The 60,948-nt window shown below is 47.0% G+C and overlaps 2 protein-coding genes across 3 annotated transcripts; one reads left to right on the forward strand and one right to left on the reverse strand.

Moving 5' to 3' along the window:
- Window positions 1–13,555: 13,555 nt before the first annotated feature.
- SPRING1 (SREBF pathway regulator in golgi 1) lies at window positions 13,556–28,266 on the reverse strand. The gene is made up of 5 exons (XM_056859698.1): window positions 28,156–28,266; window positions 20,842–20,998; window positions 18,458–18,609; window positions 15,301–15,414; window positions 13,556–13,646 (listed from the first exon to the last, which is right to left on the reverse strand). The coding sequence occupies exons 1-5, from the start codon at window positions 28,264–28,266 to the stop codon at window positions 13,563–13,565; spliced, it is 618 nt and encodes a 205-aa protein (XP_056715676.1). The 3' UTR covers window positions 13,556–13,562.
- Window positions 28,267–32,781: 4,515 nt separating this feature from the next.
- On the forward strand, window positions 32,782–60,711 carry RNFT2 (ring finger protein, transmembrane 2). 2 transcript variants are annotated; one of them, XM_056859565.1, is made up of 9 exons: window positions 32,782–32,924; window positions 36,022–36,500; window positions 37,739–37,815; window positions 39,478–39,578; window positions 45,298–45,451; window positions 55,748–55,897; window positions 57,144–57,209; window positions 58,652–58,753; window positions 60,570–60,711. In XM_056859565.1, the coding sequence occupies exons 1-9, from the start codon at window positions 32,842–32,844 to the stop codon at window positions 60,702–60,704; spliced, it is 1,347 nt and encodes a 448-aa protein (XP_056715543.1). In that variant the 5' UTR covers window positions 32,782–32,841; the 3' UTR covers window positions 60,705–60,711. The 2 variants fall into 2 exon arrangements, with proteins under 2 accessions (XP_056715543.1, XP_056715544.1); XM_056859566.1 differs by lacking the exon at window positions 55,748–55,897.
- Window positions 60,712–60,948: the final 237 nt, after the last annotated feature.

Raw genomic sequence — 60,948 nt, forward strand, 5'->3', positions numbered from 1 at the left:
AAGCCCCTCCCCTCTCCAAACCCTAACTTCCTCAGACTCCACCCTCAAAATATCCAAAGTATTTCCCAACCCGGAGCTGGCAGCCCTAAGTATGATACTAGGGTTGCCAACCTCCAGGTGATACCTGGAGATCTCCTGGAGATAGTGTTGCCAACCTCCAGGTGGTGGCTGGAGATCTCCAGCTATTACAACTGATCTCCAGGCAACAGAGATCAGTTCTCCTGGAGAAAACGGCCACTTTGGCAATTGGACTCTATGGCATTGAAGTCCCTCCCCTCTCTTAACCCCACTCTCCTCAGACTCCACCCCCAAAATCTCCAGATATTTCCCAACCTAGAGCTGGCAACCCTATATGATAAGCAGGCGTCTGTATGGTACACTCTTCTGGCTTTGGCCATTGACATGCTTGAGGTTCCAAACTCTTCCCCCGAGGAAGAGGACGGGGACATGGCTCAGTGGTAAAGCATCTGCTTTGCATGTAGGTTACTAGTTCAATCCCTGACATATCCAGTTAAAAGAATGTAGGTGATACAAGATGCTGGAGAGCCACTTCCAATCAGAGTAGGCAATGCTGACCTTTGTAGACCAGTGGTTTGATTTGATATATGGCAACTCCATGTATTTAAGAGGGGGCAGAAGGTGCTACCATGGGACTCAGGAGACAGCTGGTGGGAAATATGCCATCCCCTCATTGCTGGGATGAGTCGCGAATAAAACCAATCCACAATCTCTGCTGCAAGATGATCACAGACAATGAATCAAATGGAGATGAACTTGGATGCAATGGAAATGTCCCATTAAAAGAATTAATACAGATTATGCGGATGTGTGCATAAAGTGCCATCAAGTCACAGCTGATTTATGGCGACCCCAGCAAGGGGCTTTCAAGGCAAGTGAGAAGCAGAGATGGTTTGCCATTGCCTTCCTCTGCAGAGTCTTCCTTGGTGGTCTCCCTTCCAAGTACCATACCTGCTTAGCTTCCGAGATCTGACGGGCTATACCATGCTACCTTCCCTTCCGATTATGCGGAAAGATTTTAAATTCAGGATTTCCAAAGCTGATATCTTGAACACTAGAGCATGTTCTGCTTACAGTGCTTCAGTAAAAAGGGTAAGCAGTATGTAGGGAAGACGGCCTGTTGTGCCTTCCTGCCTTCAAGCAGCACAACAGGAGATGCTCCTCGGTATCAGCCGGGTTGCTACAGCAACCGAAAATGGCATCCAAAGTCTTGCAAGGTCATTGACAGCAAAATGCTTATCTTACTCCTGCTCTTTTTAAAAATCTCTAGCTCCTCCTGTGTCCTTACCATTAAAAGCAGCAGCTGGGTGCTCCTGGAAGCAGTGTATGTCTTGTTAACACTCAGGGCTGCAGATATGTTGTAAAACTGCCATAAAGTACACTGCTGACCAATGCAGTAAGATCTGGTGTATAGCTTTTATCTTATGGTATTAAATGTTGCTAGCTGCCTTGAGCCCGGCCTCAGCCGGGAATCGAGGGTGGGTTATCAATCCAAAAAAATAATAAAAATAAAGAAACAAACAAGACAGACCAGTATCTTTTTGGCGCCTTAAAAAACAGACATTGAGGACCACACCGTGAGGAGTGTGCCGCCCTGTCCGGCGTTATTATGCTCCCTGACGGACACGCTCCATTTTGTTGCCCCCACTCCCGTGCATCTGTCGGTAACAAGATGCTGTCAACTCGGTGAGACAAACGATTTCGGGCACGGAGCAAGACGATGCTTGCAGCAATGCAGTCGAGGCACCTGCTCCATATGCATCACGATTAGGAAGCATGGTTTCCCATGGCAGTGCCATGAAGGACCAGTGCTCAGTTAAACAAGTTTAGCTTGGTACAACGTCCGTGGGAATCTTCTGATGAAGACGAATTCTTGAAACAGGATAAATTCTACTGGAGATCTGTTAAGGAGCATGAAGAATATTTTAGACATGGACATGTGTTAAATGACTGGATACTTACCTTTTACCACACGGAACAGGTTCTTTTCTGTGTGGACATGCCCTAAGTCAGTGGTTGCCAACCTTTTTTTGACCAGGGACCACTAAGACTTTTTTGTTCAGCGCAGGGACCCCAAGGTTCAAAATAAAAATTCTGAGAATTTGAAAATAAACTTTAATCATAAGTGTTAGTTAAACATTAAACTTAGAATAATATTTGAATATATTTTTATAATAGAGAACTTTTAATTGAAAATATTAATTTATTATGGGTTTATAACTTTGTTTTGCGGACCTTAATTTAGTTCTCGCGGACCCCTGGGGGTCCATGGACCCCTGGTTGGGAACCAGTGCCCTAAGTGGTTGCATATGGGGATATTTGTACTTGTGTGTCCCATGTGACCTTTTGTTGGTATATTAATGTTTGTGGAAACATTGTAAGAGTTTAATAAATTTCTCTTTATGGAAGTCTAGTTACTGTTGCGATTGCCTGAGTTGCTTTGCTTTTTTGTTGATATCATACATTAAGCAGCTGGAGTTCCACCCCTTTTAGGTTGGCAACAAGATGCTGTCAACTTGGCAAGACAAACGATTTCGGGCGGGGCGCAAGACGATGCTTGCAGCGATGCTGTCGAGGCACCTGCTCCTTCCGGCTTGTCAGGACTCAACCACAGTGAGCACCGAGCGACAGCCCTATGCGCAGTGTTGCAATTAAGCGCTGTCGTGTCAGTTTCTCCCGAGCGGCCGTAAGAGGGAGAGGGGCCGTCTTTTCCTCCAGCTGACGAAGGTTGATTAGCAGTCAGGTGGGGGACGGCACGGTGCATTAATGAAATCACTTCTGCCAGCTATGGAGTGACATTTTGATTTATGGAGCAGCTCATTCAACCAGGCGGTGGCATTTTCTGGGTTCTAAGAGGCCGGGCCGGTGGGGGGGGGGGACAAAGAAGGAGGCGTGACGTTGAAAAGGAGGATTTTTTTAAAAATTCAACAGAGGAAAATCGCAGGGACGCATGCAAGCATCTAATGGAAGTCGGCTGGTTTTTTCCCCCCCAAAGTGGGCGGGGGGGGGGTCTTTTTTAGAGCAGACCAGGATGAACAACAAAGATGTTGTTATGCACCGACATCTGGCACTCCTCATTAAATAAAAAGGTGCTTTTCCATTTAATTAATCATATAACTGCCTACATTTATGCAGCACTTTCCCCCCCTTACAAGATCCCCAAGCACATTTTAAATTATAGGCAAGAGATGAAAGAACATTTTTGGCTGGAGACTCAGAGAAGGAACCTGCTACCAGCTGCAGAGACGTAGGTCTCACTCACACATTAGTTACTCTTCCTCTGGGCTTAGTGTAGGTGTCGGAACAGCGAACGTCTGAAGTAAGGTTGCTGCCTCTGAGTTGGGGACTACCTGCAGATTTGGGGGCGTGGACCCTGAGGAGGGCAGGGCGTGGGGAGGAGTTCAATGGGGTATAACGTCGTAGGGTCCACCATTCGCAGTAGCCATTTTCTCCAGGTGAACTGATCTCTGTTGCCTGGCGATCAGTTATAATCCCAGGAGATCTCCAACGACCACCTTGAGATTGGCAACCCTAGTTCGAAGCCACACACCTTGTGGATTTGTTTTGATCAAGTTGGTACTTCCTGTTAACTCCTGCTGGTGCAGAGAGATATTAAAGCCAATTGTTGGAACCTGTGCTTCCTAAGGATTGTAATTCTTTTATCGCCCCTTGATCAAAAAGGCAGAAGCAGAGAAGAAGAAGCAGGGGAGGAGGAGGCAGTTTTTACATGCCGATTTTAAAGGAGAGTCGTACCGGTTTACAATCTCCTTCCCTTCCTCTCCCCACAACAGACACCTTGTGAAGCAGGTGAGGCTGAGAGAGTTCAAAGAGAACTCTAACTGGATACCTTGTGCTGGTAGTGGACTGTAATAAAGTTTTAATGCAATGTAACTGGATACCAAAATTTGAAACAGCACTGCATTTAACACAGACCTGACTATGATTTAGCCCCATTTTCATTTCCTTATTAAGAAAATTGTAACCTCCAGCCTGAAGAAGAGTTCTAGAGAACTGAAAAGCTGGTGTGAGATTGGAATGGAGGCATCACAGATATACAAGGGTCTCTGTACTTTCATGTGTGAAATGCTGGATAGTATGGCATTATGCAGAAATTCTGCAGATTTGCAACTCCACATGAAGAAAAGGAGCCCTGATGGACCAAACCAATGGCCCATCGAATCCAACTTTCTGTTTCCTGCAGTGGCCGACCAGATTCCTGTAGTATTGAAACTTGGATGTTCGTCATGCAAATTGCATGCTCTACTAAATCCCCGCTTCCCCCTGTGCTTCTATGAATACATGGAGTTGCCTTACAATGAGGTAGACTATTGGTAGGGTTGCCAACCTCCAGGTACTAGCTGGAGATCTCCTGCTATTACAACTGATCTCCAGCCGATAGAGATCAGTTCACCTGGAGAAAATGGCCACTTTGGCAATTGGACTCTTTGGCATTGAAGTCCCTCTCCTCCCCAAACCCCGCCCTTCTCAGGCTCCGCCCCAAAAACCTCCTGCCGGTAGCGAAGACGACCTGGCAACCCAAACTATTGGTTCTTCTAACTTGCTATGGTCTAATCTGACTGGCTCTCCAGGACATCAAGCAAACAAATGTCTTCCTGGACCTCCATCTCCAGCCTGTGAACCTGTGAACTGCTGCACGCACGGCCCTTCCTCTAACCAACTAGCAAAGGTAAACTGCATGTATGTGATTATATAATGCATTCACAGCAAGTCACCAAGCTCTTTGGCAGAGACAGGTCATTCCCAACATCTGGTGCCTGAGATTCTTAAGCCGCAGACATCGGGAACTGAATCTGGGATCTTCAGCACACACAGAGGGTGAAAACGCATGGTCACTTTAGCCTCCTTTATTCCCTGTTTCAGCCAGGATCCAGCCAGGATCAAATGCATGCATTTTGCCGAACGTGCATTTGATCCTGGCTGAAACAGAATAAAGAAGGCTAAAGCGACCATGTGTTTTCGCCCAGAGTGTGCTCCACCCTTTAGTAGGGTTATCAACTTCCCAGTGAGGCCTTGAGTCTTCCTGGAATAACAACATCTCCAGACTAGAGATATGTTCCCCTGGAAGAGGAGACTCCATGGTATCACACTAGGGTTGCCAGTAGGGTTGCCAGGTCCCCCTTTGCCACCGGCAGGAGGTTTTAGGGGTGGAGCCTAAGAAGGGCAGGGTTTGGGGAGGGGAGGGACTTCAACGCCATAGAGTCAAATAGCCAGAGCAGCTATTTTCTCCAGGTGAACTGACCTCTATCGGCTGGAGATCACTTGTAATAGAAGATCTCCAGCTCTATATCACACCCTTTCTGAACTCTCTCCTCACCCTGAACTCCACCCTTTCCACGTACCACCTACAAATCTCCAGGAATTTCCCAAGATGGAGTTGGCAACCCAACCACTGAGCCATGCTTGCTCTTCATGATGCTCACAGCAATGGCAGAAACACCTTTTGGAACAGGAGGACATGCGATTGTCATTTCCAAGGAAGGCGTTTTGTCAAACTTTGTCTGGCAATGAACAATAGAGATTTTTAAAACAGAAAAAAAAACCACACACCGTTGTGGTCCTTATTGTCACTTTTAGTCTAAAATGGAACCTACTGTCTTCCAAGGAGCCCCGGGGCGCAGAGCGGTAAGCTGCAGCAGTGCAGTCAAAAGCTCTGCTCACAACCTGAGTTTGAGCCCGACAGCAGTCAGTTTCAGGTAGCCGGCTCAAGGTTGACTCAGACTTCCATCTTTCCGAGGTCTGTAAAATGAGTACCCAACTTGCTGGGTCTGCCTAGTAAACGTCCGGATGTGACATCACCCCATGGGTCAGGAATGACCCAGTGCTTGCACAGGGGACTATCTTTACTGTCTTCCAACACAAAATATATTGCTTTCACCACAGAGATGCCAAAGCTTAAACCATCACCCATTTTGTACCTGTGGCGAATCTTGGCCAATAAGAGCTTTCAGTTCACGATGTGGGTCACTCTAGCCTTTTCCCATCTTTATGACTCGAACAAATAAGTTCTCTTGCAGGCATCAGTTTGAGGCTTCTCTCTTTATTGTTTAGATTTTTTTTTTTAAGAGTGTGCCATTTTCCTTTTGCAATACAAATCCAACGCCAAGGCGGACCTTTGCGCTTATTCAGCACGCTCATCAATGCAAAGTCTCGGCAAGAGCTACGAGAACCCTTGGATCAATGGCCTCCTTTGTCACAAAGTTAAATTCCATCTCTCTTTCCTGGAGCAGCTCCTGCCACTGTGAGAAAAATTGGATTCTGGAAAGCCATTCATTATCCGTCAGAAGTGACAGCCCGCTCGGAAGCATCTTCCCGGCTGGGTTAACTGAAACTCAACGTCCCCCGTTTGATTAAGTGGCTGCCAGACCGCTCTTACTTCCTTGGGTCAGAGTGCAACCAAGCAGGCGCAAAGAGACAACATCGAGATCTGCTCTGGGAGATAAACAGCTTAATCTGCTTTGAAGGCACGGGCCACGCAACACTACCACTGCCAGACCAAGGGTTTGTGGGTTGTTGTTTTTTAAAAAAGGAGAGGACTCGATATCCCAGCTGCTCAAAATTGGCCATAGGTGAAAGAACAATACTTTCCTCGCATAAATACTAGACTTCTCATAATGCTGCAGATTGTACCCAAGAGAGGGGGAAATCTGCACTTCTCAACCCTGTTGGAGATTTGTTCAGAATTTGGATGGCATGGACGTAGACCCCGATAAACCTGTTGCAGACTTTCACGCGTAGCAGTTATGTTTTAAGTTGAGAAGGGAAAAGTACAACCAGATGCATTTGTTAGATTTTAATTTCACAAAAATATTTGTTACAGCGCTCTAATTCATGGTATGATGCTGGAAGAGCCATGCATACGTCTCCCAACATTTTTTTAAAGGAAAAGGGCCCAAATTGGGGATGCAGGGCATTTGGAGACAGGGTTTCATCTTCATAATTGAAACTGCCACCCCAACTAGCCTTAAAAGAAAAAAAAAAATCACAAGCACACTCTTTGCTTGTCTCACCCCCCCTCTCTGCTCCTTCCAGGGCTAGTAGGGAAAGGTGAAGTTGTGTAATGTAGTTTGTGTTTCCAGGTCCCTCTTTGCCACCAACAGGAGGTTTTGGGGGCAGAGCCTGAGGAGGGCAGGATTTGGGGAGGAGAGGGACTTCAATGCCACAAAGTCCAATGGCCAAAGAGGCCATTTTCTCCTGTGGAACTGATCTCTATCGGCTGGAGATCAGTTGTAATAGTGGGAGATCTCCAGCTAGTTCCTGGAGGTTGGTAACCCTAAGTGTAGTGGTTAGATTGTTGGACTAGAACAGGGATGGGGAACATCAGGCCCGGGGGGCATAAGAGGCCCGCAAAATCATTTGGTCTGGCCCTTCGTGGGTCCTAGCAGATCTCTAGCCCAGAAGGATCTAAGACTGGCAATCCGCTCCCTCCAGCAGACAGGAATAACCTCTATTAAAGGCGGATGTGAGTTTGTTTTGCTGAGAAAAGCAACCTTTCCCCCCCTTGCAGAAGAGTTGTTAGCTATGGAGCTGCTAGGACCGCCCAAGAAACTGTGTTAACCCTTTCCTACCCGGGCCATGGAGAAACATGTTCCCTCTGTACTACAAGAGGGCTGGGGGCAGAAGTGGCAACAATGGAGAGGTTAAAGGGGGCAGGGCCAGAATGCACGCGCGGGGGGGGGGAGTTCTTAACCAGTGTGTCCTCATTTCATCCCTGCAGGCAGAGGTAGCAGGAGCCGGCTGTAGAATCCGGACCTGACCATGCGGAGCAGAGCAACTCCACCGGTTGGATGCCTGCCCACACCGGGGGGGGGGGGTCATCTGGGGCAGCTGCCTGCTTGGGGCTTGGTCGGCTAATTTAAAAGTTGATAATTTTGTATGGCCCGCGAATGATGTTATAAATATCCAAATGGCCCTTGGTGGAAAAAAGGTTCCCCACCCCTGGACTAGAACCAGAGAGATCCAGGTTAAAATCCCTGCTCAGCCTGAAACTCACTGAATGACCTTGCGCCAATCAGTCAGCCTACCGCACAGGGTTGTTCTTCTGAAGATACAACGGAGGAAGGGTGAGAACCATGCATGCCTCCCTGAATTCCTTGGAGCAAGTGTAGAGGAAAATGTACTAAATAAAGAATACATTAAAAATCACACCCACCCCAGCATACTTTAACTTTGATCCAAACTGGGTCTCCATGTGGCTGTTATTACCCTTTAAAAACAGAGGGGAAACCAGTTCATGGATCTCCCAGCATCAAAACCCACATTGGCCCTCAGGGAGAGACAACAGCTCACCTATAGGTCAGATCTGGTTCTCAAGAGTCTCCCAAATTCTGAGCAGCTAAAGCCTGCTGTAGTTTCATGTATAAGGAAAAGAAAGACAAAGAGACCTATTTTGTACAAGACAGTTCACACATCCATGATAAATCTAAGGTTCTTGAGATTCACACTCGAGAGCCAGGAGTAAGACCTAAGTACACAAGGGAAGTGACTGGCAGAGCCTAAGGATACGTGAAGTCTTATGTTTCAGGAGGATAACCATGTTAATCTGCAGTAGAAGAGCAAGATACTATTGGCACCTTAAAGGCCAACAAGGTTCCCAGGGTATAAGCTTTCAAGAGTCAAAGCTCTCTTGTATCTGACAAAGGGGGCTGTGGCTCAGAGGTAGAGCATCTGCTTTGCATGCAGAAGGTCCCAGGTTCAATCCCCTGGAATCTCCAGTTAAAGGACCAGGTGGGAGGTGATGTGAAATACCTCGATTAAGACTCTGGAGAGCTGCTGCCAGTAAGAGTAGACAACAGGAACCTTGATGGACCAAGGGTCTGATTCAGTATAAGGCAGCTTCATGTGTTCATGTGACTCTTGAAAGCTTATACCCCCAAAATCTTGTTGGTCTGTAAGGTGCTGCTGGACCCAAAGCTAGTTCTTGAACTCTTGAATAATTTCCTTGAAATTGTTATGCTAGTATAGAATTATTTCTTCCTTTCCCATAAGGCTTCCAACATATTCATTATGCATGTCTGAGTCACCTATCAGTCACTCTCCCACAGAGATAATTGAGCGCAGAACATGCTGGAAAAAGGTGGACAGGTAGGTAGGACATATATGTACAAGAGAAGAATAAACCATACCATCAGTCTGTCTAGCCCAGGATTCTCTATTCTGACTGGCAGCAGTTCTCCAGGATCTAAGACAAGGAAAGCTCTTTCCAAAAAACTGCTGCCTAAGATCCTTTAAAACTAGAGATGATTTAGGATTTTGCATAGAAATCTGGGACACTACTTGTTCCTAGAGGGGGTTCTTGTGCAGCTCATGGTGTATATTTTACCCTGCTCCCCTCACCCCGGCTGTTACATGATGTAGCTAAAACTCTGTTTACTCAATTCCCCCGACTAACAGATGTGCTTCAGCTCAAATTTATACTACAGGTAAGGCTATAACTGCGGCTATCGTATTTTGGTCACTCCATGAGGCGACAAGAGTCACTGGAAAAGACAGTCATGCTAGGAAAAGTGGAGGGCAGCAGGAGAAGAGGAAGACCCAACAAGAGATGGATTGACTCAATAATGGAAGCCACAGCCTTCAATTTGCAGGATCTGAGCAAGGCTGTCAAAGATAGGACATTTTGGAGGACTTTCATTCATAGGGTCGCCATGAGTCGGAAGCGACTTGACGGCACGTAGCACACACACACACACAAGGCTATTACACTACATGGTCACTGGAGGGCAGCAGAGAGGTGAACTGGAGTGCAAAGGGAAAAATTCATCGCTGCTTAGACCTACCTTTATTGAATACATTTACCTTCTAAGGGGGCATCTGATTAACTGCTGACTTTTCTATGCTGGAAGGGATAGTGATCCCTTTTACTTTGCCTCGCCTCTCTTGCACAGACCCAATAATGAAATCTGTTTTGCACCCTGGTCCTGCAAAAAGAGCAGTGGTATGCTATGGTATTCCCCATTACTATAAATGGATGTGAAAGTTGGATTGTGAAGAAAATTGGGTCACTTGAAATGTGTTGTCGGAGGAGAGTTTTACAGATACCACGGACTGCCAAAAAGACAAATACGTGGGTTCTACATCAAATTGAGCTTGAATTCTCCCTAGAAGCTCAATTGACTAAACTGAGGCTATTGTACGTTGGACCCATCATGAGAAGACAAAAACTCACTGAAAAAGACAATAAAGCCAGGAAAAGTGGAAGGCATCAGGAAAAGAGGAAGACCCAACCTGAGATGCATTGACTCCATAAAGGAAGACATGGCCCTCAGTCTGTAAGACCTGAGCAAGGCTTAAATTATAGGAGGTTTTGGAGGTCTTTATTGTTATTATTAGCCATCAAGTCACATCTGACGTATGTTGACCCAGGTGGGGTTTTCAAGGCAAGAGACGTTCACAGGTGGTTTGCCATTGCCTGCCTCTGCGTCATGACCCTGGTATTCCTTGGAGGTCTCCCTTCCAAAAACTTGCCAGGGTCGACCCTGCTTAGCTTCTGAGATCTGTCAAGATTAGGCTAGCCTGGGCTATCCAGGTCAGGGCCATTCATACATCGTCACCATTAAGTCAGAAGTGATTTCATGGCATGTAACAAACTCAAACCACCCAATCAGACTGGCAAGATCTCTGGCCATGGACAGCTTTGCCTATTTCAGATATTCTGCAGAGGGCTTGAATCCTGGGTGGAGACTTCTTCCCTTTTCCTTGTACACATGAAGCTGCCTTATACTGAATCAGACCCTTGGTCCATCAAAGCCAGTATTGTCTGCTCAGACCAGCAGCGGCTCTCCAGGGTCTCAGACTGGGGTCTTTCACATCACCTACTTGCCCAGTCCCTTTAACTGGAGATGCTGGGGTTTGAACCTGGGACCTTCTGCATGCCAAGCAGATGCTCTACCACTGAGCCACGGCCCCTCCCCTCCCCTTGTATGTGGCCCCTCCCCTCCCCTTGTACGTTCATGGTAACTCATTCCCCAATACAGGGTTCTGTTGATTCTGAATCAGACACCTCAACTTCTGCTCCTTGCTGGACAGGTTCAGAACAGGCCTTCTGATTCAGAAAGAAGAGTTGGTTTTTATACCGTTTTTCTCTACCTTTAAGGAGTCTCAAACCAGCTTGCAATCACCTAAGCTTCCTCTCCACACAACAGACACCTTGAGAGGTAGGTGGGGCTGAGAGAGTTCTGAAAGAACTGTAACTAGCCCAATGTCACCCAGCAGGCTTCATGTGAAGGAGTGGGGAATCAAACCCGGTGCTCCAGATTAGGGTCCGCCGCTCTTAACCACTACACCACGCTAACTCTCAGCTCGACCACCCTACCCTGCCTGGAAAGAAGGCAGAGAATGCACTCTTTTGTGAAAAAGTCCTTCCCTGCTCATTAAAAAAAAGACAACCAAAGTTCAGTTTATGAAGGAGTGTATTTTTTTACTTGTGAACCATACAAGAGGAGGAAAATCAGACTTTCAGGACTCCTTGAAAAGTTCACTTTTCTGCCTAGCACAGCAGCACCAAGGAGCCCTATTGCCTGGCCCATGAGGTTCCCCATTTAAAATTCAGAACCATACTCTTTCTTCAGAAGACAGGGAGTATATCAAGAGAGGCTGGAGTATACAAACACACTCTTGGGGGGCGGGGGGAAGAAGAGTTGGCTTTTATATACCAACTTTTCTACCACTTAAGGAAGAATCAACAGGCTTACAATCACCTTCCCTTCCCCTCCCTACAACAGACACCCTGTGAGGTAGGTGGGACTGAGAGAGTGAGACTAGCCCAAGGTCACCCAGCTGGCTTCGTGCGTAGGAGTGGAGAAACAAACCCAGTTCACCAGATCAGCGTCTGCCGCTCTTGTGGAGGAGTGGGGAATCCAACCCGGTTCTCCAGATCAGAGTCCACCGCTCCCAACCACGACACCACGATGGCTAGGATAGGGTTCCACCAATAACATGAAGGCATTCTGCGGTCAGAGATTTCTCCAGCTAGCTCAGAACCTGCAGCAGGCTTTGTCCGACCTGATCGGCGGGCGATCCGTTGCAAGGCCAGCTGTGAGGAGGCTGTGTCTTTCAAAGTCTGACAGCTGCCAACCAAGCACACCTGGAGCACCAAAGCATCGTGGCTTATTCGCTGCCTTTCCCTACCTGCTCGGGATGGGCGCATTGCCGCAAACAAGCACTTTTCATCTAGCGAACGCAGTGACAGTCCAGTTAGCTCTGGGGAAAGCTTCTTTCGCCACATCCACAATAGTCTTAATAATTAAATCCCAAGCTTATCCGCCGGCAGAATTACTTACCAGGTCCATTTAGAAGCGGCGAGTTTAAAGCCCAGAGATTGCGTGAACGGTGGGGAACAGGGGGTGCTGTTCGCCACACCTTGGTTGTAGGGTCGCCAGCTCCAGCTTGGGAAATTCCTGGAGATTTAGGGATGGTGCCCGGGGAGACTGGAGAAGTGAGGGAGGCTCAGGGGAATATGGTGCCGTACAGTCCACCCTCCGAAGGTGCCATTTCCTCCAAGGAAGCTCACCTCAATAGTATGCGGATCAGGTGTAATTCTGGGAGAATACCAGGCCCTGTGGCGCGGTGGTAAGCTGCAGTACTGCAGTCCAAGCTCTGCTCACGACCTGCGTTCGATCCCAAAGGAAGTCGGTTTCAGGTAGCCGGCTCAAGGTTGACTCAGCCTTCCATCCTTCCGAGGTTGGTAAAAATGAGTACCTGGCTTGCCGGGGGTAAAGGGAAGATGACTGGGGAAGGCACTGGCAAACCACCCTGTAAACAAAAGTCTGCCTTGTAAACGTCGGGATGTGACGTCACCCCATGGGTCAGGAATGAGCCGGTGCTTGCACAGGGGACTACCTTTACTTACCAGGCTCCACCTGGAGGTGGCAACCCTACTTGGCTGGAAACGCCCCCCCCCCAAAAAAAAAGGTGTTAAGGCAGACCAGTGGATGGAGCCGGCTGGTGAAGCGAGATTTGCAGGACAAGACAGACGAGCAGCCCTGTTCAACAAAGTAAACTGGGTCCCTTTCCAGCACTCTGATGCAGCCCACCACCAATGCCTTTCTGTTTCAGGGATCAACACATTTCAGCAAATGTAACCCTTCCATGGGACCTCAATAAATACAGCATATATACATAAAAATGTTTGGGTCGTGGGTACAGGATAAGTCCCCCAAGGAGCCAGGTGGTGGTCTGACCATCCCGTGGGGCCGAGCTCGTTCTTCATAATTGCCCAGAAGGTTCACAATCGACAGAGCTCTACATTTTGACTTCGGCATGCACATTTTAACAAGGGGCTTGACGGCCCAGGCCCACTGGTCAACGTCTGGTTCCATATTGGAAGGATTCCCATCACTCTCTGCACGTTCCCTGACTGCAGGGAAATGACCTCAGGCAGTTAAAGAGACACGGCACTTTGCGGGCCTCATGGCAAACGGCGGCAGGAGGATCGAGAGCCGAAGGTCCACGCAAGTCGTTGCCTTTCTGCTGTCCGGTTTGTTGCGCCTCCTGCCTCCCACGTTGTCTCCAGGTTCTTGCCAGTTTCACACCGGCAGGAGCTCTGGAGGGTACTCGCCGTAGCAGTATTTGGCAACGGGGTCACGGTAGGTGTTTTCATGCTGCACGCTCTGCACAGGGGAGACAGAGAGAGAGGACACCATTGAGAAAAGATCAGGCACACAAAGAAAAGAGTCAGAGATCGGAGTGTGGACTCCTCCTTGTCAGGCAGACAGACCCGCAGGCAAGACGGAGGCTGAGCGCTCGACACCACCAGAGAAGACGGGTGAGACACATCCAGGAGCCGGAGCAAACCCTCTGACCCTGGGATATCGTCCTGCCCTCGGACTCAGGCTTGGATCACGGAGCCCTCCACCCCAGAACCCACTGCAGCACCTGAGGTCTCTCCCCAACTGACCCCTCCAGCCTCACAAAGCCCTGAGTCACCTCCACCCCAACACAGACAGTACTCGTTGCCAAAAAGCGGGTATGGCCCCTTTTAAGAGTAAGCAGGCTGGCCCTGGAAGGGTGGGGCTTGAATCCCCACCTCCTTGCAGGACCATTTAAGGCCTCTGCCAGAGCAACATCCCAATTCTAGTCCTGCTGCCTCATATCCCATGACTAGGGTTGCCAACCTCCAGGTGGTAGCTGGAGATCTCCCACTCAGAGATAGAGCATCTGCTTGGTATGCAGGAGGTCCCAGGTTCAATCCCTAGCATCTCCAGTTAAAGGGACCAGGCAAGTAGGTGATGTGAAAGACCTCTGCCTGAGACCCTGGACAGCCATGGACAGGGGCTGTGGCTCAGTGGCAGAGCATCTGCTTGGCATGCAGAAGGTCCCAGGTTCAATCCCCAGCATCTCCAGTTAAAGGGACCAGGCAAGTAGGTGATGTGAAAGACCTCTGCCTGAGACCCTGGAGAGCCGCTGCCGGTCTGAGTAGACAATACTGACTTTGATGGACCCTCAAGGGTCTGATTCCGTATAAGGCAGCTTCATGTGTTCATGTGTTCAACTGGTCTCCAGGCGACGGAGATCAGTTTCCCTGGAGAAAACGGCTGCTTTGGAAAGTGGGCTCTATGGCATTATATCCCATTGAAGTCCCTCCCCTCCCAAACCCCCCTCCTCAGGTGCCACCTGCAAAATCTCCAGGTATTTCCCAACCTGGAGCTGGCAACCCTACCCATGGACTTAATTCCTGGAACTCAGCCTTGAGCAGAACAACAACAAAAAAAGCTGATCTCCATTTGCCCCTCACTGGCTACAGGGAATGGACAAGCTGGTCCCCGCAAGCTGCTGGCCAGCGTCACTTGATATTGCGCTATCATACAGCAATTGTTTGAAACTGGATTGGGCTCACCTACATTGGAAAATCTACTTGTCAATGATATCTATAGTGCAACGATAGCATGATTTTCACTGATGCAGTCCTGGAAAATGACGGAAGCCCTAGTTAAATGATATTCCGGAGCTTGAAGCAGACACTCAAACCCTGGTGCCTTGAGCACGGGAGGGAGTATGCCGAAGCCTGCATGGTGTAGTGGTTAAGAGCGGTGGACTCTAATCCAGCGGGCCAGGTTTGATTCCCCGCTCCTCCACATGAAGCCTGCTGGGTGTCCTCGGGCTAGTCACAGTTTTCTCCAAACTCTCTCAGTCCCGCCTACCTCACAAGGTGCCTGTTGCAGGGTAGGGGGAAGGGAAGGTGATTGTCAGCTGGCTTGAGATTCCTTAAAGGTAGAGAAAGGCGGGGTATAAAAACCAACCTTCCCTTGCCCCCGGGCCTCTTACCTGCGATGAGGTCCTGCACTTGGCCAGGCACAGCTCGAAGTGGTCTTCTACGGCCATGAACAGGTTCCGGAAGGCTACGGCGGCTCGTTTCAGAAAACGTTCCAAGAGACGTTGCTGGGGGGGGGGGGAGAAGGAAGGACACTTTGCAAGAAGGCAGGAAAGGGATGAAGTTAGGGCTGGGCTGCCGCTAAGTATTTGGGGATTTCGAACTAACCCAGGAACAGATCGCGCACTACGGGGTGATGCCAAACTGGAAGGAACTGCAAACTTTTCGAAGGTGGAGCAAAACATTCAGAACGCTCTTAGAACAGAAAACAGGGACGAAAAGAAATGAAACACAGTAAGGAAAAAAGTATAAGGTGTCACTGGAATCATTTGCTATTGCATGTTCAGCACCAGCGTGGTGTAGTGGTTAAGAGCGGTGGACTCTGATCTGGAGAACCGGGTTGGATTCCCCCACTCCTCCGCATGAGCAGCAGAGGCTAATCTGGTGAACTGGATTTGTTTCCCTGCTCCTCCACATGAAGCCAGCTGGGTGACCTTGGGCTAGTCACAGCTCACTTAGAGCTCTCTCAGCCCCACCTACCTCACAGGGTGTCTGTTGTGGGGAAGGGGAGGTGATTGTAAGCCGGTTTGATTCTGCCTTAAGTGGTAGAGAAATTCAGCATATGAAAACCAACTCTTCTTCTGCTTGATGGCTTCAGCATCAAGCGGCTACCAACAGGTCTTTCGTGTCAAGTTAGATCACTTCAAACAAGAATTGCTCCAACCTCAGAATGATACATATACATGAGAAAGTCACCAAGGGATGAAAACAGGGCATTGAATGATAAATGGGGGAGGAACCGTAGCTGGGTGTTAGGGCCTATACTTTGCATGCAAAAGGTCTCCGGTTCAGTCCTGAGCACGGGCTTTAAATATCCTTTTTTTTCACTGAGCGCTAGGGCTGTCATCCAATTAAGAAAGTTAATTAATCAATTCGGTTTCAATCAATTAATGAAATCTCCCTAATTTACATATGAATGAAACCATTGTTTTTGAAACAAAGGCTTTTTTATTTCTTGCAGAGATAAAGCATAAAAATGTTTAGCCGCAGGCACTGGGTTAAAAGAAACATTTGCTTTCTCTATCACACGTTGTACGTGGATTCTAACCTGGGGGTTGAGCTCCAACTTGGCGTCCTAGGGATCCCGGGTTCAATTCCAGACATCTCCAGTTAACAGAATCTCTGGTAACTAGGCTGGGAAAGACCTGAGATCCTGGACAGCCACTGCCAACTGGGATAAACAATCCTGAGTTATGCCTGGCACAGTACTACAGGTAGAGTATCCCTTATCCAGATATCCCATATCTAGACTGATCCAAAAACCTTCAAGCCGGCATGCAGGCAGATCCATGCTGTCGGCTTTCAATGTTTCCTCTCACCTAAAAAGAATAAAATACAGCGTACACTGCATCGTAGGTGGAGACTGTTGTGTGTTGCTGCTCTTGTTTAACAGCTGGTGAGAGAGTTACACCTTTGCGTTCTGATGGTTCAACGTACACAACATTATTAAAAATATTGTTTAAAATTACATTCAGGCGATGTGTATAAAGTGTATAGAAAACATAAATGAATTTGGGTCCCATCCCCAAGGTATCTCATTATGTCTCCAAAATTCCAAAATATTCCAACATTTGTAAAGATTCTAAATATGGAACACTTCTGGTCCCAAGCTGTCTGGATAAGGGACACTCAATCTGTAGCTAGTTTCCTTAAAATGATGCCTTTTACTTGCAATTACTGTAGGTAAAGGTCCCCTGTGCAAGCACCAGGTCATTCTTGACCCATGGGGTGATGTCACATCCCGACATTTTCTATGCAGACTTTGTTTACGGGGTGGTTTGCCAGTGCATTCCCCAGTCATCTTCCCTTTACCCCCAGCAAACTGGGTCCTCATTTTACCGACCTCGGAAGGTTGGAAGGCTGAGTCAACCTTGAGCCGGCTACCTGAAACCAACTTACGTTGGGATCGAACTCAGGTCGTGAGCAAAGCTTTGGACTGCAATACTGCAGCTTACCACTCTGCGCCACGGGGCTCCTAATTACTGTAGGTACTTGCATTAAATTAACTAGCAATTCATTTAAAATTGAGCAGACATTTACACTATTGAACTATTTGATTCTTATTCTGTCTTTCCTATAAAGAGGTAGGGTGGGCATACATGAGTCACTTCCTCTCATTTTATCCTCACAATTATTCTTTGAGGTAGGTTAGAGAGAGCGACCAGCCCAAGTAAGCTTCCTGGCACAGTGGAGATTGTGTGTTTGGATATTTATACACCATTTTTTCTTACAACATTGTTCTTGCTTCTTCCATGTTCACAACAACCCTGTGAGGTAGAAAAGAGACTGACTGGCCCAAGGGCACCCAGCAAGCTTCCATGGCAGAGTGAGGATTTGAAACTTGGGGGATCCCAGATCCTAGTCTGACACTCTAACCAGTAGATTAGAATCCAAGTCTTCCTGGTTCTAATCCAAAAGTCTAACTACTAAATCACATCTTTTCTTTTATTATCACTGCTAACATCTTACCAGAAACACCTGAAATTGTATTGCTGAGTGAAGTTTGAGGAATTGCCTGGACGGACTCAATCTAATTTCTTTTTTAAAATGGTAACAAAAATCTGCATCGGCGAGGCTTTGAAAGAGCAAAGAGATATCAAAATGCTTTAAGTAATGTGATCTGGCTGCAACAGAAACTCCCACCCCCAAAAATCGTGTTAAATTAAGAACATCTAAGACTTCAGATGGAAACTTTCCCAACAGTGCTTCTTTGTCATCTTTCTGGAGAATGCATGGATGGGCATATGGATTTGAAAATGCAGTGATGGACATGGGGTTTGTTTGAATTAAGCAGGGCACTTGAAAGTTTGTGAAACATATTGCCAACATCAGGGTGGTTCTTATGAAGATGTTGGAAGGTACATTAAATCTGTCAATACAAGGATTGTGTTTTTAATTTTTATTAAATAGATCAATGTTTTTAATGGGGTCAACTGAAGACCATGCAACTCAGAAAAGGCGCTTAGCCAGGGGCTCTGCTTCTCTCACACAACTGCCCCCCCTGCTCTTTAACAGAAAGCCAAGTAATACTCAGCAGCAAGAGCTTCCTACCTTGTTGGGTTGCAAGCAGCAGGAAACGCATGACTCGTAAACGCTGCAGCAGCCGTTGGGCAGGCAAGTGTCGCAGCTGTACAGCTTCGTGCTGGAGGCATCGACATTGCAACAGCCATTCACCAGCACATGCCGCCTTTCACAGAGGTAGCCTGCAAACAGAAATAGGGATTGTGCAACAGCACGTGTTCAGAACACCAGAACTAAGGTCTAAAGCAGATGTCACTATGCCGCCTACCACAGTTCAGGTCAGGGTTTATGCACAGCCAAGCCAAGTAACATTCCCAAGCCAGTGTGGGGTAGTGGTTAAGAGCGGCAAACTCTAATCTGGAGAACCAGGTTTGATTCCCTGCTCCTCCATATGACGGTGGACTCTAATCTGGAGAACTGGGTTCAATTCCCCACTCCTCCACATGAAGCCTGCTGGGTGACGTGGGACTAGTCACAGTTCTCTCAGAACTTTCTCAGTCCCACTTCCTTCACAAGGTGCCTGTTGTGGGTGGGGAGGTGATTGTAAGCCGCTTTGAGACTCCTTGCGGTAGAGAAACCAACTCTTCTTCTTCTTCAAGTGTGCCAGAGCCCAATCTGGATCAGCACCAGAGCACACAAGAAGGCGCTTCTGACATGCGCACAGTGGCCCTGAGCCAAATCGGGGCTCAGCATGCCCGGGAACTCCAGTTTTCCCCAATGTCACGCTTGGCTGTGCAAACATTAGAGTTGAGGCAGGGGCCTAAGGGACTGTGCAGATGAACTGCTTGATAACACTTTTCTTACCGGGATGGGCAAAATGAGGTTCTTTATTTTTGTGTAATCATTAACGCATTAACTCCCCCCCCCCCCAGCAAATTAATGCATTTGGAACTTTGCACACGGTTCTGGTCATCCCATCTCAAAAAAAAATCTCCTACAGGTGAAACTGAAGCAGCAAAGGGCTACCAAAATGACGCAGGGGCTGGAGCACCGTCCATACAAGCAAATATTAAAGACCTGGTGGCTTTTTCGTTTCGAAGAAGGCATGACAGAGACGGATATAATCTTGTGTGGTGCAGAGAGAGACTGAAACGTTTTTCTTTCTTTTCCATAATACAAGAAGTCGGGGCAGCCAATTCAAGGCCAACGAAAGGAAGGACTTTTTCACACTCTGTATAACTGGCTTGTGGAACTCAGGGCCACAAGATGTGATGCTGACAGGGAGGCGACTGTCTTCATTATTACTATTACTTCATTATTATTATTATTATTATTATTACTCTCCTGTGTTCCAGGACTGAGCCCCTGTACAAATGGAACTCTTCAAATGCAAACTTTGTGTGTTTGGGCTTATGCCAGTATGGTGTTTAAGAGTGTTGGTTTGAAGTGGTGCATTCTAATCTGGAGAACAGGTTTGATTCCCTAATCCTCCACATGAGTGGTGGATGCGAATCTGGTGAACCGGGTTGGTTTTCCCACTCCTCCACCTGAAGCCAGCTGGGTGACCTTGGGCTAGTCACAGCTCTCTCAGAGCTCTCCCAACATCTCCTACCTCACAGGGTGTCTGTTGTGGGGAAGGGAGGGCGATTGGAAGCCAGTTTGATTCTTCCTTACGTGGTAGAGGAAGTCGACATATAAAAACCAACTCTTCTTGTTCTTCTTAAAGGTAAAGCACCGGGTCATTACTGACCCATGGGGTGACGTCAAATCCCGATGTTTACTAGGCAGACTATGTTTTACGGGGTGGTTTGCCATTGCCTTCCACAGTCATCTACAGTTTACCCCAGCAAGCTGGGTACTCATTTTACTGACCTCAGAAGGATGGAAGGCTGAGTCAACCTTGAGCCGGCTACCTGAAACCGACTTCTGCCAGGATCGAACTCAAGTCATGAGCAGAGCTTTTGACTGCAGTACTGCAGCTTACCACTCTGTGCCACAGGCCCCCTTCTCCTTAACCCAGAAGGAAACCCCAAGTACAACAGGAAAAGCATACACAGGAATGCAGCCTCGGCAACACTAGAGGGCATTCCCCTGCTCAGCCAAATCGCAGTCAGCTCAGATGAAGGGAGAATTAAGAGTCTCCTCTGGGAAGGGAATGCCCAGATGGCAAAACAGGTAACCAAATTTTGTGCAGTAGCATATAAAGTTCAACCCCAAATGTTGGGCAATTGCAATGAGATAAATCATAATTTATAATAGACTAAAATTGACCAAATTATTTGGAAATTTTACTTAGGAATGGTATTTTTTGGTTGAACTGCTGAAATTTTTAACCTTTTGTATAAATGACACATTTGTTTTTACTGGCTTGTGCAGTATTAATCAATCTGAATTCATTCTGAATACTAGAGGGCAGCCACAAAGAGGGATAAACCCACGTGGCTTCCTGCAGCTGCCTCGGAAAAAAGACTCACCCAGATCATCTGTAATGAGGAGCTTCCCTTGGACGGAATTTCTGCACTGGTTACTCAGCTGGCTGTTGTTCCCTGAATGGAACTGCACTTTCCACGCAACGGGGTGGTCTTCATTTTGCACTTGGAGGAGATTCCGATCTCGGACGGCTCTGTCTTCCTGCAATGGAGCAGAGCAGTGAGGGATGGAAATAAAAAACCCTGCTCTCCTGATGACACGTCAGCTCACAACGGGCAAAGATTCAAAAGACAGGTTCAAAAAATAACCAGGTAGCCCTGATTTGCATCTCACGTAGGCAAGCCGCTCACTCTTAGCCTCAGCCTCCCATTTGCAATAGTGAGGATAATCGTGTTGGCCTACCTTACAGGGCTGCTGTAAAGATCAGGAAAAAGGGCAATATATGCAAAGCACTTTGAATGCTCAAAAGCACAATATAAATGTTAAGGGAGGGTTGCTCAGGAGACTTTGGCAGAAGAGCAAGGCATAACTTGTTTGGGGTAAATAACACACAGATAAATAGCACTAAAAAGGTGAAGCAGTTGGATCTTACGCAGAATCACTGCTGGGTATTAATGAAACTGAATTCTGAGGACACACACATCTAAAGGCGAGCAGGATGCAATATTACACCAGCATGTAATATTACACTTCAGCTCGGCTACACGAAGGCACAAGAGATCCCCACATCTGCATTAAATGAAATTTAGTTGAGTGATTTCTAAATTATGCCTGTTGACCACGTTTGTATAATTTTTCTTAATTTGCATATAAGAAAGCCTCCGAAATGTTTTTGGTAGTTTAACTATCCAAGGGGAAAACCAAAGAATTACATTCTTTACCGCTGGTGATCTCATCCAGCCATTTAAACATCAAACTCACCCCAGCAGTCAAAATACACCCAGGTGAATCAATTTCTCATATGGGTAAAAGGCTTTTTGTTAAAACTATCTTACATGTATTTGCTGGAGCATGTCTACTGAAATCAAAGGGATTTGCTTCCAATTAAGTGTAAACAGGACTGGGCTGCTAATATGATTTTATTTGGATTAGCATTAGCATTTTTAGCAATTGTTATCAACTGCCACTGCATTAGCGGTATACTGAAATGAACAGCAGTTCAGGCTATCACACCAATAAATGCTAATAATTGTATTCACAGTGATGAAATAAATTCTAAAGCATAAAATCAATTCCAAGCAAGACCCTACATATATAGTTAGACCTTATATAGCTTTGGTTGCAAGTTAAATTTGTAATCTCCCAGGTGTTTGATATTATGACAGCTATATTGTGATCCTTCGCCACAGACTGTTGTAATGGGAACATACGAGTTCAAGTTGTGTAAGAGAACCAGCAAGAGAGCGGACGAATTGTAAGTGGGGTTCTTCAATCTGCTAATAATGTAAAATATTATGTTAAAACTGTAGGAGTTATAAATCTGATACTTATGTATAACAGCTTTACATGGTCCATCAGTGTTTTTTGAAGAAGAGGTATTGTCGAAACAGGTGAATACCGGATCCCTGTTAAAGAAGAATGATGGATCCGGCAATTTATGCAAAATTATGTAAAATCTATTCCCAATTACTCAAACATCTGGTCAGATAGGTTCTAGTTGTAATACTGGTTAGTATATGTCTCTCATATACTATGTGTGCCGGTATCAACCTAGTAAAGCAGTGACCAGATGTTTGAGTAATTGGGAATAGATTTTACAACCTATGCACATACCTGGTTGGGTTTGAACTGTTTGAATATGTATTTATTAATTTATTTCTGTAAATGGGTGCAGTCTTAACAAGGGTTTTAATTAACCACTGATGAAGGCCCTATAGGCCGAAACGCGTTTGGTATGTGGTTACAGTTATCAACCTCAGGAAATGCCATTGTGCTATTTTAATGCTTTTAAATAATTTCAACCTTTAGCGCTTCTAACAAATTATATTTTCAGTATTTATACAGATATTTTTTTTCCTTTCCACCCAACCTTGGGTACCCAACACAAAACAGTAAGCCGCAGACTCTACGGAATCAACGCGAGGATTTAACTTGCAACCAAAGCTATGTAAGGACTAACTGTACATGTAGGGTCTTGCTTGGAATTGATTTTGTGCTTTGGAATTTATTTCATCACTGTGAATACAATTATTAGCATTTATTGGTGTGATAGCCGGAACTGCTGTTCATTTCAGTATACCTTCGTATTACAGCTTCCCCACCCCCCTTCTTTGAATTGTATAACTGAGTTAGTGGTGGCTGTCTTGTCTGCTGCTGCACATTATGCTATAGTGTGCTCTGATGCGCCAGTTAGAGCAGGGGTCCCCAACGTGGTGCTCGTGGGCACCATGGCACCCACTGACAACTTTCCTGGTGCCCAACAAGTGTTTTAGGAAAGTGGGCAGGGCTAATAGATTTGATTGGCTGTGCAGATTTTTGAAAATGTTGCTTTGGCTGCCACCAAAACACAAAGATCGCCATTGAAGGCAAGCTGCCCCAGCCCTTTTGCGAATGGCTCCACCTCCTGTGGCAGCGCCCACTATATTATGTTATAATTTCAAAGGTGCCCACAGGCTCAAAAAGGGTTGGGGACCCCTGGGTTAGAGCATCAGACCGCCACGGAGGCCTGGCCTCAAATCCCCAAGCAGCTACGATGCTCACTGGGTGACCTTGGGCCACTTATGCTCTTCTGAAACCTACCTCACAGGGCTGTTGTAAGGGGGAAAAAATCAGGACAACTCCATCCGTGTATACCATGCAGGATATAAACATGCAAAATTTTATTGTCTTAATCACATCGGATTGTTGTGCTGTTGTATTTATAACTGGTTATGATAAGCTGCCTTAACAGATTCCCCCTAAAACGTGAGATATAAATATATAAATAAATAAAACAATGTTTGCAAAACTATACATCAGTGGTTCCCAACCTTTTTTTGACCAGGGACCACTAGGACTTTTCTGTTCGCTGCTAGGACCCCAAGGTTCAAAATAAAAATTCCGAGAATTTGAAAATAAACTTTAATCATAACTGTTAGTTAAACATTAAACTTAGAATACTATTTGAATGTATTTTTTAATAATAGAAAACTTTTAATTGAAAATATTAATTTATTATGGGTTTGTAACTTTGTTTCGCGGACCTTAATTTAGTTCTTGGGGACCCCTGGGGGTCCATGGACCCCTGGTTGGGAACCAGTGCTATAGATAAACCATCCTTGCTAGCGAATGCTGCCCTCTATGTGGGGCTTCAAAAAATGAAGCTTCAATCGCACACTCTTAACCAGCACGTTTGTAACCACTTGACTATATGCATTTTACCAACTATGAATTTGTAGCGTAAGAAATGTTTGTGTTGAATCAAAACATTTATAAGTTACAAAGTTCTCCCTGGCTTATACTACCAGATTTAAATTAAAAAAGAGATCCTTCACGTACTCCTTTTATCAGCATCTTGCCATGATCAGAATTGCAGTAAAGGGAAGGAGGAATTGAATGGATTAAATTTTATTTGCGGTCAAAGACCAATAAATACACACTATATGTAACAATCTTACAGCATTTCAAATAAAATAGGATATAAAAACGTATCAAAATTAAAATCAGAATACCGCATAATTTAACAATTATGTTTCCTATAAACAAAGCAGCCATCAGGATTATCCGTTTTTGAAATCCAGTCGTGTAAGCTCAACTTTATCTGCATCTTTACTTTTTAATTTACTACGTACTTTAATCTCCGCAACGCAAAATATGGCAACCTGTCTTGTGGTCGAAGGGTTTTCATCCGCCAGTAGTTTTCCAAGGTTATATTTGTTAGAATAGCCAGATTTTCCAATAGTGGGGATAATATGGTGAGTCGAAGCTGATTATAAATAGGGCATTTAAAGAAAACACGCTCCCTTGTCTCGACCTCTCCAAGTTCACATGGACAGAGCCTCCTCGCAAGAGGAATTTCCAGGGTTGTTTCCAACAGGCATGGGGAAGGCCTTTGCTTGGATCAAAACAACCACACAACTACAGCTACCATTTAGTCTGGCAAACCCCAAGAACCCCCCAGGTTTGCAGAAAAATCTAAGTTATTAAAAATGAGGGGTACCCAAAAAATGTCTGCGCATGTGCAGATATCGGGGGGGGGGGGAGAGCAGTGTTTATTGTATCAACCCGCAACGGGGCACAGCAGTGAGGCAGTATTGCTGACCACCAGCACTAGGAGGACAAGGAGGTGAAAAGAGAAGAACAGTCGGCTGCTTGGTTTTTTGACATCTACAACACAGCAGCGGGTACTATACTAACTTGCTGCACCATTTTTTAAAAATTAATTTATGAGTTGATATTAAGAAGGGGTCGTGGCTCAGTGGTGCAGCATCTGCTTGGCATGCAGAAGGTCCCAGGTTCAATCCTCGGCATCTCCAGTTAAAGGGACTGGGCAAGTAGGTGATGGGAAAGACCTCTGCCTGAGACCCTGGAGAGCCGCTGCCGGTCTGAGTAGACAATACTGACTTGGATGGACCAAGGGTCTGAGTCAGTAGAAGGCACCTTCATGTGTTCATATATTTTTTTTTAATGTTTCTATTGGACATATGTATACAAATTGTGATTTTATGGTTGTTACCCGCCCTGAGCCTGGCTGTGGCCAGGGAAGCGGGTTAGAAGTGCAGGAAATAAATAAAAATAAATAAATAACACTGCCTTGTACAGAGGCAGACCACTGGTCCACCCAGCTCAGTATTCATTGCTCTGACGGCCTGCAGATTTACCTACTATAGGCTTGGCCGGCCGAAGCCTAGGGCCTCAAAACCTAGGGGGACTCCGGCCAAGGTGTATAAGATTTTGGAGTCGCAGGCCTTTCTTCCACCTGCTGTCGCAGCAAGCTGTAGTCTCTAAACAACCCTTCCGGCGTTCCTCGCGCTCCATTTCAGAACTCCGGCTCCTTCCACAAAAAAGCTTACAAAGTTTGGTTATTGCAAAAGTTTTTCAGTGTTAATTTTAGCATTTATGCTCCCCCCCCCCCATCGCCCATCGCTACAGTATTTAACAATAACATCTTATGTCCTTGCAAGGAGGAATTGTGAATTGCGGGATTTGAAACACCCCTCGGCTTCACTGAGTTTTGTTTAAAACACTCTTCCATCTTCCTCTAGCCGTGAGGGTGTGGGGGCTGGGGTTGGGAGGGGCCTCCCAAGCAGAATAGCCTAGGGCAGAGATTCCCAAACTTTTTGAGTCCTGGAGCACCTTTCAGGAGAGGAATTCGACCCGGAGCACTCATTTTCACCTAGCACCTATTCGCTAAACCAAATGACAGCAGCATTATGCTTTCCAGTCTCTTCCCGGAGCACGAGGAGATGCTTTGGGGAGCGCCAAGTGCTCCTTGGAACACAGTTTGGGAACCTCTGGCCTAGATCCAGCACTGCCTGGGGTTCTCCATCTAGGCGTTTCCCCCCCCACACACACACACCCCCGGCACCTGCTCCCTGACACCCTTTCGCATCGGGGACTCCATCCCTGCTGCCGAGCGGGACACACAGGGGGGAGAGGCACCGATCCATAGAATCACAGAGTTGGAAGGGACCACCAGGGCCATCAAGTCCAACCCCCTGCACAATGCAGGAAATTCACAACTTCCTCCTCCCTCCACACCCCTAGTGCCCAGAAGATGGCCAAGGAGCCCTCCCTCTCATGATCTGCCTAAGGTCACAGAATCAGCATTGCTGACAGATGGCCATCTAGCCTCTGCTTAAAAACCTCCAGGGAAGGAGAGCTCACCACCTCCCGAGGAAGCCTGTTCCACTAAGGAACCGTTCTTAACTGTTAGAAAATTCTTCCTGATGTCTAGACGGATTTCATTTCAACCCGTTGGTTCTGGTCCGACCTTCCGGCAACAGAAAACAACTCGGCACCCTCCTCTAGATGACAGCCCTTCAAGTACTTGAAGATGATGATCATATCATAGAATCATAGAGCTGGAAGGGACCACCAGGGTCATCTAGTCCAACCCCTGCACAATGCAGGAAATTCACAACTGCCTCCCCCCACCACCACCCCTAGTGCGCAGAAGATGACCAAGGTGCCCTCCCTCTCATGATCTGCCTACGGTCACAGAATCAGCATTGCTGACAGATGGCCATCTAGTCTCTGCTTAAAAACCTCCAGGGAAGGAGAGCTCGCCACCTCCAGAGGAAGCCTGTCCCAGGTAAGCCTGAACTGCCTGCCTATACATATTATCCGACAACTCCTCATCTCTGTAGAGCTTTTTGCTTGGCTAGATTGAATGCGAACCCTTCTATGGTGATGCAGGGCAGAATTCTGAATATACCCTACTCGGACCGGATCTGCCCTTGCTCTTCGGGCTCTATTGACTCATCAGCCCAGGCCCTTTTGGAAGGCCGCTTTGACGAGGAACTTCGATCGCACTATATTTCCCCCCTTTTAACATACAAATCCAATGCCTCTGTGACTGACATAATGCCTTTTTTACTGAGCGACAGGGACCCCAAGGCTACATTGTCAGTGGCAAGATTTGTTCCAGTCCTTGTATCCCTCCAACACTAGATCTATGCTGCTCAAGATCAATGGATCAAGGAGCTTCTAAGGGATAAAAGGAAAGGAAAGCCTGAACACCTCCCTTGGCATCACAGCAGTGCCCAGGACTGAAAGCAGATGAGTTGTGGGGTGGAAGGAAGATGTGGGGGGGGGGGGAGAGAGCCAAGCCCAAGGGCCCACTGACCTGCTTGAAGGTGCTACTCAGGAAGTAGATGAGGGAGATAATTTCTTTACTAAGTGATAGGGACCCCAAGGCTACATTGTCAGTGGCCAGATTTGTTTCAGTCCTTATATCCCTCCAACACTAGATATATGCTGCTCAAGATCAATTGATCAAGGAGCTTCTAAGGCACTGGTTCCCAACCGGGGGTCCGTGGACCCCCAGGGGTCAGCGAGAACGAAACTAAGGTCCGCGAAACAAACTTATAAACCCATAATAAATTAACATTTTCAATTAAAAGTTCTCTATTATTAAAATATATATTCAAATATTATTCTAAGCTTAATGTTTAACTAACAGTTATGATTAAAGTTTATTTTCAAATTCCCTGAATTGTTATTTTGAACCTTGGGGTCCCTGCACCGCACAAAAAAGTCCTAGTGGTCCCTGGTCCAAAAAAGGTTGGGAACCACTGCTCTAAGGGATAAAAGGAAAGGTAAGCCTGAACACCTCCCTTGGCATCACAGCAGTGCCCAGGACTGAAAGCAGATGAGTTGTGGGGTGGAAGGAAGATGGGTGTGGGTGGGGGGAGAGCCAAGCCCAAGGGCCCACTGACCTGCTTGAAGGTGCTACTCAGGAAGTAGATGAGGGAGAGGCCGAAGACGACCCCCAGCACCCAGCGTTTGCGCAGCAGCCTCCGCCACACCAGCGCCAGCAGCTGCACCATGGGTGCTCCCCGGGCCCTTGCAAGACGCCACCGGAGAAGGAAAGGCTACTGCTTGCAGGGGCGGCCCCGGCGGCTGCCTGGAGCTCACCCGGCCCTTGCTAGCCCGCCTGGGAGCCTGGTGGAGGAGGGAGAAGAAGGGCGACCCCCACCCCATGCCAGGCCTGAAGGGGGGGGCTCTCATGCCAGGCCCGGCTGGTGCGGGGCGGAGCAAGGCCGGCGGTGCATTCAGGGGGAGGAGGGGGCTTGCAAAGGGCCGGGCATCGAGGCGCCGCTTGCAAACGGGCGCGCGCGAGCCGGGGCGGATCCCCGGGGCTTTGCAAAGGACCGCCCGTCCAGAAACCCGCTTGCAAACGACGCGCGCGGGTCAGGGGCTCCGATGCAACCGTTTGCAAACGATGCAAGCCGTGCAATGCAAAAAACCCCTCCCCTAGCTCGTGTGAACGGAGAGAAACAAGGGAGCCGGAGCCGATCCCTGCCCCTTCTGTGCCATCCGCAGCCCCGATCCGGTCCCCGCAAGGCCCCAAGGAAGTGGCAGGGTTGCTTTGGGTCCAGTTTAAGGGGGGGGGGGAAAGGAGGGAGAGGGGCGGAGTCGGAAGCCACGTCCTCGGCTGGGGCCAAGGGGGAGAGGAAGCCAGCAGAAGGGGCGGGGCCGAGCCCGGGTTTGGCTGCTGCAGCTGCAACAGAGCCTGGGGCTTCAGTAATAAGGGCCGGGTGAGTCCGGGGGTTGCATTGCAAGGGGGCGATTTTGCAATGGGGGGAAATGCACAGCCGGGCCTCTCTGCCTTGGAGGGTCAAAGGAAGTAAAGCGGGGGGGACATGCACCCTGATCATTTTGCACCCTGATCATTTTGCACCCTGCACCCTGATCATTTTGCACCCTGATCATTTTGCACTGATAATTTTGCACCCTCCCCCTTCCCCGCAGTAGCAGCTGCTGCTGCTTTCCACGCCCGCATGTGCCCAGTAGGGTTGCCAGGTCCCTCTTTGCAACCATTGGGAGGTTTTTTTGGGGCGGAGCCTGAGAAGGGCGGGGTTTGGGGGGGAGGGACTTCAATGCCATAGAGTCCAATGGACAAAGCTGCCTGTTTCTCCAGGGGAATTGATCTCTTGTCAGCTGGAGATCAGTGGTAGATCGATGATTTATTTACGGCCCTTAGCCAGATAAAACAGAAAACGTGGGCTGATCAGTTGCAATAACGGGAGATCTTCTGCTATTACCTGGAGGTTACAGTTTAAACAAATAAAGGCATAGCTATGTTTGTGCCTAAGTAGGTTTGGAAATCAGCACAGTCAAGGTACAAAATTATTATTAGCGATTAGGACAAATTACAACAAGTGCTATACAACATCCTACTACTATAATACATAAAATTCACTTAGTGTCAACCATTCAGGTGAACAATTATTCTTTATGTTATAGGTGCAAATATGCAATTTTTCTTGAGGAACTATCCCTTGAGGAACTATGAACCTGATTTGAAATAGTACTGGATCAATGACAAATTGCCAGGTTTTGGATTTTACAATTGGATTTGTGAGTATGATATTTTGAGTAAAGAGTATATTTTGGTGATAGGTTTATTAGCAATATTTACATATTTATAGGATTGTATATTTATATATAGGATTGAACATGGGGCTGAAGAAAACATCTTGAAACGGCCGTCCCCCAGCTCATTCTTTTTGGATTATACCAGTCATTGGATATCCTACTTGAATTGGACTTTTTCAACCATAACATAAAGAAAAATTGCATATTTGCACCTATAACATAAAGAATAATTGTACACCTGAATGGTTGACATTCAGTGAATTTTATGTATTATAGTAGTAGGATAAGTAATTGTTGTATAGCACTTGTTGTAATTTGTCCTAATGACTAATAATAATTTTGTACCTTGACTGTGCTATTTACCTCGAGGTTGGCAACCCTAAGTGTTGGGGGGTGTGGGCTGTTCTACAGATGTATAGAATTTATTCATTCATTTATACCCTGCTTTGCTTCCCCAAAGGAGGCTTGAAGCCGCTTACAATGCTGTTCTCCCTTTCTCTTTTTCATCCTTCCTACAACCACCCCTCTGAGGTAGCTCTGCCAGCTGTCTGCATACCAGGCATTATTAATGTGGTGTAGTCTTGAAAATTGCCCGCCCTCCCCTGCAGCCTTAAGTGGGACATCCCCTCCTACCATTTCTGCCCCCTTCTTTTGCTGCATGGGTAGACCAGGACTTTAGGTGTGTGGGATGAAGGTCCTACTACTACTGCTCTTTCAGGTGGTCAGCCTGCATTTGGGCTGTAGCATGTCACGCTGCAGGTAGGGCCTTGCCTGATAGACTGTGCCTCTGTATAAAAAGAGTCTCCTGCATGTAGAAAACTAGAGTGTCAAGGAGAAGGCTAGACTAAAACCCTCCTCTTTGGCATGCTGGTTTTCTGTCTTCAGGGTGGGGGTTTTCCTTTTAAAAGGGGAAAGCAGAGTATGGGGTTCTACTATCCAGTTGAGTATCTTTGTGGCCTGTCTCTGACCTGTTTTAAGTAGCAGGCTGGTGAGACAGCTATGACTTTGCATGACACTCTAGAGTCCTGTTTAAACAGCTGTACAGTAACTGCACATGCACAGTTTGCATGCCACTGGTCTCTGGCCCTTGTGGGTATGATGCTGGTGTGCTAATTAAATGCTTGTGGCTTTGAGAGGCAGCACGGGGTGAGAATGTCAGATTAGGATCTGGGAGATCTTGCTCTGCCATGGAAGCTTGCTAGGTGGACTTGATCTAGTCATTCTCTCAGGCTAACCTACCTCAGAGGGTTGCTCTGGAGATAAAATGGGGAAGGGGAGAATGGTACATAAGAAAGGCCATGCTGCATCAGACCAAGGTCCATCAAGTCCGGCAGTCCGTTCACACATTGAACCAGATGCCTCTAGGAAGCCTACAAACAAGACGACTGCAGCAGCATTGTCCTGCCAGTGTTCCAAAGCACCTAATATAATAGGCCTGCTCCTCTGATCCTGGAGAGAATAGGTATGCATCATGACTAGTATCCATTTTGACTAGTAGCCATGGATAGCCTTCTCCTCCATGTACATGTCCACTCCCCTCTTCAAGCCTTCCAAGTTGGCAGCCATCACCACATCCTGGGGCAAGGAGTTCCACAGTTTCACTATGTGTTATGTGAAGGAATACTTCCTTTTATCAGTTTTGAATCTCTCGCCCTCCAGCTTCAGCAGATGACCCCAACGTTCTGGTATTATGAGAGCGGGAGAACAGCTTCTCCCTGCCCACTGTCTCCCTACCATGCATAATTTTATAGACCTCTATCATGTTTCCCCTTAACCGCCTTCTTTCTAAGATAAACAGCCCTAAGCGTTTTAACCTCTCCTCATAGGGCCGTTCCTCTAGTCCCCTGATAATTTTGATTGTAGACTGCTTAGGGTCCCCGTTGGGGAGAAAAGTGTGAAATAAATAAGCATGCGCAGCTGCTATGTGTGGATTGAAGGGCAGTTGAAATAAGACCCTAAACCCAAGGAAAGTTGTGTGGGGAAACTCTTTGTCTTTCCAGAATCATATTGAAATAGAGCCAGCGCACGCAAAGTAAGGTGGTAGAAAGGACTGCCTCATTTTAGATGGTGGGGTGGAGAGAGGCCATTTTGAATGCTTTCAGGTAAAAGTAGTTCCTGCCTGCAGCTTAAATAGTTTTCTAGTTTCAGGGAGCCTTTTCGCACTAGAAACCATCCAAAAATCCCATTCTCCAACCCTAGTCTGAAGTGACACAGTCTGCTGTAAGGTATCCTTCTGTTGCATGTACAGCTTTCACTGATGGGAACCATGCACTGATGCATTTTTTTGTTATGGTGAAATCATATCTCCCCCACCCAGCAATAACTAAATTGTAATTTTTTTGGCAACGCGAATGCTGCCCCCTCCCATCTTAACATTTAAAGTCTTTCTGTGTTGAGTAAATGTGTTGGTAAGCTATCGGATGCTGCCCATGTCAGGGTCTCAGGACCTACTGGAAAAGTAAGATACAAGATCTTATGCCATTCCAGGACCTCTTTGGCTGAGCTCTTCGCTGTATCACTCAAGCCAAGCCGAATACTTCTTATGTGCTGTTTAGTCAAACCAGAACAGTTTTGAGAGACATGTTTTGATTTCTGATTTAATTGGGGCTTTCTGATAGTTTTCGCCTCTTGTCTTCTCTTCTGTAGGCCTTGCACACTTTTCTAAGCGTGGATCTTCTGGAGGACAACCAGCTCAATCTCCCAAGTGCTTCCTTCATAACCCAAAGATCTTGTGTCTTCCCTAAATCCCAAATGACTATCAGCTTCAATGTGGGCTCCCAAACAAAAAGAAAATCCGATTCTTTCTTACCCTTCCAGGAGACCTCTTTCTACTAGATCCTGCTAAGGCGTTAGCTGTGAAGCACTGAAGATTTACTACTTTTATTTGAATCTGTTTGACTTGCGATACAGTTCTGGACCAATCTTCCCCGATCCTCCTTTGTGCTCTGTGCCACCGAGTGAATGGGTGCCGCTTCTTGCTGTTCGCCACTAGTCACCCTGGGCACTGTTGAGCGGCCACGTTAATGCTGAGCGTGTTGTGTTTCAAAGTGTTAAGGAAGATGCAGAGACGACACAGCAGCATCACTGATAGCCTCCCTCCTGAAAGGTGAGTCTTTTAAATGTTTGCGGTTACGGTGCAAGAAAACGTGCTGGAGAAATGACAGTTTGGGTTCCCAGAGTTGATTCGGAGCGCTTGACAATAAGCTGCGCTGGCTCCAGCTGGAATATCAGATCAGGTTTAAGGTGCCGGTGATGACCTTTAAGCCTTATACAGTCTGGGGCCCTTGTATCTGCAGGACCACCTCTCCTGGTATGTTCCTCCGAGAGCATTACAATCTTCAAGCACAAATTTTCTGGCGGTCCCCAGCCCAAAGAGTGTCTGGCAGGCCTCGATCAGGTGCAGGGCTTTCTCTGCCCTGGCCCCTGTCCGGTGGAATAGCTTATCAAATGAGCCCAGGGCCCTGGGGGACCTTAGGGAGTTCCACAGGGCCTGTAAGACAGAGTTATTCCACTAGGCCTATGGTTGAGGCCAGCTACGGTTAGTCTCCATCAATGCTGGCCTCCCTACCCTACTCTTCCATCCCCCCTTCTGTTGATCTATTCCACCTTAGAATCATAGAGTTGGAAGGGACCACCAGGGTCATCTAGTCCAACCCCCTGCACAATGCAGGAAATTCACAGCTACCTCCCCCACACACCCAGTGACCCATACTCCATGCCCAGAAGATGGCCAAGATGCCCTCCCTCTCATGATCTGCCTAAGGTCATAAAATCAGCATTGCTGACAGATGGCCATCTAGCCTCTGCTTAAAAACCTCCAGGGAAGGAGCACTTACCACCTCCCGAGGAAGCCTGTTCCACTGAGGAACCACTATAACTGTTAGAAAATTCTTCCTAATGTCTAGATGGAAACGTTTTTGATTTAATTTCAACCCGTTGGTTCTGGTCCGACCTTCTGGGGTAACAGAAAACAACTTGGCACCATCATCTGTATGACAGCCCTTCAAGTACTTGATGGTTATCACATCCCCTGTCAGTCTTCTCCTCTTCAGGCTAAACATACCCAACTCCTTCAACCACCCCTAGTGCCCAGAAGATGGCCAAGGAGCCCTCCCTCTCATCATCTGCCTAAGGTCACAGAATCAGCATTGCTGACAGATGGCCATCTAACCTCTGCTTAAAAACCTCCAGGGAAGGAGAGCTTACCACCTCGCGAGGAAGCCTGTTCCACTGAGGAACCGTTCTAACAGTTAGAAAATTCTTCCTAATGTCTAGATGGAAACTCCTCTGATTTAATTTTAACCCGTTGGTTCTGGTCCGACCTTTTGGGGCAACGGAAAACAACTCGGCACCCTCCTCTATATGACAGCCCTTTAAGTACTTGAAGATGGTTATCATATCCCTTCTCAGTGTTCTCCTTTTCAGGCTAAACATACCCAGCTCCTTGGGGATGTGGCATGCTGCGGTGTGCTATGCCCTCTATTTCGCACCGGTGGCACCTCTAGATTTAAATTACTGTGTATGTTCAATGGTACAGTCTGGTTTTAATTACTGTTTTAATTGTTCTTCTTCACCTCATTGGGGTGTAGACTCCCGAAAGCTTGGGAGACTCTATTAGAAGCATCACCCCTTACTTTAGGAGCATAAAGCCACGTGCTAAGTAATCCTGTTGCAGATAACGGGCCGTGCTTGTATGTTTGTTATCTAGCCTTTGGGAGTAGCTATAAAAACCTTTTGCAAAGAGCCTTCATGGTGCAGACTGGCGCCCAGTGAGACTTTGCCCAGTTTGGGAGATATCTGGAGACTCGAGCTCGGGAGCCAAGAATGAGGTCCAGCGAGGATGCTGGATTCTGTGGGGAGGTACCAGGCTACCTCTCCCCTAATGCACATCAGTTCTAAACTTGGAGAGCTCAGGGGGCCCAAGCTCAGGAGAGACAGCAGCTCTGCGGTGTCTGTTTGTGGCCTCGGACTCCTGCTGGCATTTGAGGAGGGTTTTTGTTTTTCTTGCACGGGGCAATTTTAGGACTGGTTTTAAATCATGACACACTTTGAGGCAGGGAGTTGATTTCCATTGGAGGGCGGGAGGGAGGAATTTTCTGGTCTATCACAGCATATGATCAACCGAATTCCTTGGTCCCGCTGCCTTCTACATTTACCCTGGGGAGAGGTTTGAGCTGCACAGTTTTTCAAGTCATTACTAGCAGGGAGGGAGGTGTGGAGAGAGGGCCTGGAGGTGGGCAGGGGTAGTCTGAGAAGGTGCCAGCATTCAGAGTTACTGAACAAAGTGGAATATCTGAACGGTTAAGAGCGGTGGACTCTAATCTAGAGATCCGGGTTTGTTTCCCGCTCTTCCACATGCGCGGCGGACTCTGATCTGGAGAGCCGGGTTTGATTCCCCACTCCTACACATGAAGCCTGCTGGGTGACCTTGGGCCAGTCACAGTTCTCTCAGAACTCTCTCAGCCCCCCCTGCATCACAAGGTGCCTGTTGTGGGCGGGGGGGGGGAACTGTGATTGTAAGCTCCTTTGAGACTCCTTACGGTAGAGAAACGGTATAAAAACCAACCCTTCTTCAATTCACATTGTGAACCAGTGCAGGGGTGTCATGGTTAGGATGCCAAACTGGGGAGGCCTTGATGCAAATCCCCCACTCTGCCATGAAGGTCGTTATTGACTGTGAGTATGGTCTCTCTCAGCCTAACCTCTCTCACAGGGTTGTTGTGAGAATAAAACAGAGGGGGGAGTACTCTGCCTGCCATCTTCAGCTCTGTGGGGGAGGAGAGATACAAATGGGATAGAAAGAGAAACAGAAAAACCACATACACTGTGCACTATTACTGGGGCGAGATGAAGAAGAGTTGGTTTTTAGATGCCGACTTTCTCTACCACTTAAGGAAGACTCAAACCAGCTTACAATCACTTTCCCTTCCCCTCCCTACAACAGACACCCTGTGAGGTAGGTGGGGCTGCGAGAGTATGACCAGCCCAAGGTCAGGCAGCTGGCTTTGTGCGTAGGAGTGGGGAAACAAATCCAGTTCACCAGATTAGCCTCCGCCGCTCATGTGGAGGAGTGGGGAATCAAACCCGGTTCTCCAGATCAGAGTCCACCGCTCCAAGCCACCGCTCTTAACTACTACGTTACACAGGGTCAAGTGCCGCTAATCGTTGGTTTGCTCCTCTTTTTGTGTGTGTGTGCGCATTAGAAGCCGGAGCCAGACCATCAGCTCCGAGACGAGCGTGGACGAAGGCGGTGTCTTCGAAAGCCTCAAGACCGAGCCTCCTCCTCCTCAGCAGCTCTTCTCAGGATTGGGGGGCATCCCGTCGGGCACAATCACAGCCACCCCTTTCCAGTCCAGTTTGGTCCTCGGGTCCTCCGTTGGCGGCGGGGAGGTGTTCATCCAGATGCCGGCCCCGCGGGAAGAGGGGACCAGCCGCACAGAAGGAGGGCCTTACCACCACCGGCAGCAGCCCCACCACTACCACCACAGCCACCAGCGGGGATCCTCCTTGCTGCACATGGCTGGCAGCGACCGCCACGGGCATGCTGAGGAGGGCTCCGAGGACCAGCCTGGGACCCCGGCCCCCGCCCTTTCGGAGCTGAAGGCCGTGATCTCCTGGCTGCAGAAGGGGCTCCCCTTCATTATGATTCTCTTGGCTAAAATTTGTTTCCAGCATAAGCTAGGTATGTTCCTTAAATTAAGGACCTAAGGGTTGCTTTGCTGGATCAGAACAATGGTCGCTCCCTCCTTCCCCTCCCAGTGATCAGCCGGACACTGAAGCTGGAGGGTGAGAGATTCAAAACAGATAAAAGGAAGTATTTCTTCACACAATGCATAGTTGAATTGTGGAACTCCCTGCCCCAGGATGTGTTGATGGCCGCCAACTTGGAAAGCTTTAAGAGGGGAGTGGACTTGTTCATGGAGGAGAGGGGTATTCATGGCTACTAGTCAAAATGGATACTAGTCATGATGCATACCTATTCTCTCCTGGATCAGAGGAGCATGCCCATTATATTAGGTGCTGTGGAACACAGGCAGGAGAATGCTGCTGCAGTCGTCTTGCTAGTGGGCTTCCGAGCGGCACCTGGTTGGCCACTGTGTGAACATACTGCTGGACTTGATGGGCCTTGGTCTGATCCAGCATGATATTTGTTAGGTTCTTCTGTAAACATCCTGATGATGATTGTAGTCCAAGGCTGATGTTTGCTTCTATATGATCTTCGGACGCATTAAGCTGTGATTTCATTTGGCTTATCTGTAGTGGGATGCGCTCATGGAGTTTTTGCATATCGAATCACTCCAGGTTAGATGGCGGAGGACTGAGTCATGAGATCTTGTCAGCACAGGGCTGCCGCTTTCAAATGTTCGGTCTGTGCTGAGTTCCACCTATCCGTTGCGCATTGGGGAATTGACATACACACACCTTCCAGCATTTATTTGTTCCTCTTGTGTGTGGTGTAGTGGTTAAGAGCGGTGGACTCTAATCTGGAGAACCAGGTTTGATTCCCCCACTCCTCCACATGAGCAGCGGGCTCTAATCCAGTGAACCGGGTTGGTTTCCCCACTCCTCCACATGAAGCCAACTGGGTGATCTTGGGCTAGCTAGTCACAGTTCGCTCCGAACTTTCTCAGCCCCACCTACCTCACAAGGTGTCTGTTGTGAGGAGAGGAAGGGAAGGAGATTGTAAGCCAGTTTGTTTCTCCTTAAAAAGGTAGAGAAAATCGGCATATAAAAACCAACTCTTCTTCTATTTTATTGATCCCTTTATGATGTTGATTGCTAATGGCTCCATTTCACCGATATGCACAACCGAGGCCCAAAATCTTCAGTGGCTGGGTATGCTGACTGTGGGATGAAGCAACTGCTGGCTATGAACAACCTAGATTGACTTAGGTCTCTTTCTCTCCCCTACATTTGCAGGAATTTCTCTGTGTATCGGCATGGCCAGCACATTTGCATATGCAAACTCAACTCTGCGAGAACAAGTCTCCTTGAAGGTGAGCGCGAGGCAATGGTTTCAAAATGGGAGGCTCCAGTGGAGCCTTAAAGTAAGATCTCCAGGCTGTTGGATCTCATGCAGCCCAGGAGGCTAAGAGAGATTCCACTCCTGAAATGAGGCTGAAAGCTGTAACAAGGCGTTTCAGGACCAAAAGGGCACAGACTGGCATTGGCATTAATTTTACTGCATGCAGGCTTTGTGATAAAACACATATTACTTGTAGGGTCTCCCATAGAAATGGTGCAGAAAATTAAGGGCAGGCGACAGCATCTGAATGTGTGACAACGAAGTCGGCTTTTGTGAGCTGAACTAACATAGAAAATTAGGCCCAAAACTTCTATTGCTCATTATGGTCACCCATGTGACTCTGCAGCTGGGCATCTGCTTTTTGTGAAGAAGGTTCCAGGTTCTCTCCCTTTGCTGTCCAGCTTTAAAAAGGGATTGGGTGGTAGGTAACGTGAACAATCTCTTCCTGAGACCTGGTCAATGCTAGTCACAATATTTAGTTTATTTATTATTTCCACTTATTACCTTGCTCTCTCCGGCCTAAATCAGACTCAGAGCAGCTTACAAAATATACATGTCCCATTAAATCATTAAAAGCATTAAAACGTTTTAAAATGGCCGTGTAAAATCATATAATATAATTTACCTAAGGCGCCTCTAGAGTGTAACACAAAACAAACTTCAGCAAGGCGAGCAGATGGAATAAATACAGATTGAATAAAAAGTTATTGCTGCAGTGGGGAGGTTAGGGAGGCCAGCATTTATATATAGGGAGCCGTAGCTGGCCTCAACCATAGGCCTGGCAGAATAGCTGTTTTACAGGACCTGCGGAACTCTTTAAGGTCCCGAAGGGCCCTGGTCTCACCTATCTGACCTTGATAGATAAGGCAGCTTCAGTGGGGTTTTTCTATGGACCATTGGATTGATTTTGTATAAAGCAGCTTCCTGTGTTCAGCATGATAGATTTCTCCCCATCCCACCCTTAAGTTTGCTTAAGTTCTATGAACTGAGGATTGGTTTATGACATTTTTTCTTCATTTCTGAACCACTACTGTATACATTGGCGTTTCCATTGCTTCTGCTTTATTTGGCGGGGGGGGGGGCAGGTCAGTGGATCACAGTATTTCCACATCCGTTATTTGCTCTGAGTTTGACGATGTCGGGAAGTGGTTTTCCCCCTGCTTTCCCACAGCATCATGGCACATTCTTTCACCTCCTGGGGCTTCCCTGGCTTTTCTCCGATCTTAAGATGAAAGCTGAGAATTCAGAAAACCTGATACATGTATTGGTATGATGGTATATCAGTATAATTCTATTCAGTCACTGAATTGAAACAAAAAAACTACCGGGGAAATCTGCTATGTGGATGTCCCTTCGCTGCTGCACTGTCTTGGCAGCCACAGCAGCAACAGAGAAACTACACAAGCCAGTCCCTGTGTGGCAAACACCGCAATGGCTGAGCACAAGCTTTTCACAACATCGGACATACCCAAAATCCCAGCTCTGGTCCCTGGCCTTTCCAATGAGAAGGCGTGTTTGGGAGACCTTTACGGAGCCAACAGAAGTCCAAACAGACAATAGTGCATTAAGTAGATTCAGTGGTCTTGGTATAAGGCAACTCCATATAATCTTTATCCCCCCCCTCCTTCCTCAGGAAAAGAGGTCGGTGCTGGTGGTTTTCTGGATCCTGGCCTTTCTTGCAGGGAACACCCTGTACCTGCTGTATACCTTCAGCTCGCAACAGTTGTACAACAGGTAAGCAAGCAACTCGTGTCCCTGGTGGGAAACGTACAGGTCTGAAAAGCGCAGAAGGAGGTTCTCTCTTGATGGGGGAGAAATGTATTGAAGGAGGGTGTGCCCTTTTCTCTCTTGTGATGGGGACTCGTGGTGGTGTGTGCTCTGTTGGGAAAAAGATATACCAGGATCAAATGGGCGTGTCAGGGTTTCCTTCTCAGCCTTTCCATTTCCATCTCTTACTTGGAATGAGCATCTTACATTTACAATAGCCAGCGTGGTGTAGTGGTTAAGAGCGGTGGTTTGGAGCGGTGGACTCTGATCTGGAGAACCGGGTTGAATTCCCCACTCCTCCTCCTGAGCGGTGGAGACTAATCTGGTGAACTGGATTTGTTTCCCCGCTCCTACACATGAAGCCAGCTGGGGGACCTTGGGCTAGTCACAGCTCTTTCAGCCCACAGCTCTTTCAGCCCACCCACCTCACAGGGTGTCTGTTGTGGGGAGGGGAAGGGAAAGTGATTGTAAGCCGGTTTGATTCTCTCTTAAGTGGTAAAGAGAATCGGCATATAAAAACCAACTCTTCTTCTTCGTCACAAGAATACAAGCGTTATTGAACGTTCCAGTAGAAGTCTACAAAATGTAGAGACCTGTACAACTTTTACCATTGAGAAATGGTGTGATATAGTGATGAGGGTGTTGGATTAGGACTAGGGAGATCTGGATTCCTATCCATACTAAGCCTTGAAACTTACCAACTGACCTTGGACCTGTCAGTCTCTCTCAGCCTCACCTAATTTGCAGGGTTGTTGTAAAGATAAAATGGAGAGGAGGGAAGCTCCGTGTACACCGCCCTGAGCTTCTTGGAAGATGGATAGGATAATAATGCAAAACAGATAATTATTTCTATGGAGATAATTTAGGACTCGCTTTGCTACAAAAAGCTACTCCAGACGACTTTCTTGAGTACTTCTCAATTCAGACAAGCACAGTAAAAACCTGTACAGGCAACATACTGTCGATGAAAAGGCCCTTTGAATCTCTTTAGAGAGGAAGGGCTGGAGGCCAGCATGAAGAAGGCCGATGTCATATGTCCACTAATTATACTTCCCGCTGAGTCAGCATACTGAGAAGGCTAGCCCCAAGATTTCAACCTATGAGTTTTAGCCTCACCATCTCCCTGACATGCTAGCTTTCTATTCGTGGGTTTTTAAAAAATATGCGCTATTATTGTTCCATAATTGTTCCAGTCACGTGAGTCCGCACCCGTAATGTGTAGAACTATCTTCACTTACTGTCCCAGCGTAACTTACCATCTTTTAGTGGGACCTAGGCCTAGCTCTCTAATGAATCTCCAGAGGAGAGGATTCTACCACCTTGGGGCAGGCATCAGGGACCCTATGCTTTGTATCCTTTCTTGTACAGACTTGCGGTGCAGTCATGAAGATTGCTTTGCACTCATCTTGCTGTAACTGAACAGATCGTGAGAAGTAGCATTTGATTGGGGGGCAGGACATGGAGGAACGCAGTGTGCAAGTTAGGTAGATAGTTTGGGCAGTGCTTTTCCTGATGGAGTGGCTGAGGGGGCATTTCACTGACCACAGAGTATGAAATCATCCTCTCCGTTGGGCACATTGATTATCTGAAAGCCAAGAGGTTGCGTCACTCTGGTCAATTAGAGATGGCAGCCGAAAGATTTGGTTGGCTCTCATGAATCAATACTTCAAATCCTGTCCTCCCTCCTGCTTTCTTGTCCTGGAAAAGCTCCTTTTGCTCCCCCGCACCCTTGCTTCTCTCCACCACCACCCCATCTTCTTTGGTGGGCTTTGAAATACAAGGAGGGAGGAAGACCTGAAAGTGCTAGGAGTCGCTCACCCAAACCAAATAGAATCGGGGACAGTTTGCTGATGGACCAAGCTGGGAATGGCTACTGAATGCCCTTCAGTCCTTCACTGATGTAAACAGGGAGACTCTTTGGTAATCTGCCAACAGTAGGTGAGGGACTTCAGCCCTGTGATTCTAAGCTGGTTTGTTTCCCCCATTGGGGGAAATAGCAGCTCCCTTCATTTGGAAGAAGAGTTGGTTTTTATATGCCAACTTTCTCTACCACTTAAAGGAGACTCAAACCTGCTTACAGGCTCCTTCCCTTCCTCTCCCCACAACAGACACTTGGTGAGGTAGGTGAGGTTGAGAGAGTTCTGGGAGAACTGTGACTAGCCCCAGGTCACCCAGCAGGTTTCGTGTGGAGGACTGCGGAAACCAACCTGGTTCACCAGATTAGAGTCTGCCACTCATGTGGAGGAGTGGGGAATCAAACCCAGATCTCCAGATTTGAGTCCACCACTGTTAACCACTACACCATGCTGGCTCTCTTGGAGGGGAGAGAGGATTTGGGGGGAAGGCAGTGCCCCACCCTCAAGCCATACCGGAGATGCTGTCTATCTGACTGGGGATTTTCCAGAGTCTTGTCTCATTTGAACTCTTAGAGTTGCTTTATTGCTAAAGCTTCTTCTCCACCTCCTGTGTTAATTTATTTTGAAAGAGCCTGTTTGGCATTTATTTATTCTTTGGATTGAAGAGCTATTAAGGAAAAAATTCAGAGAACAGCTACAATTCAAAAGGAATCCCTTTCCAGACAGTGCCATCATGAATACCCAGAGCCTACTTGCTGCCTGGATCAGAAGCGTGTGCTACTTGTCACTATGTTATGTGAACGTGGGGAGCATGTATATTGACCCTGCCTGAATGCAAAACCTGAAAAATCCAATATGGTCTCTTGCATCTAACGGAGCTGGATGTACACTGCTCTGGCTCACTCAACATGGCAACCATGCATACTGGGAGCATCTCCGCACAGTTGGTAGGCTCTTGGTATGTGTTGTCTGTAAAGGGCTTGAATTTCACCCCCTGCCACTTGTGGAATGGGAGGCAGCCTTATGTCTCTATATAGATATAGAGGAAAAAAATCTTAGAATTATAGAGTTGGAAGGGGCCAAAGAGGCTATCTAGTCCAACCCCCTGCTCAGTGCAAGATCAACCTAGTGCATCCCTGACAAGTGCTTGTCCAGCCTCTGCTCAAAGACTGCCAGTGAGGGGGAGCTCACCACCTCCCTAGGAAGCCCATTCCACTGTCAAACAACTCTTACTGTAAAAAAAAAAAATGTAATATCCATCTCATCCCTTTCTGCCCGCAATTTAAACCCATTATTGCGAGTCCTGTCCTCTGCTGCCAACAGGAACAGCTCCCTACCCTCCTCTAAGTGACAGCCCTTCAAATTCTTAAAGTGAGCAATCATGTCCCCCCACAACCTCTTCTTCAGTCTAAACATTCCCAACTCCCTCAGCCGTTCCTCGTAGGGCTTGGTCTCCAGGCCATGATACCAGAATTCAAGGGCAGCCAATGTAGTAGATTCGAGGGGAGGGGGGAGGAAGGGCTTTACTCACACGGCACAGAATTGATTTATGGAGCCTGTTGGCATGAGGAAGAGTGATGGCCGCTAGCGTAGGCAGCTTTACAAGGGGACTAGACACATTCATGGGGGTAGAGGTTTATCAAGCTCTGTCAGCCGTGATGGCTAATGGAATGGCCACATTCACAGGCACTGAACCACTGGATGCCGCTTCTGGAGATCAACAGGGCCCGAGTGCTTTGTGTACCTTCTGGAGACAGCTGGTTGGTTTCTTTGAGGATAGGGGATGCTAGACTGGAGGTGCTGCCTTGGTCTGGTCCAGCAGGCTGTTTTTATGTAGCGTTCCTTTGTGCACATTTATGCACAGGTGCGCCAGAGACAAGGTTCATTTCCTTCCTCCACCCTAGAGATTGCGAGAGGGTGCAAGCAACAGCAGTTCCCTCCAACATTCCTTTTCCTGTAAATCTCCTCTAAGTAGAACACAAATGGTGCTTTCGTAGCGATCAGTACAAGAAATCCTGGACTGTCCCTGGTAAATGAGGGCTGTTGGAATGTACTACCTTGCAGAGGATGGTGTCAATCTTGAGTTTCTTCCCTGGGAGGAAAAAGCCAGGATATAACAATATTACCCCACAGGGTGTCTGCTGTGGGGAGGGGAAGGGAAGGTGATTGTATGCTGGTTTGAGTCTCAAGTGGTAGAGAAAGTCGGCATATAAAAACCAACTCTTGTTCTTCTTTAATAAATAAAAGGTGTCTGGTGTGTTCTGTTACAAGGCAGGCCCATAAATTCTTACCAGAGTCACGCAGGATCTCCAGGCCAAGGTGGTCTCATCTCTGTTTGTGAACTGAATGGCACAGGTACTATATACCTAGAATTCAGAGGGGCAAAGTGTAGGATCGGTAGTCTCGGCAGACGGTAGGTCTCATACCCTTTCCAAGATGTCCTTGGTAAAGGCAGGGCTGGCAGAAGGTCAAGACTGGCAAGTCCGCGGAGATTAAATTTGGGAAATCGGTTTTGTGGAAATCCAGCCAATCCTTGTTAATCAAGCAGGATTTTCCGAACCTGCCAAATGCACAGAGCTTAATTTGTAGAGCTGGGGTTTCATATGGGGAGCCTGGTTGGGGCGGGAGGTACCCCCTCCCCTCATTTTCCACACATGGTGCCAAGTTGCTGTGCTCAGTTTGCTACTCGTCGAGGATTTTTTCTTTTCAATTTTCTTTTTCTTTCCCAATTTACTCATTCATTGATTTGGAATTTTCCCCCCCTTTCTTTCTTTCATTCGCATCAAATGTGTCTTTTTAATCTCTCATTCTGGTTGTTTTGTTCTTTGTTTTTTAGGGTTTTAGTTTTACCTGTTGTGCTGTTTCCATATTGTGAGTATTTTTATTTTGGGTCCCTCCCCCTTATTCATTTATTTATTTATCGCATGCGAGCCTTGTTAGGCTTCCAAGGAGCACTTTACGGCATCGCACTGTGGCCGTATCTGCACTACGTTTTGTGGATTCCCTTCTTTGGTATATCCCATTTAATGGCTATTGATATTCTGAACGCACATGAATTTATTTGCACTATTTTACACTATTGAATATCATAAAAGCCTGTGGCGGGGAATTCATAGGCCTGTATCATAAAGGTAAAGGTAGTCCACTGTGCAAGCACCAGGTCAGTACTGACCCATGGGGTGTCGTCACATCCTGACATTTACTAGGCAGGTTTTGTTTACAAGGTTGGTCTACCATTGCCTTCCCCAGCCATCTACACTTTACCCCCAGCAAGCTGGGTACTCATTTAACCAACCTTGGAAGGATAGAAGGCTGAGTCAACCTTGAGCAGGCTACCTGTATCATAAGAAGTACAAAATAACTGAGGTGTGTGTGTGGGGGGGGGGTTGGTTGGCTGGTTGTTGACTGGCTAGTTGGGCAGAATTGTTCCTAAACGAAGCAAGAGCAGGGGGGAATTCTGCTGATTTCTCCCTACTTACTGTAGCACTGTGCATCCCACCTCATTCCAATCCAGAAGGTCTCCCAAACCCTCGATGCTTATTTCACGGAAGATGCAAGAGCAGTGGCGGGAAGGGGGAGACAGCAGAGTTTCATTCCGCGACATTCTGTTTGCACTTTGTAAGATCCCCCATAGATCCTCATGTCCATCACAGACCTACTGTACTGCTTTTTAGTAGGGCATCGCAGTGCTTGTTCTTCAACAGGCTTTGCTCATTCCATATGGAAGCCTTGGTTCATTTTTCCCCAGGGAGTTGTCAGCATTTTGATGTCAGGCTTAGCCTGCTGCATCCAGTCTGGTAATTGCCCCATTCCGCGGTCTTGCCTTTCAGCCTCATCTTCCTGAAACCCAACCTGGAGAAGCTGGATTTCTTTGACCTGATGTGGATCGTGGGGATAACCGACTTTGTACTCAAATACGTCACTATTGCCTTGAAATGCCTGGTCGTCTCCCTGCCAAAAATTGTCCTTGCCGTCAAATCAAAGGTAAACTCTGGTGGGGGTGGAACTTCCTTATTTGGACTGGATTTTTCTTTGTCTTGGTGTAGGGTTGGCTGTGCCACTCAGTTGGCTGTAAAATATTCAGTTGACTACTTGTTTGACTATGATCGTATATTTCATGGAAGCCAAGAATGCCACCGTTCAGGTGACAGCTTCCCTTTTTAATTTTTTTAATTCAAGATTTTACAAACACAAACAAACATTTTCCATTCACATACATTCTCTTACATGCAAAATAAATGTCTTTCAGGGAGTTCCTTTTCAGATAATTGCAAAAATTTTAGGAGTCATTGATTTAATCTAAATTCAGGTTAAATCTATTAGCTATAAGCCCACTACTTCCCAAGCTATCTTCCCTTACAATGCTAAAACTTAATGCTTAATAGTTCTCGAACTATCTATCAAAGCAATACTAAATCAAAATAGTTAATACAAATCTTCTCACCCAACTATACTTCACTTTTATATTCTAAGTTAAACTCACGCATAGAAAAAATATTTTTGCTACATTAATCTGATTGATATTTTATACTTGTTGTAATACTTCTCCCTTCTTCACCGAACTCTACTTTTTACTTTAAATAATCAAAATACACTGCCCACTTCTTCTGAAATTCTTCCATTGTTCTGCCTTTCACCAGATTAGCTTCCCTTTTTAATTTTGAAAGAAAAAAAGGGGTTCCCTGCTAGATCAAAATGGTGTTCCGTCCAGTCAAGCATCCTCTTTCACTTGGTGGCCAACCAGTTGCCCTGGAGGGCACCAGAACAAGGCATATAGATGCAAAGGCCTTCCTCAGATGTTGCGTCCTGGTATTCAGAGGCTTCCTTCCTCTGGATGTGGAGATTCCTGTGAGTTATCATGGCTAGTATTAATTGATGGGCCTCTCCTTCATGAATATGTCGAATCACTTTGTAAAGCTTTCCATGCTCCCAGTCCTCACTGTGTCCACTGGCAGTGAATTCAACATTTTATTTACTCCAGTGAGCGATGTGTTCCCCCTTTGTCTTGCCTGAATCTACGGCCCATCGATTGCATTGCAGGCTGTTTCCCCCAACGGGCAAAACTCTTCTTACTGACCACCTGCTAAAATTTAAGGCATCCTGGAACCAGGCGCATAGACAGTCGTCAACGATAAAAGCCATTGTCTTGGACTACTTGCAGAAATCCATTATGTAGAACATTAATTCAGGGTTTTTTAAAAATTGTAAAACAATTAACTAATTTCTTTTTGTAACTAGCATTAATATCAAACTCACTGAGGATTTAAGTATCCCTGTTTTTTTTTAGTTCTGGCAAAGTTAGTGCATTTAGGAATGCTTGACCAGGATTTGATACCATTCGATCCAATGAGTTTTGAAGCAAGAACTGCAAAGGGCAATAAGTTTCCTGTGGGTTTGATAATAAATGACTTTGAACATACCGTAATTACAGAATCTCAGGTAGCAAATACTGGGAAAGTCACATAAACACATGAAGCTGCCTTCTACTGAATCAGACCCTTGGTCCATCAAAGTCAGTATTGTCTACTCAGACCGGCAACGGCTCTCCAGGGTCTCCGGCAGAGGTCTTTCACATCATCTACTTGCCTAGTCCCTTTAACTGGAGATGCCGGGGATTGAACCTGGGGCTCTCTGCATGCCAAGTAGATGCTCTATTACTGAGCCACGGCCCCTCCCTGATCCTTTCTGTATGCCTGAGACTCTGGAAGGCAACTGCCAGTTAGACAGCAGAGAGCAACATGGACCAATAGTCTGACCCAATATAAGACCGCTTTCTGCATTCACGTATCATTCTCTCAGGAAAACTTCACTTGGAGGAACTTTTGAGTGATGTTTTTAAGGGAGAAGGGAAAAAGTCAAGATAGATTGTTTGGGGGAGATTCCTTGCATCATTTGCAAAAGCTCCATCCCGGTTATTTTTTCTTCCCCCTATATATGGAAGCCCCTTTTTGCGATAAACATGGTTGACAGGCTCTGTATTAACTGCCTACTCTTACTGTTGTTCAGCCTGTGCCGAAACCTACAAGCAGGGAGCACAAGTGATTCTAAATGGGGCTTTTGCTTGAGTAGGTGGGATTGGAATGGTTTCTCCCTGTATGTCCCGCTTGCTAGCACGATTAATTTATCTCTGGCTATAGTCCAAGGATTGTTTCTCCCCCCCCCCCCCTTTCACTCTGATGATAATGATTATTATTATTTTATTTGGGGAGATTAATGGGCTGGGTCATGGCGTAATCCAGCTTGTGAAAAGGGGGGGAACCATCCGACACACAGCGATGTAGATCATCAGCTCAAGACAAATTGCGGAGTTGGAAAAGGGCTGCAGCCTTTGCTTGCTTGTCTAAGAGCTATCCCAAGTCCTCATTAATCCTTGTCCCAGAGAAGAAAGGGGCTGCATCTGTATTTTTAGCCTTAGCAGGAGGTTGGTAAGATTGCATTTGTCAAGGGCCCTCTAATGGCTCACAGCACAGATGCCTTCCTGAAATGTTTTAAAAATATTTTCTTTGTTGGGGACGTTGATCATCTCCAGTTGCGATCCTTCTCCCCCACCCCCACACCCCTTGCAACCAAGACCTGGGTGCTAAATTTGGCCATAGTGGCAAAAAAGAAAGAAACAAAAAAACCTATCATGAAATTGTCCAGCCCTCTTTTAAAACCATCTACTATAGTAGTATTCCCTATTACTATGTATGGGTGTGAAAGCTGGACATTGAAGAAAGCTGATAGGAAGAAAGTAGATTCCTTTGAAATGTGGTGTTGCAGGAGAGTGTTACGGATACCGTGGACTGCCCAAAAAAACAAATCAGTGGGTTATAGATCAAATCAGGCCTGAACTGACCTTAGAAGCTAAAATGACTAAACTGAAGCTATCGTATTTTGGTCACATTATGAGAAGACAAGAGTCACTAGAAAAGACAGTCATGCTAGGAAAAGTTGAGGGCAGCAGGAAAAGAGGAAGACCCAGCAAGAGATGGATAGACTCAATAAAGGAAGCCACAGCCCTCAATTTGCAAGATCTGAGCAAGGCTGTCAAAGTTGGACATTTTGGAGGACTTTGATTCATAGGGTCGCCATGAGTCGGAAGCGACTTGACGGCACTTAACACACACACACACTGTAGTAGGCAGTAGTCACACGCACTATCACCCATGTGCGGCAGTCTGCTTGTGGGTTTCATGTGCCACCCTACATCTTCTGTGTGGGATTGTTATTATCTTTAAAGCACCCCGTTCATTTCCTGCAAGTTCAGAAAAAGCTGTTTGGATACAGCAGGGAAGGGGAGGAGGACGGGCACCTGGTGTTCCCCAAATCTCTTACCGTCATGAGAGCAGATCTGTTCACTTCCCTTCTCAGCTCTCCGCCCACCAAGCTGTCGATGCTTAGCGGTGTAAATGAGAAGCTGCCATTTGCTGCGCGGGAAACAATGGATGCCTCCAGGAGCCACATGGCTTGGGCCTTTTTAATTTACCTTAATTCGTTTTATATTGAACGAAATGGTAACTGCTTCTTTTTGTTTTGAATGGAGGCTGTTCAGCACACAGGAGATGTAGCCAAGTCCCTCATTCTCCAGAGAAAAGGGAGAGCACAGCTGCTATGCAGAACCTGGATGCTGGCATCCTTTGGGCTTTTTAGGCTAAGAAAAATTGTATTTTTGACCGGGGGGCGGGGGTGGTAATCTTTTGCAAGGTTTTGAATAATTTTTGTGTTGCCTTTGTGTTGAGAACAGAAGTTGAGCGTTTCATATGTTGTCCATGTAATGGCTGCATTCAGAAATCACAACAAACCGTGGTTTGTTTAAACCATGGTTAATGTTGCAAAACCTGGTTTTACTGTGAGGCATAACTAACAAATCCCAGTTTCTGCGTAAACCTCGGCTTGTCTGCCAGCAGGGGGAACATCCTCCATATACAGCTGTCTCTGTGGCCAGGCAAGGGACAGTGTACATGACAAACTGTGGTTTATGAAAACAAGCACCACAACAAGCCACAGTTAACACACACAGTGGGTTGGATCCAACCAACTTTCCTACTGGTAAAAAGGAAAGGGGGGGCTTGTATTCCCCTCAAAGGCTATACTGGGCATAACGGGACCTGCATGGATAGAAGCCACATGGGACAGAGGTTGTAGTAAGGAGGGGAATCTGGTAAGATTGAGTGAAAAGGCTGGCTGGATCCAATCCAGCAACAAACAAACCAAACCCTATTTCAAAATCTTTGTTTAATTTCCCAGCCAACAAACTCTAGTTTGGTGAAATGTTTGCATTCACAACCAACTTTGATCCAGTTGATTGTGTCATCTAAAAACAGCTGCACTTGGGGAATCTTCCAGGGATGCTGAAGGATGTGAATCTGTCCCAACACATTTTGTATAAATATGGAGATTTCCATAATAATAATAACGACCATGAATACTGGGCAATGTACAAAACAGCTGCAGTCCATTCATATGGGTTGAGCATCAGAGGTTGTCCACATTGATTGCACGTTCTATGAAATGTGCTGCTGATAGCGAGTCAGTGGTGTAGTGGTTAGAGTGTTGGACTAGGATCTGAGAGTCCCAGGATCAAATTCCTTCTCTGCCATGGAAAATTGCTGGGTAAAGTTGTGTCAGTACCATACCTTCAGCCTTACCTACCTTAAAGGGTTGTTGCGCTGATAAAATAGAGAGGAGAATGATGTAAGCTGCTTTGGGTCCCAGCGTGGTGTAGTGGTTAAGCTACCTATAGTTTGTAGCTGAATCTGACCGGCCGATTCAGACATTACAAAGTCTTTGTATCTTCAAATGTGGCTACCACAAGGACTTTCGATTAAGCGTGCAGTGCTCAAAACCTCTGAGTGTCTGAGGGCTTGATTTGGATCGGGGCCCACGGTGCTTGGGGAGAGGGGGCTTACCCCTTCCCCATGCTGTTTTCCAAACTTGAAATGGCCCATTGAGACGCTGTTTGCATAGTTGGGGAAACCTTTAATCAGGCCATGTAAATTTCCCCAGTGGGGCAAAATGCCGCTCCCCCAAATTGGGTTTCTGGTGCGAATATTGCTAGTTCATGCAGAATTCTGAAAATCTTGAAATTTGGGAGTGGGGGGGGTTTAAAGTCCCCCCCCCCCACAGCCACCACCGTTTCTACTTCCCTGGCAAGTACCAGAGGCTGCATTTTTTAAAAGCGCATTTGCAGCTTATTTTCAAACAAACGAATATATATATATTTCCTGCCATGTAAGCACCTATATTTTTGCCAACAGGAGAAGCAATGAGAGAGGCAGGGCATTGAAGCTTTATTCCCCCACCCCCCAATTACTGGAAATCCTGCTTGGACTACTCTTCCCACCCTACCTTCATAGATTTCACCAAGCGGTGTTCCTAGTTCCCATTTCAAGAACATCAGTGGAGCCTTGAGGACTAGGAACATTTTTTAAAAAACGAGGCTTTCAGGGTGCTGACTGCTAAATTCATCACCTATATAATAGTATCCCAGTTTAGGCAAGGCTTGGCTTGTAAGGCTTTGATAATTTAGGGAAATGCTGTTAACGTTTTAATTTTACTCAGAAGAAGGCCCTGTTTTGTTGCATATTTACTAGGAAGTAACTTTGCTTAAGACTGCAGCCATGGCCTCATGTTCCCCCTGAAAGGTCCTATGACTGGACTAGAAGACCCAGATTCAAATCCCCACTTGGCTGGGAGGGTGAGGGGAGGGGCCATGGCTCAGCGGTAGAGCATCTGCTTGGCATGCAAAAGGTCCCAGGTTCAATCCTTGGTGTCTCCAGTTAAAGGGACTAGGCAAGTAGGTGATGTGAAAGACCCCTGCCTGAGACCCTGGAGAGCCGCTGCCGGTCTGAGCAGACAATACTGACTTTGATGGACCAAGGGTCTGGTTCAGTATAAGGCAGCTTCATGTGTTCACGTGTGATGAGAGGGGCAGTCATTCTCAGCCCGACCGGAGCTAGTAGGAGGAAGAGAAGGATCAATATGTGGTGGAGATGAACGTTCATGGAATTGTGTCAGTAGTAGGATCTGCGAAGGATGCTGAACTGGTTGAAGTTTTTTTTAAAAAAAAAGTCTCTTGATTTTGTTGAAAGTCCTCGTTTAGTTGCAACCTGCTCAAAGAAGCGAGAGACAGATGGGTAAAGCCTTTCATCTGGGAATCTGCTTGTGAATTGGGAAATCTGAGGGTTCTTTTAGCGGGGGTGGGTTTTAATACTGCGTTGGCAATTGCCCAGTTTTTATCTCAGTCAGTTGAGATAAACAATAAGAGAATTAGTATTTTTTTATCTAAATATCTGTTTATGCAGTTCCTTTTTAATTTGGATCTTAGTGTGACATTGTCCAGGGCTGACTTGGCCACAGGAACAGTATCATTCAAGTAAAGACCTGAAAGTCTTAATCCATGCTGGGGGGTGGGGGAGCTGAAACAAATGAGTGACAGCCCGGTCATTAGCAACCTGCAGCCCCTCAGAAAGGGAAGGGCGGTTGATCCAAAGCCCGGAGCCTGCCTGCTAATCTCCTAAATGGCTTGCATTTGGGATCGCCGATCATTGCCATTACAGTCTTGCTCCACGGTGCCCCCTGGGATTCGAGGAGCGGGCGGAGGGAGGGAGCCCAGGTCCTTGAATAAGCGCTGGCGTGACCTCACTGGGCGTCCCAGGAGGGGGGGATGAGATCATGAAAAAATGCCGACGCTCTCCAAAGGCTTCGATTTGTTCGGCGGCTTGCGGAGTGATCTCATCCTGGGGACTCCAGGGGGAGCGGGCCGCGCTGCCTGCTGCCGCTCCTCCAGGACTCTAATGGGCTCTGTCCCCATGGCTCCTCTAGCTGGCCGCCGTGTCGGAGAATGCGCATGGCGCGGGCGGTGGCAACAGCAGTGTTTTTGCACAGTCGCCCCGCACTTGCAAGGCAGGCTAACATCATCCGCTGCAAGTTGTTCCATCGTACGCTTTCCCCCCGCCTAAATAAGTGACGCCTTAAGCAGCATTTATTTCAATAGGAGCTTCGCCGAGTCACAGCTCAAGACATAGTCGCACGCCGAAGGCTGGGGCCCTTACTAGGGTCGCCAACCTCCAGGTACTAGCTGGGGATCTCCCTCTATTACAACTAATCTCCAGCCAATAGAGATCAGGTCACCTGGAGAACATAGCCGCTTTGGCAATTGGACTCTATGGCGTTGAAGTCCCTCCCCAAACAACACCCTCCTCAGGCTCCGCTAGGGTTGCCAACCTCCAGGTATTAGCTGGAGATCTCTCGCTATTGCAACTGTCTCCAGCCAATAGAGATCAGGTCACCTGGAGAACATGGCCGCTTTGGCAATTGGACTCTATGGCGTTGAAGTCCCTCCCCAAACAACACCCTCCTCAGGCTCCGCTAGGGTTGCCAACCTCCAGGTATTAGCTGGAGATCTCTCGCTATTGCAACTGTCTCCAGCCGATAGAGATCAGATCACCTGGAGAAAATGCCCACTTTGGCAACTGGACTCTATGGCATTGAAGTCCCTCCCCAAACTCCGCCCTCCTCAGGCTCCACCCCAAAATCCTCCCGCTGGTAGCGAAGAGGGACCTGGCAACCCTAGGCTCCACCCCAAAAATCTCTAGGTATTTCCCAACCCAGAGCTGGCAACCCTAGGCCTTACAGAGGCAGGTCGCGGTTTCTTCTTCCTGGCTGGGAAATTGCCCTGGAGCGGTGTGCTTGGAGTAAGCTCCTCTTCTGGCCCCTGGCCTCGGGGCTGTAGGCTGGTGGGAAGCCCCCAGCAAGCCCCTGGCTGCAGTTCAGTGATCCGGCTTACTGCTACTACGCAGGGTGAGCGTTATCAAATCCGTCCTCTGCAGAGTTACTCCGGGCTAAACCCATTGAAATGAATGGGCTCAGACTGGAGTAACTATTTAGGATTGCACTGCCCTGGTCCTCGGGCGCTGGTTGCATCACAACTGGGTGCACGAGCAGATGGTGTTCTGGAAGTGGGAGGGGGCGTTTGGGGGTGAAGTCGGAGAATCCAGTTCTTTTGCATTGGGGGCAGCCTCCCCACATACGTTGAAATTTGCTCTCCTGTGGCCATGTTGCACTGCTTTGTTGCGCTGCCGACGCTTAGAGGGAACAAGTAGAGAGTCCATGGGGAATTTGGAAGAATGACTCCATGGTCCTCATCTAGAGCTCCTTTTGTCAGATTCAACACCAAATTTATCTGTTAGTATGGCTAGATTTGCCTGGCTGGCAACTAAAATAAGACAAAATGCACTTAAGGCTCTGGAATAACCAATCTGTGGTTAGAATCTCTACTGTTTTATGCGTATCTTGGAGGATTTTATCCCTTTATACCAGTTTTTAATCTCTGCTACATTTTTACCTTTTGTATTATTGGTCCGTAACCATTTATGTATGTGTTTAATTTCAATGTTTTAGGACATTTGATGGTCTATGACTGCAAATAAAAGTCTGACTCCTCGGTCCCCTTTTGCAGCATGCTATAAACTCTTGGGGGATTTCCGTTGGCCGGTTTCCTCGATCCCCTCTAGCTCCACCCCCCTAAACTGATCCTCAGTTGCTCTCAGTATTTCTGCCGCATACTCAGGAGGCTTCCTCCCCCTTTTTTAAAAACAAATTTACAGGTTTCTGCATACTCAAGGTTCCCTGCCCCACGATGCAGAACCCCATGCCTTGTCTGTGACTGACACTTCATTTAGATAACTGCTTTTCTTTCCAGAAGGAGCCCCGTGGCGCAGAGTGGTAAGCTGCAGTACTGCAGTCCAAAGCTTTGCTCACGACCTGAGTTCGATCCTGACGGAAGTCGGTTTCAGGTAGCCGGCTCAAGGTCGACTCAGCCTTCCATCCTTCCGAGGTCGGTGAAATGAGTACCCAGCTTGCTGGGGGTCAAGGGAAGATGACTGGGGAAGGCGCTGGCAAACCACCCCGCAAACAAAGTCTGCCTAGAAAACGTCAGGACGTGACGTCACCCCATGGGTCAGGAATGACCCAGTGCTTGCACAGGGGACCTTTACCTTTTTTTTTCTCTGCAGAAGGGACCCAAGGTGACTTGCAACATAATTCTCCCTTTTCCATGTTACCATCACAACTATCCTCAGAGGTAGGCCGAGCTAAAAGATGGCCCAGTGTCACCTAGTGAGATTCTGTGGCAGAGGGAGGATTTGAACCTGGGTCTCACAGATCCTGGGGCCAACACTCTAACCGCAACATTGTTCTGGCTCCATTCTATGACATATATAAACAACCACCACAGAAAGAAGAGTGTATGCCTCCCCCCTTCAAGCTATTGTTTTATTCAGATCCCAATTTAATAGATTAAATTCATCAACTAAAATCTCTACTGTTAATCATCCAAGATGTCTTTAATCACCTGGTAGCCCTCTGTATTAAAACTCAAATCTGACCCTTTTTTGAAGACGCTTAGGGAAATGCCCATGGCCCTCTTAATTCCCAGCCCCATTTTATCTTCACAACAACCCTTTGAGGTAGGTTAAAGTGATAGGTAGGCACAGGAGCAGGACCGGGGGGAGGTGGCAGTCTGAGATCTTGAAGATGGCATCATGGAGGCCCAAAGGAGGGTAGGGAAGCAACCCCCCCCCTTTTCAAAACAAGGCCAAGAATTCTGCAGGTGGAGAAAAGGAATAAGGATAACAACATCTCCTGATGTCTGTATTTTCAAGCTGTTTTTTTTTCTTCCCCAGGGGTGCAGTTAGCTGGGAGGTAAACACTGATCTAAACTGCTTTGCAGGTCCCTCAGAGATGTGCTCAGTTAAGCCAAACCGTCTCATCTGTAGAGAAAGTTTTTGGATGAGAGTCTCAGGTCTTATTATATCAAGCTCCTGAGCCTTCTGGCTACAGCGCTCAGCTCTTCTCAGGATTGGGGGCCATTTCAAGCATGCACCGAAGCACCCTTGAGTTGCCCTGCCATCCTTTTTCTTCCTTAACATATGCATTAAGAGTCAGCCTTGTGTAGTGGTTGAAGTGATGAACTCGTATCTGGACACCCAAAATCAAATCCATTGTCTGCTGTGATCATGAGAGTCACCGTCTCTCAGCCTCACCTACCTCAGAGGGTTGTTGTGAGGATAAGCTGGAGGAGGGGAAAGCAATGTTGCAAACTGCTTTTGTGTCCCCGTTGGGGAGAAAAGCAGGTTATAAATTTTAAACTTTTGTTTTGCTGTCCAGTGTGTGGTTAGCTGGTCATTCATGAGTCTGGGAACACATTCCTTCGATTGCACTATGAGTCTCTCATCTGAACCCTTTGTTCATGAAGTTGTGATGAATGACATGGATCTTTCCCCCCCTGTCTTACAGGGGAAGTTCTATTTGGTCATTGAAGAATTGAGCCAGCTGTTCCGTTCCCTGGTCCCCATCCAGCTGTGGTACAAATACATCATGGGGGATGATCCGTCAAGCAGCTACTTCCTCGGGGGGATGCTCCTTATCTTATACAGCCTCTGCAAAGTAAGCATCAACCTGAGATTCTATTTGTTAATTAAAATATTTAGATCCTGGTTTTTTTCAGTATAGATGCATCAAAGTGCTGACTACGCAGTAGGCAGAATGTCAAGTTTATAAAATATGGTTGTATATGATGAAGGGGGCTTTGACTCTTGAAAGCTTATATCCCGAAAATCTTGCTGGCCTCTAAAGTGCTATTAGATTCAAATCTAGAACATAAGAAAAGCCCTGCTGGATCAGACCAAGGCCCATCGTCCAGCAGTCTGTTCACACAGTGGCCAACCTCTAAGAAGCCCTCAAACAAGATGACTGCAGCAGCATCCTGCCTGTGTTCCACAGCACCTAACTAAAATAGGGTTGATATCATTGAAATACTCTGACTTGGTTAGCCCCAGGCTAGCCTGATCTTGTCAAATCTCAGAAGCTAAGCAAGGTTGGCCCTGGTGTTAGTATTTGGATGGGTGACCTCCAAGGAACACCAGAGTCATGACGTGGAGGCAGGCAATGGGAAACCACCTCCGAACCGTCTCTTGCCTTGAAAATATGACAAGGTCACCATAAGTCAGCTGTGACTTGACAGCACAAAAAAAACAACAACCCACAACTGAAATAAAAACAACATCTAAAGACACCAGAACAGCAGCAAAAGCCCACCGATCTGGAGAAAACGAGATAAGAAGTTTGTGTGAGAGTGAGCGCTGAAGGCCACAGCTGAATGTCATCAAAAACGGGGAGAAAGATTATAAATCTTCCTACTGCAATTATTCCAGGTTAAAAGTTTCTTTGCTTTGAAGGCCTTTGGAGGACTTTCATTCATAGGGTCGCCATGAGTCGGAAGCGACTTGATGGCACTTATCACACACACAGAGAACAAAAAAGGGGGGCGTTTTTTGATACCGAAGACGTGGTAAACTATAGTCAGCTGGACGAACTTTGTCATCAATTATCTCATAACAAAACAAACAAAAAAAATCTTAACTGTTACGGTGTTTTATGTTTCACTGTGAAAGGCTGCCTCAGGTCGCTGGAGAGGCAGCATAGACATTTCCTACATAAATAAGTCTTGTGGAAGTGAGTTCCACAAGTTAAGTAATTACTATTTGAAGAAGGCCTTTCTTTTGTAGCTGACAGGCAGCTCTTTCCTCATTACTGCATCCTCTGTCCTTAAGAAGGGACAGTCTTTTCCTTGAGATGCCGTCTTTATGTGTCAACTGTACAAAGAGTTTATCTCCCTGTTTTTCTGTTCCAGTCTTTCGACATCTGTGGTCGGGTGGGAAGCGTAAGGAAAGCCTTGAAGGTCCTTTGCACTCCTCAGGTGGGTATAAGCAGCTGCTCCGATTCTTATAATTAAAGTAATTGGGTGTCTTACCAATTACAGGGTGTCTTACCAATTGTAAAAGAGGCTTCAGGCTTTCTCCCAGAAGGTCAATCTGTCCCTTTTTTTTATCCTGCCCTTCTGCCAAAGACCTCAGACCAACATACGTGGATCTCTGTAGCTCAGTGGTAGAGCATCTGCTTAGCATGCAGAAGGTCCCAAGTTCAATCCCCGACATCTCCAATTAAAGGGACTAGGCAAGGAGGTGATGTGAAAGACCTCAGCCTGAGACCCTGGAGAGCCACTGCCGGTCTGAGTAGACAATACTGACTGTGATGTACCAGGGGTCTGATTCAGTGTAAGGCAGCTTCATGTGTTCATGTGTAGTGTTCCTGGTCTTTGTTTTATCCCAGAACATAGTAGTTTTTTTAGTGCACTGGAGCTGCATTAAAACTGTGACAACCCAACCTGAAGTGGTACAGTCCATTCTACCCTGTCAGGACTCTACCACCTTGTTCCCACCGGCTTCTGCTACATGTGTAGATCTGCCCTTATATAATTTTCCTGTATAGTTGAAGGTGAAGGCACAGGGTAGGCCTGTGTTGTGCTTTTTCTCCCTGATGTGCTAGTTTGAAATATCCTTACATGTCAAACAAACAAGGTGAGGAAGTAGTAAAAAATGGCATCCCACATCCTGTTTTGGGGGGGGGATATTTGCTATGGAGTTTAATTGTTTTATTACCTCTTACTCAGCAACCTAAAACCTCATTCTCCTTGCCTGTCAGCAAATCCACCATAGTTCGGCATGCAGAGGCCTCCTTAATGCTAGGAACTGAAAATTCTGCTTAAAGTGTGCTTTTCCCCCTCCTCTTTAAATTTTATTCCTGATGAAGAGTTCTGTGAAATTCAAAAGCTTGCACACTATGTGTCGTTGGGTTGGTCCTAATAAAGGTAGTCCTGCATCCTGAAATGGTACAACACTCTCTTCTGTCTTAGGACTCTGACCACATAATTTTGCTGCATGGGTAGATCTTCCTGGATGTTACCACATCAGACTGCAGATTAGGAGATCACTTAGGTCATCAAGGATTCCAGCCTAATACTCTCTCTTCCATGCCAGTTTCACACCCTCCCAGCCCTAGTAGCAAACTGGTTGTGCTCATAAAGATTCCAGCAGCATGAACAAGGAGGGACAAAAAACGAAGGAAGTCCCTCAAGGTGGAGACAGTCCAACCCTCCACACTCACCTGGATGAAGCTGAACTTCGCTCTCCTCGGTTCTGTGTTTGAGTGTCACAATACACCCTTTACGGTTTAGCTCCTTATGGGTTTTGGTCAAGCCGCCAGAACCCTGAGTAGCTGATGTAGTAGGCATGTGGTCTAAGGCCAGGGATTGTGCCTTACCCTTCTGCTCCAAGACCTAAAGTATCTTTCCTTTGACAGAACTATGGAGTCCGTGCGACTAATCAGCAGTGCAGCGAGGCTGGGGACATATGTGCCATTTGCCAGGCCGAGTTCAGGGAACCGCTGATCCTCTTGTGCCAGGTAATGGTTATTGCTTTTCCCCCCCCCTCCCTTTGGGTTGACACATGACAGGCAAGACAATTGGCGTTCCACTGTTCTGGTCTGCACGAGTTACCCTTGTGCCCCAAGGGAGGGGTCATAGTCCAGTATCGAGGACAAGCTCTCCATGGGCAGCAAAGTCCTGGGTTCAGTTTTGGGAACCTCCAATTCAAAGCATCTTACCCACCAGGTTGAAGAGACTCGCCCAGCCAGAGTAGAACATATTGGTTCAGCTGGACAAGGAGTCTGGCTTCGTGTAAGGTTGCATCATACAAAGGGAAAAGATTGAAGGAAAGGATGCTGAGTGTACCAGGAGGTATGCCAGCCAAGCTCCTGGACCAGGGTGGGGAGAATCAACGATAGGTAAATAGGCTTTGGGACAAGACATAGAAGGATACTTAAGTTGGGCAGAATAGTGAGGTGACAAACAAAGGCATAGTCAGACATGGACCTCAGGAAATGGGCTGGATCACCCGCTAGAAAAATAATAGCAAGGCCTCCATAGAGCTTCTCCCAAGGACAGGATAAAGATTTATAAATTACCCATGGAGTGGAGAAAGTGGACTGAGAGAACTTTTTCTCCCTCATAATACTAGAACTTGGGTGCGCCTATGAAGTTGATGGGCAGCAGATTCTGGACAGATAAAAGAGAGGAGTCACTGAAAAGGGCTATTACCTCGTAGAATTCATTAACACAGAAGTAGTGATGGCTGCTAGTTCCGCTGGCTTTAAAAGGAGATTAGACAGATTCATGAAGAAGACTATCAGTGGCTACTGGCCATGACAACTAAAGTGAACCTCCCCATCCTGAGGCAGTAACCCTCTGAATACTATTGTGTTTGAGGGGAAACAACAGTGGAGGCTTTTGCCTCTTGTGCCTTTCTGGGGGCATCTGGTTAGCCACTCTGAATCAGGATACTGGACTAGATGGGCCATGGGTCTAATCCAGTATGGCTGCTCTAAAGCCAGTGTGATTAAGAGTGTCTGACTAGTATATGGGAGACCCAGGTTGGAATCTCTACTCGTGCCATGAAAGCTTGCTGGGTGACCTTACCCAGTCACACTCTGTCTGCCTAACCTATTTCACAGGGTTGTTGTGAGGATAAAATGGAGGAGAGGAGAATTATGTAAGCCACTTTAAGTCCTGTTGGGGAGAAAAGCGGGGCATAAATGAATTAAATAAATTCTTAATCTCAGTGTAACAGTGACCATAGAATCCAGCATGCTGGGAATAATGGCATTATTTTTGTACTTGTTGACTTCTTTAAAGCAGGGTTCTAGTCTTATGGCAGTGGAGAGAAACTAGAAAGTGCATGGGCAATCTCAGCCACCAGGGAGGCCCTAAACAGGATTTTCAAACCCTAAGTACCAGTATCCTTTCTTGCCCTTCCCCATGGCTTGATGAGACTTGCCACCTCGGGTATCCTGTTAGGGTGAAAGGCAGCATAAAAGTGTTTTGCATAAATAAATAATGCCAAATTGCTTGATTAGCCTAAAACATGCAATGTTTGTAAGAATCCATCGGGGTGCAATATTTGGGCGTCTTTGGTTCAAAAGATGGGGCGTGTGTAGAACATACAGGGTTGGAACTACAGAAAATTTCCACTAACAGAAGCAGAGTAGTTTTCACCAGTTTCCTGTTCTGGGGCAGGCTTCCAACACCCCCTAACGGTGTTCCTGGGGCAGAATCTCCAGTCCCCAGGAGCAGTATTTCAGGAATCATTTTGGGCTGGAGGGAGATGGAGGAGACAGGGAAGTTTTGTTCTACTGACAAATACCCGACCCTGTGTCTTGGCAGCATGTATTTTGTGAAGAGTGCCTTTGCCTTTGGTTTGACCGGGAGAAGACGTGTCCGCTGTGTCGTTCTGTGGCTGTGGAAACTGTGCGCTGCTGGAAAGATGGCACCACTTCAGCTCATTTCCAGGTTTATTAAGTTCCAGGCTGTTTCTGGGCAATGAAATGGGCTGGAGAGATTCTCCTCGGGTCTGTTCCCAGCCTGTCTTACTCGGTGAAGACATCAGACAAGAAGAGCATTGGTAAAGGCATCATACAGTCACATTCCATCCCTCTCAGAGCCACTTTATGCATTCACCTTAACGCTGTGGTTAGTGGTCCCACGTGTATTGCTTCCCTGATATAAATTTATTTATTTATATATTTACTGTATTTCTGTACTC

This window comes from Euleptes europaea, chromosome 13 (genome assembly GCF_029931775.1).
Source record: "Euleptes europaea isolate rEulEur1 chromosome 13, rEulEur1.hap1, whole genome shotgun sequence".
In the NCBI taxonomy this organism is placed as follows: domain Eukaryota; kingdom Metazoa; phylum Chordata; class Lepidosauria; order Squamata; family Sphaerodactylidae; genus Euleptes; species Euleptes europaea.

Coding starts and splice junctions, on each gene's coding strand:
- RNFT2 (XM_056859565.1), top strand. CDS start 32,842: ATGCTGAGCGTGTTGTGTTTCAAAGTGTTAAGGAAGATGCAGAGACGA. Junction 36,501..37,738: donor TTGTTTCCAGCATAAGCTAG/GTATGTTCCTTA, acceptor CTACATTTGCAG/GAATTTCTCTGTGTATCGGC. Junction 55,898..57,143: donor TCTTATACAGCCTCTGCAAA/GTAAGCATCAAC, acceptor TTTCTGTTCCAG/TCTTTCGACATCTGTGGTCG.
- SPRING1 (XM_056859698.1), bottom strand. CDS start 28,266: ATGGTGCAGCTGCTGGCGCTGGTGTGGCGGAGGCTGCTGCGCAAACGC. Junction 18,610..20,841: donor CCTCATTACAGATGATCTGG/GTGAGTCTTTTT, acceptor TTCTGTTTGCAG/GCTACCTCTGTGAAAGGCGG. Junction 13,647..15,300: donor AGTGCAGGACCTCATCGCAG/GTAAGAGGCCCG, acceptor TCCCCTGTGCAG/AGCGTGCAGCATGAAAACAC.